We start from the raw sequence: 72,089 nt of genomic DNA, 5'->3' as shown, positions 1-72,089 counted from the left end.
GGATTAGTACAAACTAAGTCTCCTTTGCTTGACTTATCTATATCTATAGCTATATTGATATATCAATCTCTGATCATCCCCGTTAGCTTTCAGAAACCAAAGGATCACCTCAAATATTGTCTTCCATCAGTTTCAAGTGTATATCAGACTCTTGATGTGAAGGTGTGAAAGCAGAGGAAAAATTTACTGGTTTAAAACAGTGGAGCAGTTCCTCAGAAGTCATAAACAGATAAGTAATTATTTCCCAATCTTTCTCTCCTTCCCTGTTGTCATCAGCCTCCTCAAGGACCAATGTACAACAGCAGAGATTTCATCCCTTAATTCCACAAGCCCAGTGGGACCACGGACTGATGACTTGACTTTCTGCCTGGTGGTCTTCTGAGTTTTCTTCTCTCCAAAGAAATAAAACAGAAACATAGTATGTAAATAGATTTACAGGATTGAAATGAATACCTTATTGAATTACTACTCTAGAGACTGGAAACATATATATATATATATATATATATATATATATAAAAGGAAAAACTAAAGAGCAGAATTTATCTACGTCCTCAGGACTCAGGATACTGACTAATCTGCTCTACTGGCTAACAGGGAAGAAATGTCTCATACAGCTGCATGGTATAAGTTTATTTCTTTTTTCTTTTGTAATATACAGTGCTGCATGATGATGTTTACAGAACAAAAGATTAAATGGTCAACAGATGCAAGAATTTTATGGTCTGTGTCTTGCTCTTTTTCCCAGTGAGTATTTGGTAGTACATAAACAGTTTCTTTTACTTTCATTAAGACAAGCTTTACTCACCATCTCAGACTCCCCAGTTCCTTCCAGCTGATGGGACATTCCCTGTGCACTGACCAAAACTGTGAAAAAAGACAGTAAATAAGTTAAATATCAAATCTACAATTAATAGGGGTTTCAGAAATAACTAAACATGGAGCAGCAACTCCCTGCCACATGCAGGAATTCCTCTGCACCTCTAGATTGATTTGATTAGTAATCCTTCTCAAATGTGGGAGCAATAATTCAGTACCTGCTGTTTAGGGTTATTTAACTCAGGATGTTTTCCAGGACACTTGTAGAAAAACATCATAATTATTTTTTGACTTGTCATCCAACAGCAGTTCACAGAAATGCAAGTCAGGTCTATTGACTAGGTAAGAAGAAATTTAAAATTAAATTAATATGTACAATTGCATATAAATTTCAAAATTTATAAAAGTTCATAAGCCCCATTAAATAGCAGCCTTTGAAGATCTCATAGATTTTTAAAATGCATGTTAAAACAAGTTTTTGCTTTTACCTGTCTCAGAGCAGTACACATTTATCAATATAAAGTACGTTTATTAACCTTATGTATGTGAGTATTTCCACTTTGTTTTAAAAGTGTTACTTTTAACATAGGTGGGCTCTTGACTAACACTTAATTTGTATATAGAAGATATGTGGCTGGTAAATTTTAGGCACAAAAACAAACAGCCCCTCTCTGTGGCTGAGGATTGGAACTCCGTGAACTTTAAGGTCCCTCCCAATGTGAACCATTCTATGGTTCTGTGATGTGACATTCAAGGGAAAAAGCTTTCTGGGCTCCAAAAGTACAGTTATTCAAAAGGGTCAGTCATAAAATATTTCATGGAACAAATATCACCCTTAAGTACTTGAGACTCAATATGGAAAATACTCCTGCTTCCTAAGGATTGTAATTTGTTCACTCATTGCTTTTCTTTTATCTGAATAATGCCATAAAACAGTGGCTACTTCTTTTAGAAGAATACAACTACATTAAAGCTAATGAACCTTTACAGTCTAGTTAGAAAAAAAAAATCTTTTAATCTTTTGAAACAGTGTTTTGGAACAATAATGACAAAAGATTATTGATATTGTAATACTTAATTTTTGATTAGCTAAAAATTACTTGCTCTTTTTTTTCTTTATAGTGCTCTTCCAAGTATGAAAGTTTGAACAAGGTATTACAGTTTCAATGTGAAGTTTAAGAACTAAAAAATAATTTTCAAAGTGATGCCTGAATTAATAAAACAGAGATGGTCTTATCTGTGTATATATATATATATAAATTCTATGTATATTAATATACAATTATATGCTATAATCTATTATCTTTATATTATGCTACTTGCTTTTCTGACCAGTAGACAGTGGTAATTATCTATGCATAGGTGCATGTATGAGAAAGGGAGAACAGATGTCCATGATTATGTAAGTTATGGTAATTAATAGTACATAAATGAAACAAGTTTGTTTTTGTTGATGTGTCACTTGCACACTGCTCCTCTTGAGCATTGGGTTACATCCTGTACACGATCGCCTTATTGTCTACTGTCATAAAAATTCCAGTTCTGTTTCTGAGCAGTCACAGAATGGGACTTGCCAGCTGTCATGGAAAATGTATTCAGTTTCATTTCCACTTAATTTATCTAATCTTAATTCTATTATTATTTTATTACAATTATTTAAGTGCTTGGGGCAACAATCTAAAGTAAAAACAAATAAACAGTAGGAGTTCCAGATAATTTGTAAGTGATCTGAAAGGTCTAATGGAAACAACATCATTATTGCAGTTTTATTTTTTGAAAGGTTAATATTACAGAAGGTTCATCGTTGCTGCTATAGTTAACAGTCTGTCAACACTGACGTGTTAAATTTCTGCTTCAAAAGATTAAAGGCTAAACTATAAAAACTCACCATGGACAGGGAAAAAAGAAGTTGTGAAATAGTGTTTAGATATTCAAAAACCCTGTAACTACAGGCCTCACATCATCTTCCTTTTCAGCACTGTCTACTTGAAGCCCGTGATTAAGTCCATTTCTCTTCTGCTAAACACTTTCACACAGAGGCACCTGCCAGCTTCAGTGGCTGTAATGAAATCTGAACACACACTCAAAGATCCACATTCCAATGTGTCTTTCACCGTATCGAGGTGAGGTTGTTGTTCACCATCCTGGGCGTAGCCCATCGCCTCCTCTCACCCTCTCCAGCAAAAACAGTGAGCAGCTGATGATGACTGGAATGACATTCCAGTCATCGGTCTGCCAGCCAAAACATGAGTTTGTTGGGTTTGTGCTTAATCATAACCACTGCTTCTGTTTATTTGCTGAGCCCACTCACTGCTGCTCTCACAGAGTCTGTATAAGCAGAGTCCTCACTGCCACTCATTCTGCTTCTCCATCACCTTTCTTGCCTTGCCTAGATCCTCCCCCTCACATGGCTTGTTTAGGGTGCCTTTAAAAATTATTTTCTCTTTTTTTTTTTTTTTTTTTTTTCCTGTCTAATGCAATGAGACATTTATTTATGATGTCCCAATCTCATTTGAATATCTTTTTTTCTCTTTTTCCTTCACTCAGCATTTAGATAGTATGGTACACATCTCACTCTGTCTGAGCAATAAAAGTACATAATAAAAATATATAAAGAAAGTGATAACTCACTAAAAAAAAAAAAAAAAAAAAAAAAGAAATTATTAATAAACAATTTTAACCTTATTCTAGAAATTTCTGTTAAGTATGAAACTAGTAAAGTCAAGTATTCTAGTGGTCCCATCGTGACATGGTGGTTTAATTTAATCCACTGTGTAACAAGACATTTGATTTGACTAAGAAAATGCAGTAAAATATCCTGATCCTGATCTAGCCATCACTGAATATGATGCAAGGTTTTCCAGTGGTAAAATGTAAGGGGAATCACCATGAATGGCTAAATCTGAGGCAACGAGAATTCAAAAGGAAGGTTTTGAATGACATCTCATCTTCTGACTTCTGGGATTTTCAGCAGCATTTAGCATTTCTTTAAAAGAAATTTTGATTTGACTGGAGATAAGCAGCTGCAGATAGCATTACTTATCTAAGATGATTCTTCTCTCCAGCTGAAAGGAGACACAGGAAAGAAAGGCAAAATTCCAGAGTGATGACTCCATAAATGGTTTATTTAGAAACTGAAACTTGACTTTGTTTTCTAGCAGAAACCAAATGTGTTAGTTTGATTTGGATACAGTGTATTGACAAAGGGTGTGTTGTTTCTCTTTCCCGTCTAACCCTGGTTGCAGAGATGGAGAAAAAATAATCTGTCCTGAGAGCAAACAATGATCCAAACTCTTTGTTTGCTTGAAATGGCTGACCTTGCTATGAAGACGTATCTGCACAGCTGATGGTGCCTCCAGAAGGAGTCATGGAATCTTGGCAAGTGGCTTAATGCCTCTGTGAGCCCTGCCAAGGCTCCGTTCAGCTTTGATCCCGAGGATGTGCAGCCCTGGTGTGCCCGGGGAAGTCTGCTCTACACAACCTCCCCACATCTCCTCCTACTGAACTGCTCGTGAGGGGAACTGATAGCCACGCTCCAAAGGGAGCAGGAAAAGGCACGATGAGCCAGTGGGAGTTTGCTGATGGTTGCCCTGCCCGCGGCTCTCGTGTCCGCCCGCTCCTGACCACGGACGCCGCATCTCCTCCTCTGCTCGGCGTACAGAGCTGCGAGGCTGTGACACAGAAATCACCTTCCAGCTTTGCTGTTAAGAAAGTTTAGCAAATTGACTGCTGCTAAAATAAGAGACAGGAAAGTTCCATCTGCAGTTCAGTCACACGGGGCGAAGCTCGCAGGCCTTACGCAGTGGGAACACCCATGGAGCGCGCCCAGCGGGAGCTGACCCGCCGGATAATGGGGATGCGTGCTGAACGGATTGGAAGTATCACCTGGCCTTTGTCTGCAAAATTACCATTTTTTTAGGCCAGCCTTCAAAGCTGAACATTTCTTTAGGACTCTGGAGCCATTGAGGAGGCAGACAAAAGGAAGAGAGTCACGGAGAGACGTGTAAAAGCTGTAGGCCCAGCAGAAAGGGCGAGAGGGTATGTGAGAAGGCTGAGGGAACAGAAGTTAAAACCTCAGCATAAAATTCCAGTTCTTCCCACGTGGATCAGTTTTTCCAAGGGTGAAAGGAAAATGAATTTTCCAATGCATTTAAGTGATTTCATTACACAATTATGTGCTTGCCTAAACTTTAGCCACATACTGTTACCCATCTTTGCAAGTAATCAGTTTTTGGTCAGTGTTTTACAACACGTACTTAGTTTAAACATAAAATACGCTCATGCCTGTGTATACAAAGAGACCTTCACCAAACTCTGAGCCCTGCCTCTCATTACAGAGAGAGTGAATGTATCTTTTCTGGTCAAACATGCATATTATAGAGGAATAATGCTTTACCTTTTGAAACATCCTACATCCATTTACTACATATATTGAGGGAAAATGCCACTCATCTACACTAGCATCCAAGCTTCCAAACAAATGCTCAACTCTCTACATTCTAGTGCAAAAGAAACCATTGCACAACCCAACTGGAGGAATATATGCAGAATATTGCCTAGTTACATTCTCACAGATATCTCACTCTAGTCTGAGACTGATCCAGCATAACATGAGTAGGCTGAAGCTGGTAGAACTACCCAAATGCTTAAAATTTCACACTTTCTCAAATGTTTACTTTTCTGGATCAGACTCTTGTGAATAATTGGGCCTGGAGCTTCTTGAACTATTTTTTGGGGAGGGGCGCGATCAGGTCATAAAAATGAGAAAGCTATCTTTATAGGGACTTAACAGTCACAAACTGCAAGCTGATCATCAGCCTAATTGCATGTCATCCCCCTCTAAATCAGATTAGTCACAAATGCTTATCAACTAAACCCTAAAATCCTGATACAGTTTGAAAACGTATAGTTTTTATGAAGGTTATCTTGGAGACCCAAGGAAAAAAACAAACATGGCAGCTTTGAATATATCTGGTGACAGTGCCGAACAGCCAAGAGGAATCAGGGAGCATAGCTATATAAAGTTACAGTCTTTTCAAAAACAAGCCAGTTAGATGACTTCTAGCTCTGGAATCTGCTGTCATTGCCAGCAGCCACCCTCAGTGTTTTTGCCTTGTTTTGTCTCTGCTAGCTCACAGCTTTGTGACAGCTATTAGTATTTTGAGTAAATTATGCAGCTTTGATTTGCATAGGCAGAGAAAATTCTTTCTCATCTGCTGGTGGTACCAGGTCTGCCCAGCCTGAGCAGTTCTGTGCAGTCTGGTGTGAGCTGCAGAGGTTACATCAGCCTCCAGGTTGGACCATTAGTCTCAGAAAACCTCTACAAGCATTTCATGGATGACAGGACACTAGTGCCCCAGGAGAGCAAGCCTGTGCACAGATATTTACTCAACTCTGTACAATATTCTTTAGTTTGGCGCAAAGCAAGGAGCCAAAGCCATCGGTTTTTAGCATCCCTGTGACATGCTGGGAAATCTGGCAGGTATTTCAGATTTTTCAAGCAATATTGTAATCACATTAGCATGTGTTACACCTTTGTAGGGATACTTCTTGAGAAACAAAGTATATAGTATAGATCTAATGACAAGTTCAGTACAGGTGTACAATACATCTTGGCTGAGCAAAGAATTTCTGGTTTACATTTCTGTTCCTGTGTCTCTTCTACTACCAGGATTGATTTTCCCCCATATTGTCTCTAGGTCCAAAATTAAAGGAGCTGATCTATTTCTTTTCTGAGCACCTGCTTCCTGTTTGGAAATGTAGGGTAAGTGATAGTGTATTTTTTTTTTTTTTTTTTTTTTTTTTTACTTCTTGAGCGCAAATAAGGTTGCTTATATCTGCCTCAAGTGTCAGAATTTGGCATACTTATGCTTTAGTTATCCAGCTGACTTTCTGTGTTTATTAGCTTTTTAGTACAGTACATGGCATTATAATCAATGCACTGTTGACAAAAGCAATTGGATCACACACTATTTATTTAATTTACTCCACCAACTCTTATTTAGTAAATTTAATTCATACATTGTGTTTTTCTGGCACATTCAGATACATTACTCAGAAAGGGCATGTGAATTGTTCAGAAAACCACTCTAAGTTATGCCAGTGGCATTACTTTAGGCTGCTGATCATTAACCTACTCTTTACTGAAAACCTTGTCTCCTACACGTGTTGGGCAGTAACTTGTGAAGTTTGGCCATAGTTCTGCAACATTTTTAATGTCTACTGAAGGAAGTCATAACACAAGAAGCATTTTACTGTAAACTTAAGGCACCATAAATTCTAAATCTCCAACATTTTTAGGACCAATTTTATCAAAGCAATCTGATTGTCACTCTTTTGCACATAGGATTCTCCCATCAGTAGGTAGTCTCATATTACAGGCATAAAACACTGATAAACATTTTAGCTCCATCAGACTAGCTGCAGCTGTGTCACATTTGTGTTTCCTTTCTTTACGTGTGCCAGTTATCTAGATTACAGTTGGAATAGCATAGCACTCCACTAGATGACAGGCTTGGTTTAAAGCCAGGCCACTCAGTGATGTTTATCAAACAATTTTCAGCTACATACAGTAGCACAGTTAAAAAACCTGAGAAGACCTTAAATTATCAGGCATACCATGAGAGGTCATTTCTTTTTCGGATGGTCATTTCTCTTTTGGGACATTTCCCTCACAAATACGTGGAGTCTCACTAGTCAGGAGCATCAGTGAAATAATCTAATTTCATTTTTTCTACCCAGTTTTGAATGAATGTGTGACCCTCATGGTTCTGAACAATCTTACCGAGTCATCTGGAACCAAGGGTTGAAAATGTGTCAAATCAGTGGCCTATAAAATCAGAAAGTCTTGTTTTTAATAGCTTGTTTTTCTGTTCTTTGTTCTTATGCTCATTTAGTCCTTGTTTGCTTGGTTTTGGTTTTCAAGTTATTAATGACCAATTCAACTCCATGGGCTACCCTCAGGCAATGGTGCATTACCTTGCAGTCCTTTAGGTATAAGTTCACCTCAAACTTCCGTTTCATTATGGCAGGACAATCTGTACTTTAGACCATCACAGGAACTTGCAGGGAAGAAAGAATATGACTGCTGATTCTGATATATCCTGAGACAGGATGCCTCCTGAGAGGAGAGAGCAAGTTTTTCCTGGATGCTGATGACTGTTGGGGCTGATCCCGTGACTGGCTTTCTGGGTAGGCTGTGATAGGAAGGAAAACCTGTTTTGACTATCCAACGCTAATGTTATTTGCTCCAAGGATCTCCTTTAAAGCTACACTACTTCTTGCATTAGAAGCCCAATTGAAGTTAATCATGTGGAAGGTAGACTGGAACTATGTTCTGATCTTACAGGTTTGTCTGTTGCTGCTGTGGGAAAAAATTCAAGAACTGTGTGCTGTACAGAGAAAAAAGTCAACAGTCTGACTGCCTCACTGCCACCTCTGTCCCAGCTTGGGATGTCTGGAGAGACCTGAACTGTGCTTACAGGGGATTTTTAGCACATTGAAGAGTGGCAGTGAACTTGTGTTAACTTCAGAGAGAGAAACCAGGCCCATTTCCTGGTCCTTCTGAGGGAGAGAAATGGCTGCTCACTTGCTTTGCTGACATCATGATTAGAACAAGAAAGCTCTGAGTTAGCATCCCCAACACCTCTCCACCACTTTTGACTGAAGAACCTCTTCTATTATACAGTAGTTTATAATAAACAAGCTATAACCAACAACAAAACCAGCTAGCACTTGGTAGAATTCCATAAATTAATGGAGTTAAGAAATTCCAGGTATCTTGAGCATCTGTAGCAATAACTTTACAATAGAACCCTTTCTGTGATAAAAACAAACAAGCAAAATACACCTTGATGCTCAGAAAGGTTAAAGAGCTAATGATATGGTCCTTGCAAATTCTGGTTCATTCATTAGTCTCTTCTCAGTAAGACTTGTCCTTTAGGCTTATGTTGTATGCATTTATATTTTAATATTGAGTAAAAATATCCTGTACACATCCCCTTGGCAATATCTGTCTGTGTTTTAATATTACAGGATCTGATTATTCATATTCTGGAGTCAATGGAAATGATACCAGTGTGAGCAGAATCTGGCTCCTAGTTTTTAGAGGATTAAAGCCAACCTTAGAACAGCATATGCTCCACTCTCTACTTTCTTTGATGACTTCTAACATTCTTTTGATGTGGACTCCAAAATAAACCATTTTCTTCTTTGGATATATGTGCTGAAAAAGATGGAAAACATTGAATAACAGAGTGAAATATTTTGTGTTTCAGGCCACAATCCCCTTTAAACCAGAAGCTGCTAATAGCTGTTAGTTAAAAGAGAAAAAATATAGAAGAATAAAACTCCTGGGCAAATCTCTTCAAACTCATGGAAATGCCATACTGTTTGATGTAGGCACACATGATATTGTACTGACACAGCATAAAAATGTCACTTATGCCCTGGTGTCTGTCTGTGATCAGGAGCTGGATATTCAAGCAAAGGTCTTGTGAGCATCCTGATTCTGCTTCTCTGCATCTGCTGAGAGAGTGGTTAAGCAAAATGGATAGATAGGAGGGTAAATGCCATTTATAAGCACAGAAGCCCAGTGCTCTGACATGCTGATGGTGGAGGGAGGGGTAGAGGCACATCAGGATTAGATTCACTTAGCATTCACTTTCTCAACGTTATGATGAGAATAAACTCTGATGAAGTCTACGTTATAAAATATATCCAGTGGCTCGAGAATTGTGAAAGATGCCTGGCAGTCCTGCATGACACTGAGATGTCACAGCTCTGATTGACTTCATGGAATATAGTTGATGGAACTGATGAAGGAATGCAATCATATTGTTGAGTGTAGTATTCTGGAAAGATGCTTCAATGTTAAAATTATACATTTACATGTAATGTAAAATCTGGGAAAGAATAGAATAGGATATAATTGAGTAGAACAGAGCAAAAGTTCCTTTAAAAGGTTGAGGTTTGACTGCAGCTCTGAAATTAATCAATTTTTTTTTCTTTCTGTTTCTTTCTTAGTGATTAATTACTATCAAATACTCTTTAAGAGCTGTGATATCTGTTAAATGTAATTACTTTCTCTTCCATATGTAAATCAAGGTCTTTCTTAAAAAACAAGAAAGAGACAGTTTATACTTAAATTAAGTACTTTTATCTGCAATTTGCAAGTTAAGGTGTTTGTAAAGCCTGTGGCTATACTAAAGGCTCAGTTGTGCCTCCTAGGCACAGTGTTAATTAAAGGGTGATGTGGATTCATACAACTCTGAGGAGAAGTCTGGAAGGGATTATACCTTGGAGAGGCACAATGCCTCCAGTGCAGCACAGCATGCCAGTAAAATGTACGTGCTGTGCACCACCTGCGTTGATGCTGCTCAGCACCTCTGTGGGCCCATTTCCTTCCCACATCCCCTCATCCACTTTGCTGGGGCTCACATCCAGGAGATACTGGGAAGGGACAGTCCTGGCACCTGTGTACGATTCCTGCGTGCCAAGGGAAAGGTGGCGTTCACATCCTTTATGCTGCTGATAACATTTCAGGTGGTATAAACCTGGCCAAGGATAAACAGAAATTGCCAAGTGTCATTCCCAAGATATAGTTTCTCTTTTTGCTCAGTGTCAGGTCTTTTAAAAGTCTGACAGCATGTATGATGTTTGACAGCTTCTTACATTTTATCTAAGTGCATCCTATAGAGCTAATTTTGGCTAATTCTATATCCATGTCTGATTTTGTTCTCCTTCATATTTTTCATCAGGGATCGTTTTTCCCTGGGGCGGCTCTCTTGACACCAGTGTAGTTTTAGATATGATTTATTCCTATGCAAATAAGATCAGCACCATACCTATAGACCTTTTGTTTAAAATATTGACAGTATCCAAAAGATTTATTCCAATCTCTATGTAAGTAATATCTGTGATCAATTTAATGCACATTTAAAGGTTTTTCAAGGCTGTATTACTCACTAGATTAAATGTACATTTTGGTAATATATTATTGCTATTGTACATCCAATAGATCTAATTCAGCCCAGGGTGATTTTTTTATAACCGAGTAATAGACCACTGAAAATAGGATTTATTATTGAAACGCCAAGACGATCTTATTTATAGTATAATAGTGCAAATTGTCCCTATAATAAATACTCTTCAGTTATCAGATCATCAGTCTTTTATGGTAACATTGACAAATGATCCCATAGGCAGTATGATATTATTAATGTAATGCATTAACTTTCAATTTTAAATTGGTTATTGGATCTGGAAAAACTGTACATTGTATGATGTAGTTTAAGCAGGACTTGTGACCTAAATCTGCATAGCTTTACAGTAAAATGTGACTACACATAGTGCTTTTGACTATCCTCATATGCAACGTGAAAATAGTATCACTCTGAGCCCACAATTCAACACAGATCTGTAGATTGCACCCACTGAGAGGAAACTGTCACCAAAGAATGTCTAAAAGCAGAATTTTTAAATCATGCAGAAAATTTTTGGTAAGTCATTGTCATTATTGGTCCCAAAAGAAAGCAGGTCAATTGTTAAGAGCTGATGAAAATAAAGACTAGAATGAATTTTCTTTAAAACTTAGCTTTTGAGGGTTCTTTTCCTACCAGCAGGTGTTTGTTTCATAAGCTGTTCACTGTTACTACAGAAGAAACATTTAGTTATATATATTTGATCTGGAAAAAGTGCAGAACCGGGGTCCTTTGTAGAGATTTTACATTTGTGTAAAGTAAAACAAAATAAGCAGGCAGGATTAAGAAAATGTTATAAAAGTAAGCTTTGCAAGAATTATTTATTTGAACAATGAGATTGGCAAGTCTTACAATGTAAGAAATATATGCTTAGAAACTTTTCATAGCTTAAATTTGTAGTATTCAGCAGATACATTTTTTATCCTCAGTTCAGTCTCATACTTCTGTACTAGAAATCCAAATAATTTAAATCATTAATAGTCTCAGAATGAGGTACTATTTAATTATATAAATTTTATGCTTCAACATCACCAGTAATTTATTCCGAATTTTAGCTGCTCTTTTAATGCATCAAAGCTTGATTGGAAATAAGTGAAAAATTTCTATTTGTATTCCTGGTCAGCTGGATAATATTTATTTTGCTTAAGAGAAATTAAGCACACTTTTCCCAGCAGCCAGTTAAATGTGGTCATACTTGGTGCCAGTGCCCTATAGAGATTTTAAAGGAAGATAAATAGTTTAGACAATCCATTGGGAAAAAAAAAAAAAAAAAAAAAAAAAAAAAAAAAAAAAAAAAAAAAAAAAGTAGTAGTCAAAATGGGATGTTGGGCAGATTTTTTTTCCTACGTCTTTCTTATGTTATGTATTTTTCTGTAGTGGAGAAAATCTTGGTTTATTGATTTGTTTATTGATTTGCCTTACTCTCATTCCAGTACCCAGCCTCACAAGTCAAGTAGAGCAGATATCTGGCTGATCAAAGTAAGGGCAGCTGGCTATTACCCCTAGACCACTTTATGGCATGGAAAAACTCATCGTGGATCTCAGTCAAAAGTCTCTTGTCTGTCTGTCTGTCTGTCTGTCCTCTTCCAGCCAGTTAACACAGTCTCTCTTTAGAAATTCCTGCAACTGAAGACACAGCTTTATCCCAGGTGGAGATTCTAGTGTTTTTAAACTCTCCACCTGAAAAATATTTACAGATATTTCTGCAGTCCCTTCTATTCATATATGGCCAGCAGAGCACATCTGTAATTTTATTAATTTACAATGACACAACTTTAGATTGTTGATTAAGTACTCATTAATAGACAGTAAAAGTTTGTGTTTGCATCTGTCTGTCTTTATGAGAAGAAAGCATCTCTATATATCCCAGCTACTATGTCATTCATGAATAGTCTTCGGAAGTGCAATATCCTTCACTCATCCTGTAAAAATGTTCTCTCTTCAGCTCATCTAAACAAACTTCGACTACAGAATGCAGCATCTTGAAGTCCAGTTCAGCATCTCTTGTTTTGTTAAAACTTTTGCCCAAATGACATCTGAGGTGGCTCATGGACCAGCTATGAAAATTAAGAATGTGGAATCAGCCAGCGCTCCAAAACAACCCCTAAGTCTTATTTTCTGCTGTCTGCATAACAGAATTCATCACCAAGACTTCATTTTAGGATCAAACTTTTGATCTAGGTTAAAAAGAATTCATCACTGATATACCTGCAGTTGCTTTTGGAGATGCAAGTATACTCACTATGCCAAAGCCAGAGGCCAAGGCAAAACACATTCTAAGAATCAGATGCTAAACTGATGGTGGTGATGTAAAGGCCTCAAACAGCTGCCCATGCTCAGTTCACACTTGATCTTAAGCCCATTGAAGGCACTGTGAATCTTTCCTTTGACGTCAATGGGCTTCAGATCAGCTCCTGAGCAATTTTTTGAAAACCTCAGAGAAATCAAAACCATTTCCTTTGGAATGAGGCTGTTCACACCCCTTGGTGAAGACTATTTCCTTTCCAAACACAGCTTTCGTACCCAAGTCACATCAGCTGAATTTCTATTTTTATCAAAAGTTGCATTTTTTAAAGAAGCAGGAAGTATGTTTTTACTTATATTTCATCTACTAGCATCTAAGCTGTTTTTGTTCAACTTTCAAAAATATCCCCAGCTGGGGAGACCAGACCTACAACCAAAAATGCAAAACATTTTAAAACATTTGGCCATTTAAAACCCGCTTTTTTTAAAATGTCCCTACACACTGCAGCCAGTACACTCCAAAAGATTATTTTGTGTAAAAATGTATGGCACCATGGCAAATGTTATAACCTGTAAAGCAGAACTGATACAGCACTAAGTGTTATGCAGAACATCGTGATAAATACTATATAAATTGATTTATAAATATTTCCAAAATTCAAAATAAATTACAAAGTATAATAGACCAGGGAGAGCAGATTACCTGCCAGGATCCAGTTCTGTCTAACCATTTCGTGAAAGTGATGGGGAGATTCTTGGAAAATTTTGTCCATGAAAAACAGTCCTTGTAATGACCAAAGAAGAGAGAGGTGCTCCGCCTTTTTTGAAGATTGTGAGAGTGGTGAGTGGATGTTCACTGCTTGGATAGAACAAGGGTGCAAAGACATTTTCAGAGACACCCTGTTGATGTGCAGAAAAGGCCAAGCAGAGTACACCAATTTGATTCAATTCCCTTGTGTAAGCAGGTCTCCCATAAAGTTTTGCCTGAGGACATCACTGGCCAGCAGGCTGTGAATATTACCTGGGACAGTTTCTGTCCCCTTTGCTGAATGCCAAAATTTCTATTTTGTTTAATGACCACAAAAACTACCATATTTAACTGTTAAGTTATTTAACTGTTTAACGTGTGCCAGTGTTTAAGTATATCATAATTTCAAAGGACAAGGGTATAAAGGATCTTTGTGCCTTGAACTGAAATAACTGTATATGGTGGTGGAAACACTATCTTAATTAGATTAGCTGAGTTATCATGAGAAAAAAAGATTAGATGAGCTGTGTTTTCTTTTTATGCTTAAGCATAGGCATGACAACCTCACCTCAATGACGGCCATCTCCCATTTAATGTGTGATTGCAACTTTACCCTGGGAAACAGCACTCTCTAGATAAGTTGCTTTCTGAAGAATCTTCTAAGGACACTTCTTGCTAAGTCCACCACTGCATTCCTGTCGTATTGGGCTTCCGTCTCTTGTGAGTACCTCTGTGTAAAACAGAGGGATAAGGTGATCTTCATTTGCAGTTTCCCCCTGTTGTTTTCTGAGTATTCTGAAAAGATGTACCTCTCAGGGGCCCCAGACCTGTGATTTTGATGCAGGAGCAAAAGCATATGTTTTGCAGAAGAAGAATGTAGGTCTTGCAGGATAACTTATGGCGCACAGTAGTCCTGAGTAGAAGCTAAGAGACACAAAACCAGGTAATTCCCTTGGTGAAGAATAATTCAAACTATATGGTAGACAGGAATGAGATGAACCATAAGAGCTCAATACAGAAAAACAGTCTAAGAAACATCTTCCAGACTGAAAACAGCAGCTAAGGCTCCTGAATGAAAAGCATTGTCAACTGCTGCTTCTGAACTGCATCACTTTCTTCTTCCCCTGTGCTAACGAAAGACTTAGTCTAAGCAAAACTTATTGTCCAAAAAGAGCTTGTTCTGGAACCTCAAATGAGGCCAGTAGAAGTGACAGAGATGACTGGTTTGCTATAATATGTCAAATTGCTCCCAAAATATGTACTCTGCCTCAGATCAAAAAACAAGTAGAACAGGAAGTATAAAATAAGCTTTGAAGGCAGTGCAGTGGGTCACAAATGTTTTTTGGTGTGAGGGTCTTAGTGGCCTCAGCTGATGTCAATTTAAAGAGACAAATGATTATACCAGAGGCAGAAAAAATAATGTGGTATTATTCCCTGAGGTATCGATATCTCATCAGACACATTTTTTTGAGTTAAGCAACAAGACAGAAAGGAGTTGGGGGGGGGAGAGAAGCCAAAAAACAACTGAACACCCCCATGCCAAAAACACCACTGCTCCTCTGAGTATGAATTTAACTAACTAGTTACCTGGCTTTATTATGCTTTTTTAATCCCATGAAAAAACCTTGCTTCTCTGGCTAATTGGGTCTCTTCTTGTATCATGACAGTTCAGGAAGCCTAAAGAAAAGGGCTATAAATACATGCGGAAAAAGAAGCAATGAATAGGCAGTCATCCTGTGGGTTTAAGAATTGCCCTAGTAGATACCAGACTCCCAGTTCTAACTCATTTCTTTAACAGCACTGGTGAACATCAAAGAGTACAGCACGGAGCATGCTGAGTCCCAATTACACACCTCAAAAGTAAATGTTACTTCAATGGAAAGTCTTTGGAAATTCAAAATGAAATAAAGGCCAAGATACCCAAATGCTCTCTAAAAAATGTACACCTTTACTGATAACAATTGTTTCTTAAAAATACATAGTTACTAATATACAACACTACATCATTTCGTGAAAAATTGTTTCAGAAATGAGTTAAGAGCACATATGGTATTATATATGCAAGATACCAGGAAAAGGAGTGTGAAATAATTAATTTCGGTGAATTTCAATTGTTTTTTAACAAGCCATTTTTAGACACAGGAAATCTTTTCTGAGCACAGCTCATATTTAAAGGAAAAAATGTTAGTACAAGTAATTGGTGCGTGTTAAACCTGGGCAAGTATGAGCTGTTTTATTTAAAAAAAAAAAAATCTTTAAAAGCTGTGTAAACCCTCTGTGGCTAAATACAAGCTCAAAGAGTTATATCTTTCATATCATTTAGCAAAAAAATCATTGCAACAACCATCTTTGATTGCTGGGTTGTGGGTTTGTTTTTTTTTCTTCCTTCCCACAGTAGCAAATACATTTTCCTCTAACTCCTAATCCTGTGCCAGGAAACAAACCTGGACACGTGGCCATTACATTAATTCAAATAAGCAACGGATAAGGAAACTAATAGATTAAGTGGTCTTTAATTTCAGTTGTGCAACCTGTCTAACCTTCGTGACAGCGCTCACATGCATACTCCTGTAACATACACTTGCCCTCCTGCAAGTATATCTAGTATCCAATGAACTAACAATGGCATGTAATGAAAATACAGAAGTAGCCTCTACGGCCATCAGTACATGCAGTGTTACTTAAATGGAATTATTTTCACAGAAAAATTTGCTATGTTATGCCAATAGACATGCCAATACTATCTTCGGTAGTAGATTATCAACTGTATAAAAAGAGTATATGAGTGCGAGTGCTTTATTAGGCTTCTGCATTAAGCTACCAACAAGAGTTTGTGCCCTTTACTCCATAAGGTGTTGGTGTTTAGTCCATGCTTTACCTGGTCCTGCCTCTAAGATTATGAGTAGTTCTGGTTTTGCTCTCAGAAAAGGACAAGAATAATCTTTTCCTAAATAAATTAACATAAACCAGGATTAAGAAAGAGTGTCAAGCCTCTTCTACTATTATATGGAGTCTAGACCGGATGCACTGCAAATAAGATGTAGAAGACCTGTCAGTACAGAAACGCACGGCAGATAATTCATGCTGAGTATCTTCACTTATAGTCTAATTTTGAAGGACTAAATTGAAAGAAGGCTTCCTTTTGTCATACAGTAAAAATAATCACCATAATTTCATTTCTCCAAATATCTCTAAATTTTGGTTTTTAAAATATGCTCTTCATTGCTCTATAGTTCTCTTCCTTTCACTGTTTTTCTGATATATTTCTCTTGAGTTTGTTTTCCACAGCCTTCCTTAGTTCATTTATCTCTTTCTACCCATGACCATAGTATCTTTTTGTCATTGTTATGGGTTTCTCTAGTTTTTTTCCTTTCTTTTCTTTTTCATTAGGTTAGACAACCCTAATTCTGTAACTTACTTTTTTAAAAGAATGGAAGATTGTGCAAATGAAGGGAGGGAATTTACATTAGATTTCGTATTAAAAACAAGAACTCAGCTTAACTCCAAATGATCTAAAATCCTTCAATCACGCACTCTTTAAGATAAGCACCTATGAGTAATGCCCTATAATGAGGACATCTGTATTATATTAACACTCCTTTGTGTTGTGAAAGATATCAGAAAGTCACCTGGTTTGCCCATGTTGGCAGTCCCCAAGCTGCCAGACCTGAGCCTGGATGCTGATAGAGATTGGAGGGCAAGTGCTCCACAGAACCTGTGAACCCCACTAAAGCAAACATTTACATGTAAAAGAACTATTTGGACGTAAAAATTGTTTGGATACATCAGCTTGGTTAAGCAACCATTACGCCTGCCCAGGTCTCTTATACATCCCAGTCTCAGGTGTGGTTGATCAAATACGGGCAGAAGCAGGTTTGGATACAGGATCAGTCAAACCTATGAACCTCTCCATTAAGACAGATAGCAGCCACAGCAGTACTGAAGCTAAAACAGAGAAATCACACAGCAGGGAAGCAATGCACAGTAAAATGTGAGGAGCTCTGAAGTGTACGTTCTTCTCTTCACCTCCTCTTTTTCTTTTTCTTTTTTTTTTTTCTTTTTTTTTGCATGCTTTTGATCATTTTTAAAATAGTTCAGAACTGCCAGTTAATGCTGAATCTAGATAAATGACAGTAGTTCCTGCATGTCTTAGAACATGTAGGATGATAAGGGTCGCTATAGGTACAGACATTTGTGGGGGTAGTTTTGCTGCCATAAAGGCTAATTTTTTACTTTTTTTCCAGCAAGTCTTGGATTGTGGACCAGTATTCATTAGTCATTCCTTGTGGCTCAATATCACCTTCAGCATGATCCAAACCACAAATGTGAGTCACTAATTATCTATCTTCTGTTTTTTAGAATAATTCCTTTTTTTCTTTTTATTTTTAAATTGTTTTATTACTTATCAAGTGAACAAAAAGCAAAATTTCTTCGTCACTGGTACAAAAATATGTGCACATTTTTATTTTTTGTTGCTTGCTATTTCAGTTTCTCAATAGCTCAGAATTATCTTCTTTGTGAGGTCATAAAGTCTCTTGCTGCTTTACAGTAAATCACCAGTTTCAGAACAGTTAGAATTTCAGGAAAATTTGTTTTCAAAGTTGCTCCAAAAAGAGGATTTTTCAACTCAAACTTAACAGGATAGCTTTGTGCCTAGATGATATGGCCATTTTTTTCTATTAGCAATTATAAGAAATTTTCTCTTAATTCACTAGTACTAAGCTGGTACAGGGTACTTTTAGATTTCAGGTTACTTGGTTCAAACTGCAGTATGTGGAACTTTTCCCAAACTACAGTGCACTCAGCCTGTAAAAACACTGATTTAATCCAGCTTTATGGATCGCTGCTGTTAAAAACAATGATTTTCAAAGTATGCCTTTAAAGCGCTCTTATTCCGTAAACCTGTTTTACCTTTCCTTGCACTAAGAATGCCAAGTCAAACTGATATTTTCCCCTGTAGTTAGAATTGATTCAGGGAATATTCACGATATCCCTGCATTTCAACCCTGCAACAATTCCCCCAAATTATGTGCATTCATGGAGAGCCCTATTTCAATTCCTGTCAGCCTAAACAAAGAATCCAGATCAGTACTTCCATATTTCTGCCCAGGATTTCCCAGACAAAAAAATGCATTCACATACCCTTAAAATATTTGAGGCATGCACAGTAAATCCGTTACTTTCAAAACACATCAGATGTACTTGAGAGCATGCAGAAGAACTGGACACCACATGGTAAGTTGCTGTTATGCCTCCTGGAAAATAGAGATACACTGTGAGTGTCAGAACCTCCTGGCAGCACAATCCAGCACTTTCTGGAGTCATCAGACTTGAGAGAGCAGCACTGTGGCAGGGCTCAGTGAACCTGCTCTCCCCAGCAGGAGGAGAGCACTGCCACATGCTTAGGAAAGAGAACATCTTCCTTCTCCGCCACCCTGCACTGCACTGCAGGGCTGAGGAGCATGAAAAACTCTGGGCAGTGGCAGCTCCCCATCAAGGCCAGATCACAAGTGTGCAGCCTTACAGCAATTCCCACAGAAATGATGGAGCTGTGCTGGTCAGGACAAGGTTAGGATGTGACTCTGTCACTTTTTTCTCAAGGGAAGATGTTGGTCTTTGGAATTGTCTATTGCTGTAGATAACAAACAGAATCAATGAAGGGCAAGGGAGTATCAGCATAAGGATAATAATATGTGCATCAAGAAACCCAAGAACAATTTAAGCCAATGGCAACAAGTAAAGCCAAAATATCTACATCTATACACAAGCAGTCTGGTGAAAGATAATATTTACAACAGATGTTCAGTTTCTTGGCCATTTTCTGTAACTCCAAATTTCAGGAGACAAGCTCTGCTTTGGCAATGTTGCCATATATCTAATTCAAGGTATTAACAAAGCAAATATGTCCTTTAAAAGCCTACCTTCATGTTGTGGGGAAAAAATTTAAAAAGAGAAAGAAAAAGAGGAAAGAAAGAGAAAAACATAGGTAAGACGAAGGTGCTAGAATTGACTCTGTTTATTCATTTCTATATGTGGATGTTGCTGTGGTGCACTTCCTCAACCTGAACACACTGACATGTACAGACAATCAGGCACATTGAGCCCAGCAGCAGGGGACAGGGGAAGCAGCTGAGCCAGGGAGGAGACGAATTCAGGGCAGATTTCAGGATGGCAGGGGAGAGTATGTCAGGAATAGTGATTTTACATCCTAGGAAGGATAGCCTGTTCTTTCAGGTGACTTTTATGATGTAGTCCAAAAATGGGATTTTAGGCAGACAAGGTTTAGTTGCTGTATTTCAGCCCTCAAACCCCACCTTCCTACCAAAAAAAAAAACCCCAAAAAACAAACCAAACCCAAACAAACAAACAAAAACAAACACCCAAAAACCAAACCAAACCAAACCAAAAAAACCCAAACCAAACCAAAACAAAAAGCCAAAAGCAAACCAAAACAAAAAACCCACCCCCTCAAAAAAAAAAAAAAAAAAAAAAAAAAACAACCAAAAAACAACAACAAAAGAAAAACCACCAAAAAGAAATGTGCAAAGCAAATTAAAATAAAACAAAACAAAACCAATCCCCTTGGTCGTCTCTGACAGCTACGGTAGAAATGTATGAAGAATATAACATATCTTCCCAGTATTAATATACAGTATAAAGAAATGGGTCTAGAGCTCAGGACACAAATGGAGCTTTAGATTAGCTGTCAACAATGTCATATCCATGTTAATAATGCCCTATTCATGCCTGAGGCTGACAGTCTTTCTTATTTTTATTCACAAATTCCATTTAATAACAGCAATAAGTCACTCTAGACAGTGTATTTCTAAGGGATTTCTGCACTTCTCAGGTGGTTAAAGTCACTTGACCTTCGGCCCCATGCCTTAAAAACTCCCTAAGAGATGTGCTAAATTGCCCAGAAATACATTGCCTGTCATGTCTTGTTGGTTAATTAAGGGCCAACCTAGATGGCCTATAAGGACTGCCCTTAAGTAATTACTAATTGATCTCCTACTCAAGAAAAATGAATAAATTCCTCAGCAGCCGCACTGTCACATGGCATTTACTCAAATTCATATTCCTCCAACAGAGAATGAAAGGCACACAGTACAGGGTGGATTGGGGGAAGAAACACTTTCTGAGCAGCAAAGCCTCAGTCCAAGTTTTACTGGTTGTAGCCACTGCTCTCAGACCTCCACTTGCATTGAGACAAAACACATTGCCTGAAAATCAGTGTTTGTAGAGATTAAGAAATATCTAGTACTTCCCATCTGGATTTAACTACTTTGAATGATATTTAAACTTTGCTACAAATATCCAGCCAAAAAATCTCAGCAAGAGTGCTAAATTTTCACCTGATGAAAGCCTACCAAAACAGCCAAGGAAACACATTCCAAAGGTCTTCTCTGAAGAAATGAGGTGGGATTTAGGTTGGTACAGGAGAGAGTTTGCAGCTTTTTTTAACCTCAATTGTTTATCATTACTTGTGACAGAAATTTCCTGGCATTTTCTGCAAAAGAATCCAAAAACCTCCTGTTATGTTCTGTTTTGATAGGACAATGAGAATGCTTTGAGTTGCATCAGAAATCTGGACAATGTATAGGAAGATATTTTCAGATCTAAGCAACACGAATACAATGCTCTTAAGAAATGTATGCACAACAATATTTATTAGCCTCCTGTTAGCCTCAGTAAAAGTATATTTGTATATTGCCCTATCCGAGAAGTTTTCAGATACTTACTTCTCACACCTATATTAGTGGTTTTCATGTCTCAAAATTACTCAAAGTAAAAGGGACTCACCTCTGAAATTTTTCTCAGACTCACTGAATGAAACGAGGATTCATTGGAGTCAAAGATTCCATTTCTGCTGACTTCAGTATAAGGCCGAGATTTTAGTCTGTAGACATGAAGAGTATAAAACTTTAAAAAATTCAGGATACGTTCCAGCACATGATAACATATGTTACAGGAGGATAAGTCAATTTTTTGAGTGCCTCATATGAAAAGCTGCAGTGGTTCCATGCTTCAGCTGATACAGGACTCTCCCCACTCTCCTAAAACTACATTGGGGGAAGAGTAGCATTTACCCTGATTCCATAGAAATGGGGGATCTGAAACCTGGAAACACATTCTGATCATTGTGTGGGTACAAACACCACTGGCATAATGCTAGGAACCACATTAGGATACCTGTCTCACTCATTAAATGCTTAACTGCTTTATCTTCCACACCTTTTAACCTGTTAAATGTTGTGGAGTCAGCGTATGTATAAGTGTTATGGGTAGCTGAGACAAGTGACATAAATACACCTTACGGCCATTATGATTACATAACTGATTGCTAGGATTTGACTCAGTGTACTGTACTGCTTGTTTTAAGATATCAGGAGATTGATAAATTAAATAAATGCAACAGGCTTTCCTGAAGCTTGTTTGAAGCAAACAGCAAGCTAGGAAGGGCTGCTTCCCACACCTGGATAAAAAAAACCCAAAGGGCTGAAAAGCACAGTGAAATCCAGCAACTGCCCTTTCAATCAGTCCCCTGGTACTCTGTGTAAAAATTACATCCTGACCTATTTCTGCAGTCGATGCAGTTCTGGTATGTTTGATTAAGGTGACTACTGACGAGATGTGTAAACACATGCAATGTAAGCTAATTGTTGTGATATAGCATTTTTACAGTTACTCACAGGCAGCAACAAACTGGCATTCCTAGTGTGGGGGTTTTTCCAGAATCTTGGAGCTAAACTAGATTTTTATGATGCTAAATTCACCCTTAACAAACATCAGTATTTATGCAGCCTCTGGATGTAGCAGTAAAACATATTCCTTTAAAAATAAGGGAATAAAAATAGTGATAATCCTGGTTCCTGGATGTGCCTAGTTTCTTGCAACTGAAAAGGCCTTTGCTGTCATCATATTCTGCAATGATTTCTGTGTTTTTCTATAACATTTTTCTCCCTACACATGTGGATTTTATATCCTCTTCATGTTGGTATAGCGTGAAGTCTTATGTGGAATTTAGAGGATCTGAACTAAATGTAGCTAAAAGGAACTTTTGGATGAACTGCCTGGGATTTGTTCAGATCTGTTAAAGTAATGGGGGAAAGCACAAAAGGATAAAGAAAGAAAGGCCTTAATCTTTGTTCCATGAGTGATAAAGCAGCATCACATGGGTGAAAATTGGCCTGACCTTCACCCACATGATGCTGCTTCTGTCTCAGCCACTCTTTCTTTGCTCTGATTAAGTGAAGATAGCCTCTTTCTCTGCAAGGAAAAGTCAAAGAACAAAAAGGAAAAAAATTCTGTCTTAACTATAAAAGGTTTATTTTTTTAATCACAGTTGGGCTCATACAAGCCAGTTTCTAATCTTATTTTTTTAAGCTAAAAAAGTGCCTTTTTAGAATTTCTATGGCTCGGTTTCTTTAGCCCCCCCTTCAAACCTCAGGGCCTAGATCTTAACTCGCTTCCCTTGGATGTGCTTTGTTGCTCATCTTCACTTTTACATGATAGCTGTTTGACTTAAATGGGTTGTGCGCCAAAGGATTGCCCCTTGGGGAATGGAAAAACTGGAGGGAGGGAGAGGAAAAGCAGTACTCAGCTGGTTTAAATGGCACACACGGTATATCTATTGGCAGGGTATTGCCAATGCTCCAAGGAAACTTTCAGGGCTCAGCTTTTACCACTGACTGCCAGACCCTGAGACATGATTTTATGTATCAGGTTATCCATGTTAGTACAGACTAAAAAATTTATTGCGACACTGTTGTCGAGCAGTTCCTGTGACTAATATTTTTAACAGCAGGATATTTAAAATTTGACAAGGATATAATAATTCATTGTCCAGATAGTCAACATGCTTGGAGAGCTGCTAATGTCTTCAAAGGTTTCAAGAGGGCACACTGAAATTAATCTCTTTTGTAATGCGTGCTACATAAATATTTTTGTTATGCTGTTGCGGTAGGATCAAAATATATTTTTAATTGGATGTTAATCTACTAAACAACACTTCAAGTTGTGATCATGTAGGTGTATGTAAGTGTGGATGTATCTGGCTGAGATCTGGTGAATTATTGGCCAGCTCCCCAGCCTAGCTTCAATTTGCACTGGTCATTTTTCCCCTTGGGAGCAAAGAATATACAATGCTGTGCAACATAATGGAATGTCATTGTAATGTGCAATGTCTGCTATTACATATTTGAGGTAAGGAATGAAGAAAAACCTCCCCAGCTTACCTGCAGCAGGCATCAGACACTGGAAACACTCTGTATATTACTTAGATGTGTTATATTATGCAATAGCAACTTACTCCATCAGTCTAGAGTAGTTTCTAAAATTGAAATCAGACATGCCAATACAAGCATGCTCTGTATAAATCTAATGTGACTACCACTGATTAATTAGTGTTGGAATCAACAAACACCGATTTGCTTCGTTTAGAAATTTTGCAGCAGCTATGATTTATGAGAACGTTCTTAAAATAATACTGATTCTAATTTTGATATGTGAATACACTAACTCTAACAACATCCATTCTTCTTTGGCAGTGGTTTCAGAAGCATCAGCATGAGTCCTTTTCTGGCCTGGGCAGACTCTGTCTAGCTATATGTCTTCACATGCACAGCTGAATCAGTTATTTTTTGGTGATACAACTGAGATTCACAAGACCTAGTTTTTGAGTGTGTTGTAGTACTGGTCACACCATCTACGAATGTTTCCATTTGTTTTCCCAAGTAAATTAGAGCATTGTGCCCGCAGAGTGCCACACAAAATGTTGTGGTTGTAAATATGTTCAGCAACAGTTAGGATTTGGATGCTGATTCAAAGCCCATTGAAGTCAATGAAAAGACTCCTATTGATTTCAGTGTGCTTTGGCTCCATCACTTCATTCTTTGTTTAGAACTTCTAATGATTATTTAGTGGAAGAGGCAATATTGTGAGATTTGGGTTCTGCAGTACTCTTGCTAAAAATAAAATTATAAGGAAAGAACTTTTTAGGGGGGGGGGAATTATAATTTGTATGGCAAATTTAGGTTAGCTATTTAATACATATACATATGCATACACATTCAACACACACACATTTATGAACTTTTATAGGAATTCCTAAATGCTTCCATAGTACATACAAACACAAACACGCACCCCTTCCATATTCATACAAATCATACTAAGAATTCAAGATATAAACGTCTAGGTACTGATACACAGGAGAGTCCCGTGATATCCAGGATATCTGCAACAACCACTGGCAAATGCATCAGAGAGTCTGTAGAGTCCTATTTTTTTCTGAATTGGCACCAGGAGGCTGATGACATCCCCAGGCCTTGCCAGGTGGCTTCAGGGTCCTGGTTTGAGGCAACTGAAGGCAACCCTTAGCCTCAGCAGTTAATTACCAACAACAAGTTATCAAGGTTCCATCTATTTTCTGAATCGTTGTTAAGCTCAGAATTTGACAAACCAGCTGGTTTTAATTTTGTGGCTTGAATCATTATTTCATTAACAAGAGGACAGCATTCATGATGACATATAAAATATTGACGCAATAGGCTAAATTTAAAAAGATGAAACATACTAAAAACCACATTAAAAAAACCAAGAATGTGTTTTTATTTAAACCACTAAAAATACTTTAAAATACATTTTTGGTGGAATTGTCTTGTTCTTTTAGTGTTTCTCAGCGCTAAGAGGCTGCTTTCACACACCCATAAAAGCTCACATTGTGCATATATGGTACCAACCTCATCAGCAAGGAGGCGACGTAATTTGGTAAATTCACCTGCTAGTTAGTAGCTATTGACAGGACTAATCTGAGGCCTTTCTCACCATCAGAAGATAATGAGGTCCAGTACTTTTTTAATTTAAAATAATCTGAGCCAGCCATTGTATTTTACTGAAAATGCACGTTTCTACATATTAAATTGCTCTACATACAGCTTGTTTTGTATGATTTTTCAGTTCATGGCAGCTGCCTTAAACAAGTTTGAAAGGCTCCATTATGGTCTTTTGGGTCAAAAATGGCTTTTTTTTTAAGTGGCAAAGCACTTAGTTACAGTGAATTGGTAACACAATATCCACACCATAATATGCATATTGTGCATGACAAAAGGCGAATAATTTGTAATCCCCATTTGAAATAAAAGCATAAATACCTACTGTATTCAGCAAATCTGAAATATTCTACCAGTACATATTTAAAAGAAACACAATGTGTTAATGTGAAAGACAACAATAGTCTGTACTTTTTTTGTTCGACTTCCTGAAACTTTAGAGTTTTTTTTAAATTTTTTGCTTTTTCCCACTTCATTATTAACATGGTTTCACTATTGAAATGTATTTTAGGAAGTCAACAAATTAAAATCTATGTGCAAACAGCAGCAATGAAGGCAAGAGAATCTATATCAAGTGCAATCTCTCAGTGCAACAGAAATTCAGGTCAGAATGGTGTCTCATCCCCTTTGGAGGGCCCATTTCAGGCTCTCTCACTCACACCAGGGGTGTGCCAGTGACTGCTGTCCCTGTACTGTGTATCCACAGTCCTCTTGTCCTTCATACAGTCCTTACTCGCCACAGATTTACTTACCCTGCCTGGTGTTCCTCGCAGATTTTTATTGATAACATATATAAACACCATCCTTCCTTCTGTTGCATTTGTTTAGTGATCCACATGCAGCATGCATAATACAGGGACCTGCATTCATTTGCAAAGCCTGAAGATATTGTTCATTATGTTTTACGTGCCAGAATAGATAAAAATTATTCCCAGAAGGGTGCATTTTTAAACTGGCAAAGAAAGATGATTGACATCTACCATAAGTACTTTTGTCAAAGCTTTGGCGTGTTATCAGTTTGCGAAGCTATTCTAATGAACAGTGTCCATACTCACCAGATGTGCTATCAAGAATATGCCAGATACTTGCAAAATTCTGCTGCAGCCTTAATGCCAAATGTGTATGACACAAACAAGTCAGGCTACAAGTTCTGCTAGATAAATTTGATTGGATAAAGAGTTGAGCCTCAAGGGTCAAAGAATGTAAATAATTCTAGGCAGGAGCTTACCCTCCTGGCTAATTTCACTAAATGTGGATTATTATCTCTGCGCTCAAACACTAAATTGCCCTGGATAAATTTGCAACTTTAATACTGATGCAGGCAGAAGCAGAAAATGCTTAATTAAAATAAGGCTTTATATCTGTATCTCAGAAATTTAAAAAAACTACATATTTAATATTCCTATTTGTTTATCCTTTTATTCCCAAGTGCCCACTGCTAGCTCACAAACATTATTATTTACATAGGGTACAAGAAAAAGGACTAAAACAAAGTCTGTCACAAACACATGAGGGAGGATTTAATTCTTTCAGGCTTTCAAGGCATCAAGAGCTTGGCAGAGGTTTTCAGCAATGCCTTTTAGTCCCAGTTTTGAAGCAAGGACATACAGAGAGATTCCCAGCACATGGCAGGCCTGTGCTTAGGCTGGGTTCGCATCTGCTCTGACTGTCTCTAGTCTGCACAGCAGTATTGGTGAAAGGGATCTTGATTTCTCCTGTGACCTTTTCAAGTATTCCCTGGCCACTCATCATTCAGATATGTATTTATGAACTTCTAAGGTTCTTAGTATAAAACACCAAACAAATTATTTTAATTAAGTAATTCATATAAAATTCTGTGTTAAAGTTTAATTCTTTGGGGGCTGTTGGGACTGATATATTAGAAACAGAACATCAGATTTTTTTTTGGCTTTGTTCCAGGAAGCAGGTAACACGTTTGTGGATTCAGGTAAGAGCTGTTACACAGTCTGGGGATATTTTTATTTCATTTGCTTCAGAATCTACTGTAAAATTCTGAAAAATTTAACTAGATTATCATTGTTTTCTTATCGACCTACCGCCAATCATCCAAACACAGATTTTATGTAAATGCTTGAACAATCTTGAAAATTGGCCCAAGAAAATATATGTTTATTTAGTGATATTCGTTTGCACTGATTCCTCCACACTGTCCTTGCAAAGTGGAGCTAAAGAAGATCATGGGTTTTGTAATGGAGACTGTACATCTGCCAAAATACTCATTAAAAAGTTTCCTTACTCCTTCTCTGAGCTTAGGAAAATTCCACACTGCCATGGGATATGAACTCCCATGCTGTAGATGTCTAAAAGCACTATTTGTGTTTCTATTAAAATATGCACAGCCAATGATGTCAGGAGTGCCCAGATACTCCCAGTTATATGGAAGAGGTAATATTTGGCCAGTGTCTTCCCACTTGCCCCTGCCGTGAGAGGGAGATCTTCCCTTATGGCCTGGGAGGCTCAGTGACAGCACTTCCACCAGCTTCATGTCTTCCCTCTAGTCCTCCCTCAGAGTTACTGTGCATCCACACAGAATGATATTTTCATAGTTTATGTGAATAAAACACCCCGAGTCTATTAGGATGTGTGTCAAAATTACAAACACAGAGGTTGGTATATATGCATGATAATCATTTCTAGTTATGCATGAAGTTAATTTACAAAAGAAGATTTACATTATTTTAATGGCATTCTCTATAAATAATATTCAATTATTTCAGTTTGGTTTTGATGCCTTTTTATGTTTTGCTTGTTTGGAGATGTGTATTCATTTGCTTTATCAATAATATGAAGAATTAATGGAGCTCTTATTAAGGTTAAAAGCACCTCAGAGAAGTCATCACTTGTCTGCTCTGTTTTATTACTACAATTACAACAAAGTTGGCAGAATAGTTGCTCCCTTTTCCCGGGCAGGTTTCAGGTTGCTTTCCTGCTTTTGCTCCTGGGAAGGAGCATTTGGAGCTGTCCTTTAGAGCTGCATGGATGTACTCGCAAAGCAGCACAGAGGAATGGCATCCATCTGTCCACTGTGCCTGGCACACCTGGGAAATCCCAGCCTCTTCCTCATCCCCTGGGTACACAGACACTCAAACTCTGTCAGCTCCTGCGGCTCTGTTTCCCAAGCAGGACCCTGCTAGGCACCCACCTCCTACATCTCTCCTCCTACGCCACCAGCCCTGGCTGTCCTTGGCCCTCTCTCTTCCTGAGCTCAGCTGGACTCAGTTTGCTGGCCTGAAACAGTGGCATAAATGTCACAATTTTTCCTTTACAAGGTCTAACCCTTCAGATTTCTTGAAGGTGATTTTCCTGTTGATATCTGAAGACGAATGGCAGGATAATACCCATCTGAAATATAAGTGGACAGCAGCATCAGATCAGAAGGATAGTGAGAAGAGAATGAAAGGAAAATGATGACAGGGCACTTTTTGTTAAGTGCTGATCCAGTGAAGAGGGTCTCTCTCTGGTTAATGCAATTTAGTGATAATTCTTTGGAAAGGAGAAAGGACTCTTTCACAGCTGTATCAACAATAGACCTCTCTTAAAAAAAAAAAAAAAAAAAAAAAGAAAAGCAGCAGCTGACTTGACATGTCAAGCATCACATATTTGGCTATGAAAGCAAAGCATAAGCCATGTTGGCCAATAGCACAAACTTGGAAAGATGCCACTGAAAAGCTGGTCTGTAAACTGACGCTACCTTATTTCTTGAATTCGAAGAGGGCTTGCTGAGATTTAACAGCAATGCAAAACTACCACATTCCTCATAGATATTTCTTTTCTTGTTACATGAGATCCATGCATGAAGTGAAAAAGAGCAAATGAACATCAGGTTTACATCACCACTGATATGTGAATGATTGATCACCCATTAAATCACATACAGAGCCAGTAACAGCACACGGGGTAGTGTTAAAGCAAAATGTTTGATATTCTGCATTCTAATTAAACATGGAAATAATATGATGCAGTCTGTATTGTAAATGTTATTGCAGATTATAGACCTAGAGGAGAGGTGTTATGCCACCTTTATAGCCTCCAGTTCCTGGAGACTGTGACTTCGAGCTGCCTCAGGGCTGCCCTAAATTACACCAGTTGGTAATGACTCCCAAAGGGCTGCTATGCATCCAGTGGTTGCTGGAGTGTAAAGTACTTTGGCTATGCCAGCAGCCCATCATTTCACAATGGAGGCTGAGAGCAGCTGGCATAGTGCTTGGAGGAAATCCCCAAGCAGTGGTTTAAGACATTTTTCTAACACTTTTTGTCGTGAGAGCGATATAAAATAAAGGCCAGATTTCACAAACACACACGGGTTTTTTCATTTTTATTTAAGCATCTGTAGTTTTGGTTTGATAAACTTGGAGATGATGGTTTCTACAGGATTTCCGAACAGGTATCAACCAAATATTGCTTCAACTTGGCAGCATTCCAGATCTCTGTTCTGGCCCTGATTCCCTGCCCGTGCAGTGTAGCACCACCGGCTGTCAAAGGCATATTCCTGATTTACATCTGTGTTAGCAAAAGTAGAACTGGAACATGTCCCTTGCACATGCAAGTTTTTCAGTTCGGGTCTATATTGCAGCCTTTGCTGGAACTGCCAAAGACACCAGTTTGCATGTGCAGAAGATCCTTCGAGTATGTATCTCCATAGCTCATTCAAAAGCTGTGCCAATTCAGGCAGAGGAGTGGTGGGTGCAGCTTTTCTGTACAGTGTGTGGGCTGGGCCAACCATTCTTACACAAATATCTCAAAAGGTCAGCTATGAAATTATTACTTAATACTGGCAATTTGAGCATCTGTCTTTAGGATGTTCTTAAGTGATGATCCTGAAGATAATAACTGTCTGCTGGCAGCAAAAACTCATGACTCTCAAACTAAGCTAATGCAATCCAAAACTCAGCTGATGACAGTGTTTTCAAACCTGTGAGGCAAAAAGCCACCACTTATGATCTTACTGTTCTATGAAACACGGGGAAAAATAAAGTCATTTACAGAGCTGTACACAGCACAGAAAAGTAACAACCCTCTGGGAAGCTACCCAGGGAGAGGGAATTACCAGTTCTGTACTAAAGATATCTTTAAAAACAAAGTCCATAAGCCCAAATAACATCAAGGAGGAAAATGATCTTTTGAAATGTCCCTAGATGTGAACTCACAAAGGACTGACTTTCAACTTAAGTGGAGAAAGGTGAGTGTAGGTGAGTGCACATGCAAGGACTGTACTGTAACCTTCCTAAAAGGGACCAAAACATACCATCCCCTTCTCTTCCACCAAGTCTCCCCTAGTGTTGGCCTGCAGGTCTGCACAGGGTGGCAAAAGGTCAAGAGGAGGATGGATGAAAGAAGCTAATACTACATTTTCTCTGTTCTCTCTGTGCAAGGAGGACACAGTCTAAAACATCTATCCTCTTCCTGGAAGGCTCAGAAAGCTGTGAAAAAACTTCTTTAGTGCCCTGTACATATTAGCAGATAGACACATGATTTCCCAAAGAAATTGAGGAAAGTGGATCAGAAATTTATAGAATTAATCATACTATTATGACCAGAAAGGAGGATCATCATTTTGCCTGAAGGCAGGATTGATTTCAGTTAAGTAAATTCTGATAGTCTCCTGTCACTCTGTTTGTTTAATTATTAAATAATTTTTTTAATATTAGTAATACTTGTTACTATCCTCTAAGCAAACCATTCAGTGCTTAGCTACTCTTTCTGTAACCTGAATGATATCATCATATTAGAATTAATGTAGGCTGAATGCTAGGGGTCTGCCACAGTCTTAATATGCTTCATTCTTTCACTAGATCCTTTCTGGAGCTTGGAAAGGAGCTAACTAAGCTTAAATGTACCCTATATATAAAAGGATCCTGGCCTAAATTTCTGTTAACTTTAACAGTATAAACTTGGCATAAACCCTTGGAAGGCCAGTATTTTACTACACGTTTCCAACAAAGCAGGAATATAGTTTTTGGGTTTTTTTCCTGAGGACAGGAAAATCTTTTACTGTGATATAAAACCTACAGATTTTTCCCTCCTGTGTACTTTCAGAATTTGTTCTTCAAGGCAGAAAGGCTGGGATGGACAAATATGTAATTAAGGGGAGCTAAAGCAGGAACAATAACGAACAAATGCCATTATTTTTACCATAGTTCTTGGGGGAAGCTAAGGTAGAGATGTAGAAAGTCAGTTACAGTGATGCACTTCACTTAGCATGGGTTCATGCAGTGCAAAGAGCTTAATGTCTGCAGCTGAGCCAGGCCTAATGGGCAGCAGTTGTTATCTGTGGAAATGGAGTCTGTGAGAGGCAGCCTGGCTACTGTACCTGTCTCTGATGGCTAGTGGGGTTTTCAACATGCTGATGACCTTTTCTTACCTATTTTGCTTAATTTTCACCCAAAAAAAAAGCCATCATCTGGTTATCCAGACCCCAAATTTTCCAGTCTGAGCCCACTGGTGAGGGTTTAGTGAGAAGAAGGAGGGAGAAGAGTGGGAGTCTGCAAAATAAATCTGGGGCTGGGGACAGAGGCAAGCTGCTGCAAGACTTGTGCACTTGACCAGCACCCACATTTTTATAATCTTTTTATATAGCTTTTATACGTCAATGTATGTATATGGACAGGTAATTCTTCCTACACTTATTTCTCTCCCAAATAACCAGAAACTGCTGTAAGTCTTCTAGGAGGCTAGCAGAGACCTTTGCACTCTGCCTTACACCACACAGACTGGAAACCCTTTCCCACTTTACCTGTCTCACTGCAGTTCCACAGGTACTGAAAAGCTCCTGCAGTCAAATCCAAATGAGAATAACCTCAGCAGTGTGACACCAAACACCCTGCCAGGTTTGCAGACTCGTTTATAGTAGTGTATAAACCAGTAACTTCATGGCCCTTTTAGGACACCAAGCATAGGAAAGAAGATCTTGTCCTCAACAGAGTTAAGACTCCCAGGCATCTGTCCTAACTAAAAAGACATTAAAGTAGGAAAGAAGGTTCCCTATATTTTCTTGCCCCATATACAAAGGCAGGAGTATAAACTTACCTCTATGGAGGCAAAGAGTTTTAAGAATTTATCTCTGGAAACAAGCATTCAACTTAGAAAGAAGTACTGTGAAACACATCATATTAATAATCATAAACTTGCACTTTCTTAAGGGAAACACTTATTTACCTGATCTAAATTGATCCAGTTTAATAAAAATCTCATTTATTATTTATATGCCATATAAAGCTCCTAGCACATGAGGAAGCTGTGTAACTAAGTAAGGAAGTTCACACAGCAAAAACTTACTTCTTATTGTTATTCCTTGACTATTTTGATGTTTGCGTGTTGTGTATGTTTGCACAAAAAGTCAGGTTCTCCAACATGATAATGTGAATTTAACAGAAATATTACTGGCTTCATTTTTATTGTAAAGCAAAATACTCCTCTGCAAGGTTTAAGTATGTATACTTGGTAAGGATGAGGTCACAAATACTAATACTCCATGGAGTTGCAACAGAAATACAGTGGCCTGGCAGCTCTGTATTTTGAGATCCTGACAAGGCTCTGATAAGGAGTGAAAAGAAACACAATCTTATTCCAGTCCATGTAGAATCAAGGCATTGTTTACTCCCCCCCCAATTTTTTTTTTTTTTTTTTTTTTTTTTTTTTTTAATGGTGAGCTTCTTATCAAACAAAATCAGCTTCGATCTTAGGTCACCATTTCACATTCCAGTTTCATGGGTGCGTTTGTGTAAACACAGAGAATATTTCAGTGAAGTGAAGCTCTGTTTAACAGATGCAAGTGGATTCAAAAGGTTGAAATTCTACCAACAAAACTCAGAAGAACAGCAATTTAATGATATGGAGCCAAGTGACATACCTTGGCTAAATTCTGGCATAGGTGAGCAGGATGGCAGGAGCAGGATCCAGGAGACAAATGTGGAGTTTTGGGGTTACAGAGACCCTTTGTCAACAGCACAAGCACACAGATTTTAATTATATTGGTTGTTTTCTTGAGAAAGGAAGATGTGTGTTTGAGATTGCTCATTTGGGGCAGGTGAAGGAAAGCAGAGCAGACACGACACAACATTTTGGGGGTTTTGTGGGAAAAAGTGTTTGCCAATCCTAGCAAAGGAAAGATGCTGCTTGTTTTCCTGAGCGTCCTGCAAAAAGGCTACTTGAAAAGTGCAATGATTTTTGACAAATTGTCAAAATCTTGGAGGTGGCTTTGATGCTGTCAGAGCATTTTTCTCTCACCTCACACACAGCTTTTCAACTCCTCCTATTTTAACAATCTTAACAACGAAAAATCATCAGGTATTCTTTTGCTATTTTAAATGGCTATTGTTTCACTGTATTTAATCATTAAGGAACCAGAAGGGACACATTTCACTGAAAAATGTTTGTTTGACCCTTTGTAAACAGCAAGTTGAAGCATTTTAACAGGCTCTTCAAACTGTTTGGGCAGAAATAAAGAAGCATCTGGTTTGAAGCACACTTTCATATTGTATTGTTTATGTTGATGGCTTGAGTTCTTTGGTGTGCATTGTTATTTATGACAATTGAATGTAGAACATTTTTGATTCAACAAAGTGCTTTCGTTCTGCAGCATGGGAATAAGGCAATCAAAGCTGAGGTGACTTGACTGATTTCATTTAGAAGGTGGATTCCAGCAGGCCTATTAGTGCTGGAGAAGGGAGGGGGAAGGAAAGGATGGAGCAGGTAACTAGGGGATACAAATTAAAAAGGGTGAGAAATCTGGGAAAGAATCCTGCTGATGGTATGGACTATATGAGAAATTTCCACAAGTCACTAAAGCCATGGGAAGAAATTGCAAGAATCTGCCCAAACAAAAAGGCAAGAATTCTACATAGATGTTTCTTTTCCTTTTTTTTAACTGGGAAACTTGCAAGAAGACATCAATGCTTCAATCCTCTTGTCCCCTAAGCCAATAAAAACACACAAAAATACATACATTTAAAATATTTTCATTGTGTTTTCTGTATTATTTCAGACTTAGGCAACAAACCAAATGATGCATATTATTAATGTAAAATGAGTCAAATTCCAAAGTAACACTGAAAAAGAAATAACCAAAAATAATATGGAGCTATACCAGCAGTAGCAGAACTGTCTCATGTCAAAGAAAGATCCTAAAAAGGCTTTTCAGGTCAGTTTTCACCAGACATTATAGATATTAAATATAGTTATAGAAATTCAATAATATAGAATTATAAAAAATGCATCAACCTAAGTATTAAATATATAAATAAATTAATTAATCGAACCCTAATGCTGATATTCAGTATTCAGTAACTGTAAAAAATGAAACCATGAACTGCTTAACAACAAAGTTTATGATTATTAAAGACATATTAGAAGCCTCTATTTGCTTAGAAGGCAGCGCAGGAAGAGTACTCAGGCTCTAAGGAAATCTGTTTTCTAAATATTCCAGGGAGGCTTTAAAGGACAGGAAAAGGTTTAAAAACTCTAATAAGCATCACACTTTTCCAAAGCCACCGAGGAAGGCATTTATGATTCCGACTTTTCTGTTTAATTTATTCTGTCCCATGTTTCTATTTACTGCACAAAGTGCTGGTTCTGAAGCCAGAGCAGCTCAGTTAATTTGATTTCAGAGCTATTTCCCATAGATCATCCACTAGGATGGACCTCCTGAAACAGCAAGCAGAAGCCTGACTAGCCCTAGTGCTTCCTCCCAGGCTATGTTATTTTCTTAAAGACTCTTATTAGACTTTCTGTTTTCAGCCATGTTCAGCAATTCAGAAGCAGCAGTACTCCAGTCAAAGGAGTATAATGCAATTAACTGTTTTTTTCCTGTTGTAATGGTAGCATCTTCAGCTTGTGGTTTGACAGAGCTTTTTAGTCAGGGTGAATTAAGCACTGTATGCCTCTTTTGCCTGTTCTCCCCTCAAGACTTTGGCTCTCTGCTATTTAGTTCCTCTCAGGCTGTTTTCCTTTCATTTGCCTTATTAGTAGGTAGGTCAGTAGCTGATGCCACCTACTGTGGGCATCCAAAGGCTTTTCTTTTGTTTCCTTTTTTTTTTTTTTTTTTTTTTTTTTTTCCAAAAAAGCTTGAGAAGTTGCCACTTTCTTTAGTAGTGATTCACAAAAGATATTAAAAAATAATTTAAATCTCTCGCCAGGAAAAAGACACTGCACCTTCCTTTACAGCTATCTATACACCTTTAAACCATGTATAGTCCCAGTGCCTCATCCAAATATCTTAAGTTGGCAAAGGTAAGTAAACAGGTAATGGATATATGACATATTAATTAACATTTTTTCCATTTCCAGGGCTCTTTTCATCTATAGCAGCCTGGTGATTATTTTTTACCTTCCTCTACTCAGAAATCCCTGGAAGCTGGGGAAGGTCAGACCTTGGCTGTGTTGTTAAGGCAGAGGGACAAATTGGCATCCATATATCAGGTCTGCGCTGCCTCCCTTGAGCATTTTTCCAGGAATCTGAACAAATGCAGAAGATAATGTTGTACTCTGGGTCATGCTCAGCTGTAGAGGAGCGTGAGGCAGTGTGTACACATGCATGTGTACATATCTCAGCAGGAACAAATAAACTGTTGTAAGAAAAAGCCATTAGTATAGAGGGAAAAAGAAAAAAAGAAGGTTAGTATGAAACGTGTTCTCAAATGCTGGAATGATCAGACAGGTCTTGCATGTGTCTTTTTACTTTACAGTATAAGGTAACTAAGAATTTTCTGATACTCTACCATTCTTGTCTTTAATGCTCTGCTGTCATTATATCTGCCCCTTTCAGTCAATCATTGGCTTTGAGAGTGGTTCCACTAATGCTCTTTTTCTATATTACACCCTTTTTCCTACTGGCTACTATCTTATAACATACTCTGAGCTCAAATTTGAAGCTCTCTTCCCCTGGCTTTCTTCTACTCATGGGCACACTATGGAGATATTACTCTGTACAGGATCACTCTTATCCTGTTTAACTTCTGATATTGCCCCATATCTATCCCATTGTGTGCAGTATTAAAGAATACTCTTGCAGTATGTCATGCAATACGTTTCTCTGCTTCCATTGCAGCTCTTGTTTTGTCTATTTCTATACCTAGTTTTGCCAGCTGTCATTGCTCCAGTGCAATTGATATAGGCATAGCTACAGAATATAAGGAATAGCCTGTTGCAATTTAAGAGTGTATTTTGGGACAAACCTCACACATTTATATCCTCTTCTAAGAAAAGGTTGCTGACTCCAAAGAGTTAGAAGTACTAAACCTGCACTGATGTACTAATCTCTGAAGTTCATGGACAAGTTTCTGAGCTTAAATCACTGATGTAAAACGTGATGTTGGAGGTCTCCAGATGAAAATTTCAATAAATTTGTTAGTGAAAATAGCTCTATGAGTTGATTTTACCAATACTGGAATGTAGGAGCACCACACCTAATTCATTAGGTAGAATTAGTAGAATGATTGTGGTGATTTCCAGTCTGTACAATCATGTTCCCTCCTTATTCTGCTGGTTTCCTTGCACTTCAAGCCCTGGAAAACAGCTGCACAATTCAGTATACATGCCCAGTGGTGTGTGGCCTCTGGAAGGCTTTCACAGTCGTAACCATCTGCTCTGCATGTCAAACATACCTAGCCAAGCAGATACTCTGCTGCACGACCAAACCACTGTCAGGAATTGTTTATGCAGCAAAACCAGGTCTAAATCATAAAATAATGCTCAGACAAAAGTGAGTATGCATACTCAAAGCTATGTTAGTAGACAGAAACTATGTCATGTGCAGAGAAATTGCAAAGGAGTAATGAATAGTCCTGTAATACAACACAAATCAATTCCTGTAACAGCTTGTTTGCAAAGCTCCGTTCACCCTGCTGCATTCCCTCCTTCCCCTTCCAAACTCAAGCTGAATTCAGAATACCCGTGCAGAAATGACCACAGTTGCTACTACATCAGTGTAAACAAAATTGTCCCAGCCTGTTCACAAATGTGCAAGATGCACTTGGTTATGTGTGTCTGAACACAGGCATATCCATAAGCACATATGCAATCAAATCAGTTGCAACACATTGCAATACACGCCCTGTCCTGACTACATAGATAGATAGATAAATAGATATCTCCCCATTTCGTGCCTCTCATTTTATGCATCTTAAACTTTTTATTCCACTTTATAATCCTGTTTTATAGCATATACAATGTTCTCATTTTTTAATACTTCAGGAGGCTGCTTTTTCTCTAAGCAGTAGCTCGTCTTACAAACATAACAATTCAGATTTCTCTGTTGCTTCCTTAACTTATCACTTTAGCATTTCTGTTTGAATTCAAACCGAGAATAAAAACACTCCAAACAGTGAATTAACTTGGACATGTAGATATTCTCTCATGAAGCTTTCCCTTTGAGAACTGTATTTGCTAAACCTTTTTCCTCTCGCTACATTTCGTACAAATTTTGCCAAATTTTATATTTTCTAAAATTATTACATTTTGTGTACTAAGGAACAGAACAGTCATATTTTCAAAAGCATTTATGCAATAAAATTATGTCTTCAGCTGATTCTGAATTTTCCATGAGGCACTTCTTTCGGGTTTTGGAAATGTTGTACTGTGGCTTCCAGGAAAGATCTTAAGTACCTAAATTGTTGCTGTTAGTTGGAAGAGAGGATCCAAAATTCTCATTTAGAGAGCTTATCTTGCAAATTCTGAGCACCACCAGTCATTTTATCATTTTCATTGTGGTATTAATGTAAGCAAGAGCCCAATGGTGCTTGTCATGAAGATAGAGCTGGGATCAAACTGAAATGCAGAGAATAGAAAAATTATACTTCTGATTCATTGTGAAAAGTTGAGTTACTAAAAAAGCAGTTAGACTGGCAATACACAGTTCTGTTCTGTCTTATTAGCAGAAACACCAAAGGCTACTATCCTGTTTCTACCAGTGCAACAATAATTTGGACAGTAGCGTTCACATATCTTGGGTTTGGAATCTTGACAGCTGCTGTTGCCAGATCCTGCCTTCTTCCATTGCCTTTGATGCTGAGGAAAAATAACAACCACAGCATGTTTAATTTTACTGTCTTATAAGCACAAAAAATCACTTAAAATTACTTTTGGATTTTCATTAATAAGCTCAATAATCTCTTAAGAAGTCTTTGGCAAAGCAACCAATAAGAATGAAGGGATTACGAATGTTAGGTTTTAATGAGAATTGGTTGTTTGTGGTGTTTCTTGTTCTGCCACAATCTATCGTCAGAAGAATTATGTATTAAGATTTCAGTGCCTAGAATCACAAAATCAAAGTATGGTGTTTGCATTACTCATGTAGGCTTTGAATTGGACTAGTCAGATGAATGGTTTTAAATGTTTGATTTTGTTGGCCATTTTTCTCTTTGTTTTTAGGCAGCACAGATTTTGAGGAAGGAATTCAGTAGCCAGCTGCCCAAATTAAAGAAAGAATAGTGAAAAGATCAAAGTAGTGCATATTGCTGCTGTGGTAGTAACTAGCATTCGTGATACCTTATTCTCATGACAGAACAGAAAGTGGCATAACATCAATCTTGTTTTGTTACAAAAAATAATAAAAAGGGGAATTGGTACAAGTACAGCTGTTTTCATTATAATCTCAAGAAAGTAATGTCAGAGTCCTCTTCAGAGGCTGTAATGAAAGGACCTTTGAACAGCTGGGGTATTCTTCTGTTAGTCACAAAGGTACTGTACGCAGTAATTCCTTTTCTTAAGAAATGGCTGTTCCGTTAGACCAACAGGAACTGATCACGAGGGTCCCACTATTGCTGAGATGGGGTCATGTAGAGTGGAAATATGAGCTCTATAACCCTTGACCCCTTTCCCTCTTTATTTCGATTCCTTTAACAATGCATGGTTGGCAGACAAAAACAATGGAAAGTTCCAATCTCTTTTGTTTGGCTTGGGAAAAACTCAAGCCAGCTCAGTTTTGTTTTTACCTAAAAGTATGTCTGGGTTTCAATTAAAAGGAGCTACTTTAAGTTTGCTAGTCTGTGAAACTTTGAAAAAAGCCATTGTTGCCCATCCATGATCTAAGCAACAATGAGATACAGATTCTCACAGTGTGTCACAGTAAAACTACATCTCCATTCTAACTGCAGAGGCTAAGAAAGGATGGGGTGCTAGCAAGCTGCAGTTTTGAACTACACAACCATTTATTTCTGCTTATTAAACCATTACTTTTAAAGCAGGACATAGTATTTTACCAAGTCTATGTCAAGGAAATACTGGCAAAAGGAAGAACCACAAATAGCACAGTTGCAAGAACTGGTACAGCTTGGGAGTTTAGCAGGTGATGATCTCAACCAACTGTCCCTTATAGAAATCTCACAGGTTTTATTGCAAAGGGACTGGGAAGCCAAAAGTAGTTGATTCAGGACTCTTAAAAAACAGGCATTGGGTTTATACTATATAATCTAAGGTTAATAACACCCATTTCTAATCTGCCCAAAGTTTTATGAACAAATACATTCTTTTACAGGTCTAGACTCATGAAGAGGTGACTATTTGACTTTATATTTTCTCTCGTTATTACACAACACATCTGGGTCTCCTTCATTTCATACCTAGGTGCACGAAACCGTGATTTCTTTAATAAACACCTCCTCAGGGTCAGCTGGTAAAGAATTGGTCCATCCTAACTCACTGTTAATGAGCATTTGAAAGAATTTTTCGTGATGAAGCAACATTCAGCTGTAAGAACTTTCCAGTGGAAATTTATAGTAAACACAGATGCATTGCAAATCATCTGCAGAGAACTGTATTAGCTGACGCAAATTTGTCCAGCACTAATTTGTCCAACACAGTGGGTATGATGAAATAAAGGAAGAGCACAAGTGAAATCCTTATCCTTATTAAAACCTCCATAATTTTTATAAAGGCAGCAGTTTATCTGTGCTCCATGTTGGTATTTACACTTTACAGCTATGGGTCAGTCCCCAGCTACATGACCTATGAAGGTAGATCTCTTCCTGTCTCCCTGCCAGTGGAGGCACTGGAAAACCCTCCCTGGAAAAGCATAATGCTGCATTTTCAGATAGAGTGCAAAAAACTAAACTATGAAGCAGCAAAATATATATTGCAGGATATATAATTACAGTTTTTGAAGGACCACAGCCAAATAATTCTGAACAGTTTGTTATTTGTAGTTTTAATTATGCATTTCCAGCAAACATATTTGCAGGCATTCAGCCTTCATTTCCTAAGGAGAGCTCTGTAAAAGCATTACTCTCCAAATTGTAACTAAGTTGTTTGGTTTTTTCTTACAGGAAAGTTTACTTTTGTTTTGTATCCTTCTTCAACCCTAAAATTAAGAATAATTTCTTGATGAACTCGATGAACTTTTGCAGTTCAAAAGCAGTTCTTCAGATTAAGTTTGCAGTATCACACTGTGTCCTCAGTTCCACTGAGAGGAAAGAATTTGTGAGATGCAGCTCTGAGGAAGATGTCACTAAAAAAGGAAGTTTCAGGGTGAATTACTGTACCCACCCTTAGTACGGTTTTGTTACTGGAGTAATAACAATAATTTAATTTAAATCCAATTATAGAGAAATATTTACAATAGGGATTACTAAAGTTAGGATTTCCAGGACTTGTTTCGGTTTCTAGTTCAACCTTGACAAGATAAGAATATTATGGCCAGACGTAATCTAGCTAAATCTAGGTTCCTTCTGAATATGACAACGCATGAAACTTATTGCCAACCAGTTGACCAGCTGGAGGAAAGAAATAAATGTTTTTTTAAAAACAGAACTAAATAAAAGATGAGATGAAGTGGTCCACCTTCTCTGTGGGTGCTGAAAGGAAAACGTTTGTTACCTTACCCACACAAAACTGAAGTGCAGAGGCTAAAGGTACATTAAGTAGGAAATTTCTGCCTAGGAAGTAAATTCCTATATAATATACAATTCTAAATATTATCATATTGTTGACACCTAATAGTTTGGTCAAAGCCCATTGCTATCTTGTTTCTTGAAATTGAAGGGATCTCTTTTTTTCCTTCTGTTTTTTTTTTGTTTGTTTTTTTTTTTTTGGGTTTTTGTTTTTTTTTTTTTTTTTTTTTTTTTTTTTGTTTTTTGTTTTTTTTTTTTTTTTCTATTCAGATTTTAGGGAGGCCATGGGCCAAATTTTGGTCCTAGATGCTTGCATGGCTTCCATTGTCTTTTGTGAAATCTCCGGATAGGCATCTGTAGGCAAAATTTAGCCTGGTGCATGGTGCTGATTCACCCTGTATTCCTCTAATGTTCAAAATCTTAAAGATTATTTGGATATAATACATGAAAGAGAAGACAATATCGGAAAAGGATGGAGAACAATTATTCTCTGTTTCAAGGGTGAATTGCCTTAAGTGAGCAGAAATCAGTCACAGGAGGCTGCTTGCTTCACTTATTTTTGTAACTGCTCTAGGCAAATAAAGATTAAGCCATTCTTTTATCAGGAAAGCCCTCTCCTCAGTATAAAGACATAATCAATCTAAATTGAAGGAGACTAAGAGATGCACAGACGGTTTGTTGGGCAAGTTTAGGCTGTGTAACGACAGAAAGTGTAGGGTTAATTTTGATTTATATTTTATTCCAATACGTTCATCAAATGTATTGGAGGTCAAAGATAAACACCTGAAATATTTTATGATAATTTACCGAGTAGTTGATAAATAAATAGTTTCACGTCATCTGTATAAATTTTCTATAGAGAGTCACTGTTGTGAAACATGGGTAGCTAAAGTACAAGCTCAGCTTAGTCTCCCATGCAAAGCCAAATCAGGATGGATAAAAATAATTTACCCTACATTGAACCACTGCAACCCTTAATCAAATTTAATCCTGTTTCCCTCTTTTGAAAATCTCAACCAAGTTGTGGTTCAGAGAGAAAGCAAACAGTTCCGGTACTCTGGGTTGTCAGGAAAGATTAAAAAGGCTAAATCTTATTTTTATACAAGTCTGTACAAGTTCATGATTTTGATAATGAGAAGCATGCTTTATGCACAACAACATCAGATTTTTTTTTCTGCAAAACCAAAACTTAATTTATAAGCTATTTCCAAGCCCAACTCAAAATCGCATTCATCCCAGTTTTCTCATAATAGAAATGACAAAAATAAAACCTTTTTCTGAACTCAAGAAAATGTGTGATTTTCCTCGACCTCTGGTGATCAGAACAAAAACGAACAAAGACTCAAACTACCCATATTCTGAGTTTTAAAAAATAAAATGTGGCTTTTCTGCACCTCTCCTGATACTTTTCTTGGTTAAGAAAGTTTCGTTGAATCCTAGTTTTGTGTATTTCTGAAACTGGGACATAGAACTAAGAATGCTCCTTGCTGAAAGATTTTATTTACACTTAAAAAGTGTTATTAGTTCTGCCATACCAGTTAATATTTACAGGAAGGAGAGATAGCAACAGGAATGGTGACCAGCACAAAAGCTCCTGCAGCAGATAATTCATCAGTTAAATAGCAGTACATGTAAGTGCCCATGCATTTTACTTTTGTGTAAAATCACACCTTCATTGTGATGTCTCTTGAACGATGTAGCTTTCAGCTTCCCAAAGGAAGCGATAGAGTAGACTTCTTAGCACTGATTATCTTCTGGGGATGAATAGAGATTTTAATAACAGGTGAGTAAAACAGAGGCACCGAAGAATCACCAAGGAGCACTACCCAGTGCAAATTTCTCTGTTCTACTAATAAAAGGACAGCTTCCACCATAGCTTTTCCTTGGAGCCATGAAGAGGTTTTTGGAGCAGCAGTGTGCTTCCAGGAAAAAGACTGATAGGGCTGGGGAGCCTCCATGGATATTTCCCCAAGTACCAAATGCACCTGGGATTTAGAGCCCCTGTTCCTGTCTCACTGCAGAGAAGATGGGGAAGGATTTCAGAAGTTGTGTTGGCTGCAGGAGTTGCACTGGTGGATTTACAGCCCTACCACAGCAGCTGCCTTGTCTGGAAGCGAGACACACACCACAATTCCCCCTGCTATGTCTGGCCTTTGTAGTCCCAGATAAACTTTTATTTTTCTCATGAAAACATGTCATTTTGCAACAGTCATTGAGCTCAATCCAAAATATGCAGTCTTTTAAATAAACCACAGCATCTCAAACACTGACAAATTCACCACGTCACAAATTTTTAATTGGATTATTCCATTTTCTTGACCCAGCTCTGATGCTGAACTAAATTTCCACGTATTATTAAACTTTTCAATACTGAATTGTTCCAGTTGTTGGTATCAGTATTAAAATCATAACTGCATTTCATCCTTCCTGCATGTAGCTTTATTGTGTGCTGTAAGTTTACTTCTAATATCAGTCCAAGATGAAGTCAACTGTTCCTGAATTTTTTGCAGTGATTAGCGATTTTAGTGCAGATTTTCTTTTGTGGAAAGTATTGTGAATTTAAGCACTCTATGTCAAAATGATCAAACAAGAAGAAATCAGTGAAGGGAAACACTGCTAAGGTTAAGATAATGTTTGAAAAAGACTGGCATTCAGCAGCCTATATCTGTTAGCATGCTGGTGTGTTCTGAAATCAGTTATTGCATTTCATTCCCACAGCAGATGAAGATGCTAAATTAGTTCAATTGCAGATGAGAACTCAGGACCCACAGGAAGCTGATTTGTTTGTCAGCATCCAGGAACTTACAGCATGGAGCACATCTCTCACAGACATCTTCTGTCATGGGGAAAGAAATACTGGAATGTGTGTGTCAGTTTGCTAGGCTGAAAAATGCCCTTCACTTCTCAGTGTCTTCCACTTTTCTTGCATCAACTGTCTACAGTTGCTTCAAATTTCAAACATTTAAAGACAAATTGATGATATGCAAAACTGTGACATACCAAAGACAGCTTATTCTTGCTCATTGAAGGCAGGAAATTCACTTCCCTTGGGTTTCAAAACTTGGGGAGAAAAGCAGCTAGAAGAAGAGGCTGCCACCCAAGGATGGAGGCATATGGCATGTTTATTTTTTTACCTAATTTTCCACCATATTGTCCCGTAACTGTGGAGGAAAAGGAACCCCTTTTCAAATTATGCTCTTAAGCCTGAAGTAAGCTCCCTCAGCACTGTACAAGGGGTGCAGGAATGTGTTACTTACACTGACTATCTTGGTTGACTTCAGGAAAAGATCTTTTGGGGGGAAATGAAAAGATAAGAGGGCGTTTGGAAATGAGGGCACTTACACCTTAGCTCCAATTTTAAGGAATGGAAAGGTAATGGAAGAAACACCAAGTGCATCTTTGACACCCTCATTATTAAGAGGTTTTTAAATTTTATTCTTGTGGCTCATATTCAACCTGACAAGTCATGTAGCGATTAAAAATTGGAATGCTGCAACAACAGTGTTAGAATTAGGATCAGTGACTGGTTTAACTCTCCCTGACAAGGAAAGCCTGGCAAATGACTCGGTTCCAGCCAGTAGGGAATCTTCAGCCTCACTGCGCACTACCAATGCATCCTGACATGTCTTGCCAAGACAGCCAACGTGGGCCGAGCAGATGCCCTCGGAAAGTTTTCCCTTCTTGCCTTTCTTGCTCCTGTGCTGTGCACCGTTGGGCTCTGAACTAAATGTTAGGATGTGCTTAATGGGGGCTAGGTGCATTTTCTAGAACTTGGGAAAAGCCCAGAGGTAAGGAACTGAGCTTATGGAAGAGCCTTTTCCTCCTCAACCTTCTGGAAAAACAGAACTTTTGCAGTGACCCAACCACTGAGAAACTCTCCACAAGGGTGGAGGGTTCAGAGCCCAGATTCAGAGATGTAGAAGTTTCTAGAAGGAATTACTGTGGAGTAATGACATGATCACAGAGGACTGAAATTTCTTTTACAATGTGTGGGCTCTGCTGTGGGTCCTACAGCATTCAGTCAGCCTCAATGATATATTCAGATAATGATTTTGGCTCCCTTGGGATTTTGGCTCCCCCTCTCTCTTTCTCTCTAATAACATGCTGCCCTTTCTGCTGTATAGTTGCAGGACAGACGTCTTTGACTGATGTGTTTAGGACATGGGTGGCTTAATAGCTGAGTTGTAATAATGACTGATTTTTGGTGTCCTGGGAGAACATCCCTCTTGGCCCTTCAGATATAAAAAACAAGTGACATTTTGAAATAAACAAGGTCTACAGGTGGTGGAATTAGCACTCGATCTGTCATCTTGCATGCAAGGCGGAGGCACAGCCACTAGAGGATACCAAGCAGAAAGTATTTTGAGGTAAGCTGACTAAAATCTGGAGTTTATTATGAGGGAACTAAACCTAAAAGCTTACTCTCCCTTTCTTCAAAGTTGTCACAGTAACAGTGCATGTGCAGAAAATGGCATTTCCTGGGCAGAAGGGGAAGTTTGAAGAGCCACAGTGGAGGTCTTGCATTCCCCAGGCAATATGAGGCTGGATTCCTTGGCAGGTCTCCTGGGGGCAGTTTGCAGGATCAATTTAATCAGGTGGGCAGTTCATTCACTTCCTTCATTTTCTTCGCCTCACGCAGAGGCTGCAAGAGTTGGGTCCTGCATTTGGGTTTGTAGCTCTGTATTCTTTCTGTGCCCTTTGGGAAAGGATTTCTCTCCTTCCATGCCAGAAGCTGAAATTGGTGGTGAGATTTTAGCCAAATATAACATCAGCAATACCCATGGCTCTGCTGGCTAGAATATCTGAAAGTAAGTAAACAACAGTTTTACTGAGGAAAAATACGTGAGTGTTTTGAGGATTTTTTTATTCCATCTTCCTGGTTCGCAAAATTTATTTATAGATGAGAAAATCCAAAATTTTAGTGAAGGACTTCAGCCCATACTCAGTCAAACTCATGAACCGTTCCAGGGTAGACTTTAAATATGCAATTGCAGATACAATCTGTCTCTGATAAAATATTTTTGTGTGATGGCAGAAGAGATACTAATCAGCTCTTGATTAATATTCATTGTATACATATAGGTATTCAGGAAATTAAAAGGCATTTTCAGACAATAAGAGAGCATACAGCACAAAGGACATTCCCAGATAAATTGAAGCAAGCAATGGTCAAGGAAATCTCTTAAATTCAGAGTTAGCAAAAGGCCAGGTACTTCATTTTTTCATTCACACAAGAAGATTAAGAAAAACTGAGCTGATAGAACCTTGTGATCCTGCTCACTTTGGGTGCATGTTTTCTAATTAACATGGAAATTTGACCAATTATCAAAATGCACTGGCTGATAGAGATGTGCCCTTCATCTTCTGTTCAATCTGACATGTGCCTTGGAAACAAGAGCTGTGTTTTCAGATTCTGCACTGATTTAGACATTAAAAATGTTATTAGTATTTTTTTTTAATTTCCACATTTAAGGCTATCATTATTAGTATTTTAAATTAGTCAAACCAAGCTACTGTCCTGTCCTCCACCAAAATCATGCGAAAATAGCCCACACATAAACATATGCAGAGAATTACATATGGGGAGACAGAGATATATGACATCAACATTTAAGTATCCTGGCATTTGCAAAGGGTAATCATTTCATAGAACTATTTGCAGAATCAGCTCCTTCTCTGTGAAGTCGCAATAATCATTAAAGTAAATGAAGAATTTTCCACAGCTCTTTCATCAGGGAACGGAAATCCAGTACCGAACACCAGCTCCCATTGGAGCCAGTGGGACCCTCAGGGAGAACTGCCCACCATCAGGAGGGTGCTGGGGACACCTTGTCCTGCTCCTGCTGCACTTCCCACACATCACAGGCCCCCATTGTGAGCAGAACAGAAATTGGATTGCTGAGTAAGCAGCACAGGGCAAAGAAAACATTTTCACCTTTCATGTGTTTGTGGTAGTCTACTTGATCAAGGGCCGTCTGTTGATGTGTATGCTTTTCTAATCCTTTTTTTCAAAGACCTTAAGAATAGGAAAGGGGTGGACACAGGGGAGCACTGCACAGATAACTGTTAGAGACAGAAACAAATTAGTGAGCCAAAGTCTAGAAAATGGGTGCTGCTGAGGCAAATCAGGAGGAAAAATATCAAACCATAAAGATGTAAATGAATGCTGAATGTTTATAGAGACACTTTTGGCCAAAATTTTAAAGAATAACTGAGGAGGCCATAACACCTGCTGTTACACTAACATGAGAGAACAAGAGCACGTGAGATGGCTGGTTAGGGTGTTGTGTTGTCCTAATCCCTCTCAGACTGGTTACAGACCCAGTTAAGAAAGTCTGAGCTCATACACATCAACAGCTCAGATGGCAAAGGCCAGCCTTAATGCAGTAGGAAAGCAGACTGGGAAAAGCCACTGTTAATTTGCTGCCTTCAGTGACAGGAATCTGCTGGTTCCCACCAGCCAGGCCCCAGCAGCTCAGCCTACTGAAAAAGTGGGTGAGCAAAACAACCATCACATTGAAAACTGAGGAGAGACACAGCCTGAAATGAAGCAGATGGATGCTCAGAGAGCTCCACACATTCTGAATTCAAAATACAACAGCTATCTTCTTCCTGTCATGTCATGTATTGCCTGGGAATGCCCTTCAAGTGAAAATTTGATGAAAGAGAGAAACAAGAGAAGGCTTAAGTGAAAGTTTCATCTCTTTTTGTTTACTTACATATACTTAGTTAAAGACTGTAGACAAAAGTGCTGTTTCAAGAGAAAAGTATGTGCAAAACCCAAGGCAAGACCATACCTTAGTAGACAAATGGATCTGACAAAGGCAGCAAGATTCAGAACAAATTGTTCCAGGCTCAGAACAACACAGAGGGATCTGCCTTGCTGGTTTGCAGTAAGAAGGCTTCAGTAAATGACATTTTTCCGTGTTTAGCCAGAAACCCACTCACTTTTGCTTTTATATTCAAGTTCCACTTAAATAACTCTCTAAAAAACTTAAAAGCCTAGACCTGTGTGAAGATCTCAAGACTACTAAAAGTGATTGTCTGCACAGGCAGATTGCTAGGGCATTTTTCTACTGCTGTAACTCAAATTATCCATAAGATTAATAAAGATCCTGTAAATGCATGTTCACAGCCATACTGTTAATGCTAACAAAGCATTTGCTCCCCAGGCAGGGTGTAGCTGTTCAGCATTGGGACAATATGTCACAATACAGGTCTCTGCCGAGGATGTCCCTGCTGCAGAGGCTCTTTCACAATCTAAGGTGAAGAGCAGATTTATTTTCTTTTTTTTTTCTTTTTTTTTTTTCTTTTTTTTTTTTTCTTTTTTTTTTTTTTTCTTTTTTTTTTTTACCAAAGGCCATGCTGGGATCATGGCGACGCTGGTTTCCATGGTCAGTGTACAGTTATTTTGGATTGTTTCTAGTGTTTCTAGTGTTTGTCCCATCTCCATGGGTGAGAAACAGAAAGCATAATCATGTTTGTTTGCAAAGTACAGTGAGTTTATACACAGCTGTTTTCCAGAGTTTAACTTATTCTGAGTGGATGGAATAGGAATGAGAGGAACAGGATCCATCTCTTTCTGTCTTTTTTATTCAACTTCTTTTGTTAAAAGTATACTTTTGTCATCAATGAATTTCAGTGGGGATTTGCCACCAAGCTCGGTAGTTGAATTGTGGGGGGTGAAATTCTGACTGTCTCAATATCAAACTAGAATTACAAATAGCATGTTAGATAGTTTTATCTAAATTGGAAGAAAGGATTATAAAATTCCTTAGCAATAACTTGGGGCTTATGCTTTTTAAATTTCAAATATCAGTTTGAATCTCCAGAATTAATGGGAGCATGTTGGAAAGAAACCTTAAATTAGATTACATTGTTTATTTTTGGATAACTCAAAGATTATTTTTCTATCTTAAATTCACCAATAAAGAAAGAGTTAAATATAACTTTGGAAGGTATTTTAGTCATAACAGTAATCTCTTTATATATCAGTGGGTCAATAGTTCAGTAAAAGAAGGAACTATAACTTGAATAGACACTAATTAAAAGAATCAATTCTTATCCTACTACATATGTCCAGTCATATTAACACATTTCTAGATTTCTTACTCAGTGGACTAGTCAAGATTAAAGGATTTGCTAATATGGATGAACTGAGTATGCTTCCAAACTGACTGAGCAGATTTGTGAACAAATTAGTTCATTTAAAATTGACAGTGAAAGATTGATTTTGCACAGAATGAGTTACCTAAGGTATTCATCATTTCCTCTACTTCCCTGCACAAGACAGAGATCTGCTTCTTTTTCTTTCTGATTGTAATAGGAGTGCTTACTGAGCACCTTTATTTTACAGCCATGATTGCAGCCTGTCATTCTTTTAATTTAGACATATTTTAGCCTCCACAGACCTTCAGAAATAACTTCCTTAAAAGCCTCAGTCTAATGACTCATTACATGAGTTGCTCAATTCAACCACAGTACTTTAAATTATAATGCAAGGGGAAAAATTGCTAATTACACAGAAAAAGATCCAATTACTCCTGAGACCATTTGATTCATTATTCAGATTGTTTTGGGGGTGGGGGCGGGAGGAAGAGTGTCTCTAAACATGGGGTTATGTATCAATGTATAGTGAATGGCTCTTAGATGTCAGATTTGCCATCAGTTACCATCATTCAGAGGTATCCAACATCTCTGTATTTTCCCCTACCAATCAAAATAGAGTTTCTAGACTGTGATTCATCCATATGCACCAGTACACAGTTCTTCATCTTTAGCCATTAAATGACGTTAGAAGAAAGATATAACCAATCCTTTTCTTAATACTGCTACATGCTATGTCATTCACTGAGCTGCCAAGGGGACATATGTGACCACAAATTCAAAGGGATGTGACCCACAAGTCACGAATCCCTGGAGCGAAGAGTTCCTCCACTGATGAAACATGTGTGGTGCTTGATTTTCTGCCAGTCCAGACAGTTTGTTTGTGATTTGCTCATGACCAGGTTCCTCCCATGGTTCAGTGTGATGTTTATTGTTGTATAGGAGTTGAAATCAAAGGGAATGACAAACTTATCAATGTAATCCTCTTCAGAGCCAAAATTACTGAGACTTAACTTGTTTCAGCTACCACCACAAACTCCTTTGGACTCTACAGAGTTAGATCACATCCAGTCTAAACTTGTGTTTTGCCTATGGGACATTCAGGACTCCCTTATCAGGACTGCAATCCACTTAAACCTGGCTCACGTTTAAAGCAGAAGGGAATTGAAATCAGCTAACTACATTCTGTTCCCTGTCTAATAGTTCTAGTTACTAGATAATAAAAGATTTTATATGTATGTGTGCTTTTAGTTTAGTTTGCCCAGATGTGAAATGAAATCAAATTTTGATCCAAAGAAGAACATTTAAATGTCATTGTCTGAGTGTTTTCATGCCAAAATTAACAATACAAATGGAGGTGATTGTAATGTAGAAAATTTGATTAAATCCTACCCTTTTATCTTACTGTGGACTATTGTTTGCAGCTATAATAATGTGAGATGGAACAATTTTAGAGCTCTCAAAAATTACAGTTCTTTCAAAAACTTACAATCTGCTCAGTCATAGCTCCAGTTTTATACAGACTTTACTAACTGATTCAGCTTTGCTATTGTTCCCTGAAACACGTGTTTTTCCATAACAATTACTCTTTTGCAGTATATCCATTTTAGTCAGCATTAAACCCAGCTTGCCTATGATGTGTGAGCCAAGCATTCCCCTTTTTTTGCAGGATGTCACTTTCTAGTCCACACTTTCATTTTGTGCCTAACTGTAATCAGCTAATTTTTTTCTCTTCCATTCATGCTTCTTACTTCTTACTTAATTTCCTTTTATTTTACCTAAACACTTCAATACTAATTGCTACTTCTGATTGCAATACAGCTCTCCTTCCATTTTCTTAGATTTTGCAGAACTTCTCCTGACAAGAATGTTATGTTACTTATGATGAATTATGCAAGAGCAATAAAATGCAAAATATGTAAATGGCACGATTGTTATCTCGCTATTAAAGCGAGACAGTAACAGAATTTGAAATGTATATTAACAGGTTGTTCACATTTTTAATGTAGGAGAGGATAAGAGAAAAAAAAATCTCTGGACTTGGTTCTGCAGTTGCAGGTGAGAGCAAGACATAATGAAGACACTCTCTCCACCTTCAGTGATTTGTCTTTCACAGTTCAATTCTGCCATTTCACAAGCTTGCTGGCTCTAGGGTTATGTGTCCTGGAAAATTGTTGTCTGTCACCTGTTAATGTATTTCCTCACTTACCTGATTGACAAATTCCCTGCCTTGGCCATTGATTTGTGTGGATACACATGAATGTCTGATGAATTCAATCAAAGAGCTCAACACTTTTGGGTAGTTTATCCTGTAGAGGTTTATCTTTAGTGCATTTTGAGAAGTAATCCATAGCTGTTGCCAAATATTTGTATGTGCCAGGGTCAGCAGTGAGAAAACAACTATCACCCTTAATTGGTGCTATCTGTACAGTTCCTATTCTGATGACCCTGCCACGGTGCTCCACTGGATCACATTGTCTACCTCCAGCCAAATCTGACAGCTAACAGGCAAGTTTTGCAGGAGGGTCTCCCATTGACTGGATTTGGCAGTACCAGTGACAGTCTCCCCAGGCTACACAGTAGTCCGTAGTCAAAACAATTTAAGCAGATGCTGAGCAGAGGGAGCCCATCCTCGTGTCCATCCCAGCAAGGAAAAGCTATGGGTTTTGACCAGCCCAGGGCTTTGTAGCTGCACCTGAGTGGAGAGTAGCAATGGTGATGAGCACAAGTACTTCTCTGCCAGTCTGATAAGGAGGCAGTTCCCCCTCATCTTGCCTGACAGACAGTTCAGGCAGACTGAGTAGAGCTTAGCTTAGGTTTCAGCTCTAAGATGAAAGTCAGGGCTCAAGAACTGAGTCCCAGAATGGGAGAGGATGGGAGAAACAGGAGAATAACTCAGCAATCCCGAGTCTCTCATGTGCTATGTTTGTTCTCAAAGTGCATCCAGTTTCTTTGTTAAGAAGGGGATCTCAGTTTAAAAGCCAAATATTTCTGCATCTGCATGAAACTGAATTTTTATATCATCTTTCACTCAGATCATGGTGAACATCAGTATGAGGATGGCAATCTGTGGGACTAGCAACAGTTCAAACCAATTTAAATACTAGTCAATGCCACTCCTGAACTACCAAATATTAATAAGTATAAATAAACCCTTCTAGCTCATTTCGTTGCTTGGAAAGCCTCACTTCACACACAGCAATATAAGCACCTGGTGATTCCTGCTAAAAAATCCTTTTGGTACGCCATTTACTTTGAATTATTCTGCCTAGGATTTTGGATTCCTGGATTCCTTTGGGACCCTCAAAGTCATCACATTTTTGGGTGAGCTCAGTCTAACATTGTTGTAGCCTGGGTCAGCTCTGCCTCTGCACTGAAACAGCAGCTTTAGCAGGCCCTGAGTTCAAAACTGGGCAGATTTCATCCAGTCATAGCACAGTCATATGGTGACAAGCTTGTGTAATAAAGTTATCCCAGAAACACAGCACTGGCATTAGCCAGGATTTGCCGTTCTGTAACTATATCAAGTTCAAAATGAAAAACAATGTCACTTCAAAAGAGTCACCATTTTCCTCTTCTCCAGCCTGAATCCTTTCCTTTTACTTTTTTCCTGCTCAGCATCATGAAGAATTTCTACTCTCTTCAGGAGCAGGCCCTGCAGCTTTCACATTTAAAAAGCTTCTCACTTCCATCAAAGAGATGGAGCAGGTTCTTACCTAAGCCTACTGATGACAGATTTACTAGGACTGAGAGAGTGCAGAACAGGCTGTTAGAACAAAAAAATCAAGCCAGATTTCCTGATCTCATCAGACAGGAGGAAGAAACCCAGGAACCCTAGCTTATTTGTTTGTTTTCTATTTAGAGTGTTATTTATTTTTTATTCTTATGAAGCTAAAGGATTAATAGTGGGAATACTAACTGAAGCCAAGCATAGTGTGAGAGCAGATGCTTTGCAAGCCTCTCCATGCAGCCTTGCCAATCCTTCACAGAGCATCTCTGGGTTACCACACTTTTCTCCATTTCTGTGCCTCTTTTCAGCAGCCAGTGCTAGCCAGAAGGAATTGAATGATGGCTTTGTGATTTAAAGCCGTAATCAGAAATACTAAAACAAAGATTATTTGGCATAATTTTTTTTCATCAACAGAGGCGAGAATAAAGATTGTTTATTATGTGTTTGTGACTAGGGTATAAAATGCACACAGTAAGAATATGAATAAGGATAATTTCAAGTTTTCATGATTTTTCAGAACTTCAGAATTCTCTTAGGCCTACAGTGAGAGAGATTTTAAGGAGGAGGGATTTCAAAAGAGTTTATAAGCTGAAGTCTATGTTTTGAGTTACACTTGAAGCAAACTGCTAGTCAGTGTGTTTTAAGGCCATGTTTTCCTCTTTGCAAAGGGTCCCCCAAGACTAATGCACGCTGATTAGCACACCCTGAAATAATATGCTGCAGCTGTACTAATTGCTACTAATTCCTGTACTGGAAGGGGACAGAGTACAGGAATGCAATCCTGTAAATTGGGCCCCACAATTTCCAAAGGATATCAAGGCCCAGAAAAAGGCACCAAACCGGTGAAGAGGCTTGAAGGCAGGTCCTATAGGGAGCAGCTGAGGCCACTGGGCTGGTCTAGTTTGGGGGAGGCTGAGAGGTGACCTCATTGCTCTCTGCACGTTCCTGAGCAAAGGAAGTCAAGAGGGAGGATCTTCCTGTGCCTGACAGGACAGGAGCGGGTGTTCCAAAGCACTGGAACCCCTGGCAACATCTGTGTGTCCTGTTTCTTATGGCTGATGCTCCTGACTCCACGTGGTAGGAGCAGGACATGCTCTGCAGTGATCCTCACATTCCCTTGGTCTTGCCACTACCACCCAGGTGAAAATGCCTCAGGTACCTCCTGGTGTTGGTGGCTCTTCTCATTTCCAAGAGCCTCCTGCAGCCTCCAGCCTTGGCCCTTGGTGGCTGGGCAGTGGCACAGATGCTGAGCATCCCTGTAAAGCCAAGGCCATATAAGGTCATTTATACTCCAGATATTCATTAGGTTGTGGGGATGCCAAAGATGCAAGAAAGGGTTTGCTTCCCTCCATGTGAACCTTGCAGAGATGTGGAGAGCAGGCAAGATCTCCTCGCCATTTCTTACAGTCACAAGCAGAAGGTCCAGCCCTTAAATCTTGTGGAGTCCCACGGATTTCATGTTCATCATGGAAGGGTGAGGTGTTAGAGGTAGGATCTCGGGGGTGCCAGCAGGGAGAAGTGGCTATTCAGATATTTCTGCAGACAATTTTTGTATAGTCTCCTTTTGTGCTACCCAGAAATTATTAGTCAGTTGATCCTTTTCATTTAATTTTAAGAAAAGCATTGTCGTTTATTTTTTAAAAAAATTAGAGTATTATTTTCTTCATATTTTGCATTCGACTGAAAAAGAGCAAGTTGTTCCAGCTGAAATTTCTGCTTTCATTTTTATATTTAAGTTACATTAATGTTTAAAAAAAACCCTGCAAAATATAAATCTGTTAGATATTGTTGCTCATAAGTTCCAAATGATGCCAAGCCCATGTAAGCTGTACAACAGGAATAAAACCTCTGAAATGGATTTTCGTAAATCTCAGAGTCAAATTATTGAGCTATAAATATGCAATACACATTTTATTGTGTTCATTTTTTTCTTCAGTGAGGTTTTTCCATGTCAAGAAATCTCATCTGAAAATTTGGCTCAGTCCTGATCCTTTAAATTCCACGAGCTCTTATACATTAGCATTTTCATACTTCCTATTTATCACTATGCTCAGAATTGTTGCAGTGTGATAGAAAGAATTATTTTTGAAGACATAAGTAAGCCTGTTATCCACATGAATAAGGAAGATAATACAGTGAATCTCTCTGAAATGCACAGCCTTAGTGAACAATCAGTGTATTTCTTTCATGTTTATTCCTTTGTCACATATTCGTTTGTGAGGGTTCCACAACATGTTCAGTACATGTCATGAATTGGTTTACCACAAGTTTATCCTTTCAGTGCATTTTATTTCACTGGTAAGGCAATCACTGCACATTGGCAGATTTTTATGCGTCTAATCACTTCATTCTCTTATCAAAAATTCATTTAATTGGATTTCAAACTGGTTTCACATAGGATTTGGATAAATGGACGCATAGGTTGCAACCTATGTGTCCCTTAGCAGAAATTAATGTAAGTTACTTCAATTGACATTTAATACACAATTACTGCTGTGCAATTTATCTGGTTGAGTGTTGCTTTTGACAACAGGACCTGTTTAGAGTGTTAGTGCCCCTGTTATAGGAGTATGCAGCAGTAGGCTATAAAGGCACTGGACTACCATCCTCAGCAAAGCCAAGCAAAACAGGCTAACTGAACCTTAATAATTAATCATCTGGTGATCCTGGAATCTTCTAAGTCAAAGGTGTTTAGCTCTTGGAGTTATAGATTGACTCTCTTCTCAAGATCAGTTTAACTCCTGTTTTACCAGAAAATAAAAACACTAGAAGCCACCTTCTCTACCATCTCCTGTTAGTACTTGGGGTGCAGAGTGGCCTTTTTCTGCTTTTCCTTTGCATGTCCCTCCCTCTGCAGCATATCTGGGCAGGGAATTTTAAAACTGCATCTATTTCATTTGGGTTATTTGCTGCTGCTTTTTATTTATTTTTTAATGAAGCTTTTATGAAATTCCATATTGTACATTTTTCTGCCTATTGCAATTCCAAGTGCATTTATTATTAAAGTTGAATAACTTACTAATGAAAAAAGACAAGAATTCAGCTGCAGGGTACTTTGTGTTTGGGATATTCAACTTGCATGGTTATCCTTAGATTTAACAACACATGTTCACATCCACGTGCACACTTACAGACACAATACCCACTGGACTATACCAGAACATAATTTTTAAATTTGCCATTTTAGCAATAAATTTCTAAATTGCTTTTAATATATCTCTCAGCTTCCCCTGGATACTTTATAAGTCAAGATTTATCCATAAAGGTGATTTGCCAACATTAAAATCCTGTGAAAATGGAGAGCTTTTTTCCGCTCTGATATGCACAAAAGTAACTAAGGACAGAATTTAGCCTCATGTGTCAAAGAAGGATTAGGCCTTCCGTGGTTTTGGTTTTGATTAAAATCATCATTGTTTAGCTGTACAATATATTTATGAAGAAAAAACATGAAAGAAAAGAATATATTTTGAACATTAGGAAATTGAGGCAAATAAAAAGGTTAAAGAAAACTATTTCATAAAATGGCATGTAAACATGTGGAATACGTTACCAAAGACAAGAGAGGTAACTTAGAACATATGTTTATGAATCAGTATGTTCAAAAGAGAACAAGATGAGTTTCTACACAAAGAGAGAACAGAGTGTGAGGAATGCAGGAAATTAGAGATGGGGGGTGGGAGAGAGGAAAACAGAAAGGTTGGTTTTATGAGGATTAGTAGCTTTTAACAGAGCAAGGCCATGAGCAGGTGGAGTTCCCACCCTGGTCTGAATGGCAAATGCACAGCTTACACTTCAAACTCATATCCTTTTTCAAAGGAATGGGGAGGAGAGTCTTCAGCAGCAGTTGAAAACCAGCAGCTAAATATAATGTTAAAATCTAAATATAAACTCCAGGTTGAGATCTTTGATGGTCCTAAAGATTTGCTGTCAGCATTGCTATCCCAGAACACTATCTTCTTCTTTTGAATGGGGTGCTCCTGCCCTTACTGTTTGATAAAATTAAGTCACAATCGAAAAGCAGAACTGACTCAATGGCTTCACAGACAATAAACACCTGGTAATTGAAGACCTTAACTTCCTACTATGCCCTTTCTGCAGGAAAGCCAAGAGTAAGCCAGTCACTTTGAGTGTCCTCTTTTCTGCACAATTCTTTCAGATCCCTGTCCATAAGAGCTCTTCTATACACCAAATGGAACACCTACATTTGGGGTCACATCATACCTTGGGGTCATCTTAGTGGTCAGACATAATATTATGTCAGAAGAAAGTCATAAATCCAAAGCTGACCTAAATACAGTCCAGAACACATAAAAGATGCTTCTGAAAAGCCTCTCCTTGCCCTGATCATCTGGTTAAGTTTTGCCTCATAGAACTCATTTCTAGAAAGGCCTACACAAGGACTCTGGCAGGCCAGTCTGCTTCCCAGAAGGTTCAGGTTCTATGAGAAAGATCTGTTTTTCTTGATGAACATACATTTGCAATCACTATAGGTAGGAAGAGCGACTGAGTGTTCCTCTGCATTCAGGATGTGCATCTGCATCTTTTTACCCTCTTCTTTAGAAGTTCTATATGCTTTAATATTTTTCCATAATAAAGCCATTGTTGTTCTCTCTGATTGATTGTCTAGTCAAAATGCAATAAATGAGTATGTTTGTATTGCTGCAACCTCATCTCTATGTATTTCTTTGCTGGCATACATCCTAGATCAGTTTTGACCTGATCAAAACTTTTACCATATCCTTTAAAAAGAAAACTCGTGTTAAAGTGGGGAGGTTTTAATAAAACAATGTCAGACCTTTTTATTGACTTCCAATCTTTCCCATGGCATTGATGCAAAATAAAGATTTTAAATTTCCTTGTGGGAAAAATAAAAAGACAAGAAAATCTGCAGAAAGCAAATTCATGGAGGGTAGGTATATAATCAGGCAAATCTCAGAGTGAGTGACATTCACAGTATGTGTTCGCTATCCCCTATTCAGGCAGCAGCACAATATGGCATATGAACATGTACATGGGCTGACAGAAACACCAAAATACCATGCCGAGGATCACCAGGAAATTCTGCACTGTTGAGGAGTGATGCTGTCGAAAGGCATCGTCCTGTCGGCTCCTACACCAGGCTTAGCCTCTCTCAACATCAAACCTAATCATAGCAGAGGGGTTTCTCTGCAGATGGGGGAGGCCACACTCCTTCCCTCCGTCCTTCCACCACTGTGGTTGTTGTTTGCTCCCCTTCATCTGCCTGGGCTGTATCAAGCTTCATAAAAATGTCCTTGTACCTGTTAGTGACATCTAGGGGAAAAGCTCCCAGATAGGCTTACTTACAATGTTTGCTGTCCTCTCTTCACCATAAATTGAATGTGATAAAGTAGCTTTGCCTTTATGCTTCCATTTTGTTGCAGGAGGTGGGATGCTCTACGAGTGGATGCTTTTGTTCAGTGGTGGTTTCCTGTGCTGTTAAGTGGCAGCAGATGGTCGTCCCGCAGTGAGATGAGCCCTGGCCATGGTCCTACTGGCAGGGGCAAGAGCACTCAGCTGTCCCTTGCATCCGAACTGGTTTTATCAGGAAAAGCTGGAGAACAAGATAAAGAATCAGATTTCACTAAAGCTCTCCCCCATCCCCCCGCAGCATCTGTCAGGGCCTGCTGGCTAAAGCTCCACCACCCTGGGCGGCTTCAGACACCGAGGGAGAGGGTGTGCTGGGCTGTGCCTGCTCACTCCTGCTCCCAACAATATGGTTCTTGCCTTATGTTGCATTACTATGGATGCACAGTTTCCATGAAAGGGTTTTATTTTTTTCATGGCCACCTGTCCTTGCAGGTCTCCCTTTGCTTTCCCTGAAGTGATATTTCAGAGCTGTCTCTTATAATTTCATTTCTGACTTTCTGCAATTCACACTTTTCTTTCTCTGACTCTCACGTCAGATTTTTTTCTATATCAAAGATTCTCTTACATTTTAACTATGGTTGAGTTGAAGTTTGCGCTACGCTGCTCTTCTGAGTACATACTTTTATTCCCTGGCTCATGTCCATTCTTTTATAGAATTCGGTGTTAAAAGTTTTCTTATCCTTGCTCCACATTTGGTTTCTGACAGCCTTATTCTGGGCACTGTGTTGACACAACAAATTCTTTCCTGCGGCAGTCAAATTCCTGATAACATTAGATCTAGAGCTTGCCATCTGACTCTGTGAGCTCAGCTCTTCCTGATACACAGTGCACTCCAGCAGGACATTGTGCAACACAAAACATAATTTCCATGGCATTCTCCCAAGGTGTGCTGCTGGTTTTCTCTTTGGCTTATACTGTGAAGCCCAAGCAAGTTCTCCTACTAGAAATATCACTAGATTGATCATTTCTCTATCATTATTGCAAAGTAATCAGTCAGAGTGACAGATGGCTAATTGGTAAGTACAAGTCATGTCCCCAGAAGAGTCTTGTTAGTAACCTCCTCCAACACCAAGAAAGATTGGATAACTGAGGCAGGAGTGAGTGCAACTTTAGAGGGGGCACACAAGGTGTTAAATCACAGCATTTCGTGGTTTTCTTTGCTGTGTCACCAATGCTACAGGCAAAGCACCATTCAGAGCTGAGTGGTCACTGAAGCTGCCTGGCATTGTCCCCTCCTTGTGCCAGGTAAACCCTTGTACCACCCATGTGTGCACAAACCACTTCCCCCAGCTCCAGCATGTGCACTGCAAACACAGGCAAGTAAATACACCCCTGTTGCAAACTGAGACCTGACATTTTTGATGACAGCTTTTAACACAGATCTTTGAAATTCATTTCCTGAGAAGGTTTCGGCCAGTGAAGCTGAGCTATTCATGCAAAACATATGCAAAAATGAGGCAAGCCCAGCAGATGAAATAATTTCTCAGGACATGAACAAACTTTGGTGGAAAATGTTTGCTATTTTTCCCATGATAATTGAGAATTTGTGCCTGAGAAACCAGTACCTGCTTCTGAGCATGGACAGCCAAAGTTCAGGTCCAAATAATGACGGGAAGAGGTTTTGCCCATCTCTCAAATAGAACTTTATTTTTGCATGTTAAAAAAAAGCAAGGCAGAGCTGTTATGGTTGTTTATCTGGATGATATATTCATTTTATTGGGAAATTATTTGCACACCACTGTTTTCTGCAGCAGAAATAGTGAGCTAAACTGCCCCCCTCCAAAAAAAAAAAAAAAAAAAAGAAAAAAAAAGTTAAGTTGGTTTCAATATTTCTGTCCAAGTTCAATCCATTAAACTTGAAAGTAAGAGCATGTTCCTATGATAGTTCAAGCATCATTTTTACTTGATCATATTATTCAGCTTTTCTTTGTTGGAAGGAATGTCTGGTACTGGGCTGTTATAAGTTTTCTCACTGTTGTGTATTCAATCATTAATTTGTACAGTCTAAAGAAGGATACATTGCTTTAATAGTTAGGGGAGGGGGGTACAGCAAGGTTTTTGTTGTTCAAAATATTCGTTCCTGGGCAAATGTTGTCCTAGAACTATTGCACCCTCCCCAAAAGTAGTTCTGATTTAAAGAGGAAAGAGTGGCATAAATCTAGAGGAACTTCTTGGTCTGCACTGCAGTTACAATTGCATAAGGTTACTGACAGCAAAAGTTGGCCCGTTCTCTTCACACACACCTTCTATCCTGTCACTTCAGTGGTGTCATTTTATTGGTTTCTAAATATGTATAGAAAACAGCTAAAATTTTCCAGTAAAGTTTCAGCTTTGCAAACACATCATTCATCACCTGGCTGAGAGTGTTTCTCTAATCACAGTGATCAACATCTGCTGCCTTTGCACTGCAGATACTTCCATTTCACAATAAAAATAACTTTCATTTATAGAGAGTAAATTAAATATATATAACAATAAATATAAATAATAATGCATCTATACAGGTGGTCTTGAAGATAGAGAAAGTTTACATTCCTTTAGTTTTAGAAACAAACCCAAAGAACAAGGAGTCATGTAGGAGCTGGTTGAGATCAAGGCTGTGTAGTTCTAATTCCATTTTTAGTTAATCATCAGCCTCTGACTCGCTGGTCAACCACTGTCTCTTTTTTTGGTTTTTTTTTTTTAATTTGGGGAAAAAAAATCACTTTCAATTTATTTCCTTTTTAACTCAGCAGAAACTGTTTTGAAGGCCAGTCTTCTGCATCACAGAGAGACAAAGGCAGTGGTAGGATCTCATCCTCATATAAAGTTCTTATTGAAAGACCATTTCAAGGGTCACTGAGAGGGAGAGAAACATGAGTTGTTATGATCAAGTAACAGTCAAAACTCCGTGAACATAAAACCAATCCTCTTCCGATTCTTCTCTTTCACCTGCTTTTTCAGTTTCCAGTCAATTCTGTTTTAATTTTTTTCTACAAAAATTATTTGACTGAGTCACATCATTTTGATATAAGCCTACATTTTAGATGAATCCATCAACTGTGGTATCAACAACCCGGAAATGTCAGCTCCAAACACCAGAGTCAAGGTGACACCAACCGCAGTGACTAAGGTGCCTTGAATCCAGCAGAACTCAAGAACAATCTGACTTTTAATTTAAGCTCGGGATCACCATATTAGACACCCATCACCAGCTCTGAAGATTAGATATGTAGATTCAAAATGTTTAAGGCTGGATAGGGGCAGAAGAATGTGAGTCTTGGAATCAGAAAGATGAAAACAACATGCAAATATTTTTAGGCATCAAATTTTAGCAGTTCACAGCATTTTCTCTAAGAAAATTTTCTTGAGGACGAAGTAAAGGAAGAGAGAACTTTTTTTTCACTCCAAGCCTAAATTACTTGTAGAGAGTATGATTCAAAGGAGAACTCAGTAAAACTTGTCTTATCCTGCACCCCTAAGAAAGAGAAAAGCAAAGTAGGAAAACAGGAAAATAACTGTCAGATATTCTCTCAAAAGGCCTTATAGACAGATGGATGAATAGACTTCTCTCTAGCCATATTCAGATCAGTGCTTGTGGCAGTATGTAGATGCTCCTTCAGAAGAACTGTTTCAGGTTACTATTTACTTTGAACCGAAAAACCTACCAGTGAACCCTAGACAGAAAATTAGTCATTTCAGCTGTATTTACTGGTTCGTTGGCAGTGTACAAACCATAAAATGTGACTTGGGAAAACTAATACTTCTTCACCCCAAGGTAGATACACTGTGGTAATTACAGCTCCAGTTTTCCACCAGCCATAAGCTTTTTTAGATTAATTATTTCAGGGCAGTAAACATTGCTGACTGTGGCCTTTAACAAGGATGTGGGGACACTCGAATGCCTTGAGCACTATGCAACTTTCTCATCACTCAGATGCTCCTGCAATAGAAGAAATCTTCCTTCTGCCACTCTTTGCAGACAGTTCTTCCGCATCCATGTGGGAGAACGTTCTTGTCAGTAAAGGAGAAATCCATCTTTCTCATTTGTTTATGTCAGTGAGTGGATCAGCAGTAACTCGTCTCCCCAGCACACGCATCTGGGAGGGTTGTCCCACGCCGTGACATGAAGGAGGCTGTGAATAATGCTAACATTCAACAAGACTGTGGCTTACATGACTGTGGTCTAGATGAGGTTCTGATAAACTCTCGATGAAATGCCGTGCTGTAGTGTCAAATTGTTGTGGTGTGTCCACAGTATTTCTGTTCTAGGACATCTGTATTAAAACCTGCAGTGAGTGCCTGACAGTCTTCAGTCTTGCCTTCAGAGTGCTGCTGAATTAATTTCAAGTACAGTGATTGTTGTATGGTAGGAAAGCACATCTCTTTAATCAATATAAAGATTGAACTGTTTTACTCAGCAGTCTGTCTTCTGCATTTGGGCAGAAAAATGTGGACATGCTCCTCCTAAACAATACCTACGCATGCCATGCTGGGGTGCTGACAGATGGACATTCTGTATTTACCAACTCCCCCCTGTGGTTTCTTTGCTGTTGGATGTGACATTCTTCAGATGTCTGTTTTATGAATGTCAAAGACCACATGGCTATTTTGCAAAGAGTGGAATTGTTTAAGCAAAAACTTGGCCTGGGTCCCTATTTTAGTTTTTATTTCCTAAGTTCTGCTACTGAGACCAGAGCAGGTCTTTCTAAAAATGAACATTCCCCATCAGTGTGACACCTTTTAATTCCAATAATGAATAAACCTGGTCATTTGCTCTGTTCCATACTTAATGTTTTCACCTGATCTAGTTTCTTAGCAGCACTGCCACAACAGGAGCAGTATAGGATCTTACTTGATTTATCAAACTAATGAGTTAGTTTTATTGTAAGTGATTAAATGTGTTTTACTTTTTAAAGCACAGGAACTGAAAAGAAATGCATTGTTACAATCTGAAAATAACTAGAAAGATAAGTTCATTAACTTGCCTACACTTGTGCATCATAAAAACCTTGTTAAAAATTACTCCCTAGCCTGCTGTATTAGCTTCTTTATGAGGTAATTTCTCCATACAGTAATAAGATTTTTCTTTTACTCTCCAGTGCATATTAAACCCACTAATCTTCTTTTATAAACTATAGTTTCAGCCACTTTCTCAATTTACTCACTTTAAAGATATTCTCCTATTAATATTAAAGGTAGCAAGCACAGATACGAACTTTGCAAAACAGTCTTTCAGATTTATGGCACAATCATACCACTGCATTGCAATGGCACAAAAGGGACAAAGCAGTAACTGTCAAGCATGTCTCATGACAAACCAAACAATGTTTGTCCCCACAGAATTATTTTCCCATCACATTTATTATGCGAATGAACTATGGGCATGTTTTCCCCTCTCTGAGCATAAATACAAAGTCTGAATATTCTGTTCTCTGAGGTCTGCACAATTTGCATGGATGTGGCAGATTAAAGACCTGCTCCACCAGGGTGCTGCTGCAGTTTTACACCAGTATCCACACCTCTGATTTAGAAGGATGCAGTCAGAGTCTTGCCAGAGAGGAACTGGTTCTAGGTCACCAATTCTGTTTCCAATAAAGTAGCGGCCAAACTTCACTTGAGCCACAGTGAAGTTGTTCAATTGGTTGGGCATGGTCTTGAAAAGGAAAAATACAAATGGGCTATAAATTAACCTTTGCTTTTTCTCAGCTATAAAATAAAAGAAGCCTTAAAATTCCAATAAATAATCTCTGTGCTGAGTACCAGTAATTTATTATTGTCCTGATGATTAGCATTTTTATTATCATTTGAAGTGTGGCCATCTCTTGTTATGGAAGCCCTGGGGTCAGAAGCTGTGCAATTGTTGAGCAACCAATCAATCCATACAGTACTTAAGAATCATATTAAATCCAATACTATGTCCTACAAAGTGTAAGAGTCGGTTTATCCATACTTTTTCTTATTTTTAACATAATCCCATCTATTTTGGTGTTCTAACAGAGGCTCCTGAGACACCGGTGTAATTTCAATTATCCTCTCAAATATCATCAGAATTATCTCACAATAGAGGGTTAGGCAGAGTATGGGCTGTGCTGCACATCTGACACTGCAGGGTAACCTGCAAGAGCAGGTTGTTAATACTGGCACAATTCCAGTCATTAAGAGACACCTAACAATTAAACAGTATGCAGTTATACTTAGAAAAAGATATGATGAAGGCGACGCTCTCTCAGACAAGACCCGGAAACATTTCCTTCATCACCACTCACAAAGCTTCTCAGCACCAGGAAACTCCAGCAAGGAGGAATCCTATTAATTGTAGGGCATATCCATCACTGAATGAGTCAGTGTAAGGGATAACAAAGTGGCATGGAAATCTGTAACCACGTCTTTTTCTAAGCAGATTGGTGCTGTAGCAGTGCAGGCATTTATAGATATGGAAAATAGGTATGAAGGCTCTTGCTGAGTTCTGTGGAGAAGCTGGTGGAAAACCAAGGGATATGCAGGAGTTTTGTTGGAAGAAGACACAGGTATTGTTGGTCTTGCACAAATATGCAAATTTTGATTGCTGTAATTTCTGAGGTTAGAAAATTACATTTGGCTCACCAGATTTATATTTCTTCGTATTTTCATGCTGTTCCTTCAAATCTGAAGGTATCACAGAAATGCAGAAGCCTAATATGCACCAAATATGCTTTTAATTCATTAACATCTACATCCCACCAAGTTCAGTGTAACCACTGCTTTGAGTCAGAGCTGACTGAAGAGTTACGGTATAACAGGACAAGAGAAAGAATAAAGCCTCTTGTCAGTGTAATGTTTATATAACATCTCTAGTATTTTGGAAGGGAAGAATGTCTCTGTGAAGTCCTGCCCTTTCCCAGAAAAAATTCCATGGATAATCTTACACATTGAAAAAGTCGCTGGACTAATCCACAACATATTTGTTCAAAGTTCTCCTCTGGCAATATTCACATGAATTACATCATCATAACAGAGCTGCTCTCTCTGAAAACAGAAGTGCATTTACGATTTTAGAGGACAATAAGTCTACTGAACACGACTGGAGAATTTTTTAGTGCAAAGTTTTATTTTTGTTCTTTAGATTTTAAAATGCACCCTAGTAATTTGTTCATGCATTCAGTGTTGACTTGTTAAAGAAAAACACTCATGCAATCAAACTGGTGCAATTTGATACCTTAGAGCCAAAAAACTGAAAAAAGTGACTTGTTGAAAACCATTGTTTAAAGATGTTCCCATGACAGGAGGGCAGGGAGAGAATGAACACAAGCTTATGAAATGAATATTGAAAAGTGTTTGTAAGAAAGCAGAATACATTATTTGATATTTTCTGGAAAAATATTGCCTACATTTAATTTCCAGTAATGTGTCATTTTTGGTTACACACAACCAGATATGGACACATTCCTTGTTTCCATGGATTAGTCTTTAAGGAAGGGATGTAAGTTTGAAAAAACTTACAAAGATTTTTCACAACACTTGTTATGTCAGACTTCAGTAAAAATTTACAAACTCAAATGCGTATTTAGTTCCAGAAGTTATTTGATTTTTTATTGTTCATAAATTTGTGTATGAATAAAACTATATCATTTGTCTAGACCTGAGAAATGCTTCATTTGATTTTTTTAAATCACTTCTCAGAATATCATTTTGCAATATTTCTTGAGTGACAAAAGAAGTATTATACCTTATCAATGGCTGTACCACCTTACAAATTCCTAGGAGAGAAAAACAGTCACAATTAAAATTTTATTTTTCAGAAGACTAAATAGATCTATTTTTTTTAAATCTGTGAAGACACAGTAGAAAGCAAGTTGCTGAAACTGAGTCTCCAAAGATAAAGATAACTGCAAAGAGCTCTCTTAACTAATCTGTCTTTTAGTCATGAAAGAAGCTATTTTGTGGTAGTGGCAGGGAGAGAAGCCCACAGTGATATGAACAAAAAACAAGTTATTTCCACATGTGTACAGTGAAGACTGGCAATAATATTCCTTAAGGAAAATTTTGCCTAAGTACCAATTTTGCAGTGTTTAGGTGAATTATGAACCTTAGTTCTTTCTTATTTGGGGGAAAAATAGCCTTGAATTATCACCAAATCTAAAACTTGGTGCAGTTTTCACAGAAGCACTATTAAAAACAGGAAAAGTCTCATGCTGCTTCAGAGAGCTTTCACTTGCACCTTTTCCATTCCACACAAAGAGCTGGAGCAGTTTCTGATGTAAGTAACATAAGGCTAATTTGCTGTATTTATGTCACATTGATATGATACTGACACGATTCACACAATGGAGCCATTATCTGTTAAGACATATGTCTTCCTGGTGTCTGGGTATGTGCAAGGGTCAGAGGAGAACCTGGGTTTTTACAGACAGTTTGAGAAATCCAGGATCATAGGAGAGTGGAGAGATATAATAGGCAGAATTATCTCTGCCCACTCAGAGGTCATGAGCATGATTTTCAGACATTTAGTCTCATTTAGACACAAAGATAATGTAAGGTGCAAGCTCTCAGTTTTATTTCCATGTGTGGGTGAATCTTTGGTGTTTGCTGATGTAAGCAAGATTGAAGGAGCTTTGATTTGGCCTCTTCCACTGAAAAGAGTATAAATCATGGTTAAATCTGTACTCCTACCAGTGAAATTGAATACAAAACCACAGTCAAGTACAAGACAAAGACCTGGAGTTTAGGCACAGGGATGCATAAACGACATAGGGGTCAGCCAAACAGCACACCTGAATGGAACCCTTGTCAAGAAGAGATATATTGTATAACAGAGTTTAAATTATGTCCTTACCTCCTTCATTTCCATATTCAAAGCTGTTGCTCTTCTCAGCTCAGACACAGCACAATCACGAAATAACCCACCAGACTAACACTGTGTCTAAGTGACTTGTAAGAAGTTAGCTGAGTTACATTAATGGGTGATAAGCCTTCCTGACCTAAAACACAGATGTTACTCTCTTTCATACATTTTATATCCTATGTGGACATCTTTTTAAAGGACCAAACAGTTCCCAACAGAATATTTGTACCAAACCTTTTAAGGTTCATTCACATTTATTTTCTTTTATATTTTTTCACCCTTAAAGGTCATTTCACAAAAGAGATCAAAAGGAACCTTTTCCATTCCTACTCTGCAGGTGGCCAGCAGCAGATTAACTACTAACAGAGACTTCAATATATAAATCTGAATGACTTGTTTCACACAGCAATGCAATGCTACTGTCATATGTTGTGTTTGCATACATTAAAGTGTCTCCCCTAATTTCCTTCTCAAAATGATCCCTCACTATTCTTTCCCCAGAATAATTGCTGACAAGCAATCATCTATTTTGATATTTATAAAAAAGTACCTTGAAGCTGAATAAGTAACTTATTTTACCAAAGAAACAGAATGCCTGCTAATAAGGTCCTGTAAGAACAAAATGTGCACCTAAAGTCAGCTGCCTTTGTCCCAGACAGGAGTTAGTCCCTGTAATCTTGTTTCTCCAGAACCCTTACCAAGCCAAAACCGAGCCTGAAACTGTAAGACAGTAAGTAAGACAGATTCAAATGTGCTTTCCATGAGTTCTTGAAGCAGAAGTGCTCAAAACAAAACCTTATTCATCTGGCAAACAAAAATGTGGCTTTCAAATGAAAAGTTCTGCATTCAGTTAATGGAAAATTCAGAACATTTCTTTAAAATATCTTTTTATTCTGTCATCTGCTATTCAAAAAAAAAAATTAAAGAACCTTTTTTTTCTAATTGGGCCACAGTTTAAATAACATTAGCAGGTCCTTGGTCTTTGCAGGGCTGAATACCATTGACTATTGTGCCCTTCAGCAGGTAAAATTGTGAATCTCCTTTAGTTGTGTTGCCCTATTTTTTTTAAGATAAAGACTGGTGATATAGTGAGGACTCCTCTTGTAAAAAAAAAAAAAATAAAAGAATGTCTGAGAAGGATTCTGTGAGGAAATCAGCTGCTTATATATCCATTTTGCTTCAAAGCTATAAAAATAGGATGTTCACTTCCTGACCTAAGTATGTAGGGCAGAGAATAGAAATGGGAGACTTTTTCACACTAAAAAGAAGTTAAGAAACAGATTGGCAGTCTCAGAAGGCAAAGTGATTATCAAAACTTAGAGATAACTTTCCAAGTTATTATACACCTAAAGAGGGTCTATCAAACAATCTGCTCCTGCCCTAGACATCTGAAACTGAACTTTCCCATTGCACTACCCTGGTACTGTGAGTGTGCCTTCGCTCACAATACATCAATCAGAGCACATAATATCTCCAGACTTCTGAGTATTTAGGTAGTCTGCATTGAAGACCATTTTTCACTTCCCAGCACTGATATTTCAATTAATAGTGCATCCCCCCACAGCAGGATCTACCACTGAGCCCCTGACTTATTGTGCAGATTTGATGCCATCTTTTAATTTTTAAAAAAAAAAAAAAAAATCTTTTTTCTATTATATAGTAAATGTTTCCTGGTAATGTAAACCATGCAAAACACTTGTAGAGCCAGCATGTAGCACCCCAATTTGGGCCAGGGACACAATCACTTCTATTCATCCAGGATGGGCCTCAGTGTCACAGTGTGGCCAAGCATGACTTCAGTTCACACAAAAGAAAAAGAAAAGGTTCTCTGAAAAACTGTTGTATGAAATGTGACTTTTAGTGAACTATTCCAGGCCAGATTCACTTTTAAGGGAAGGGCAAGAAAAGGTGAAGAATAATTGGCTGCTCCTTCTCTTCTTACCACAAAACAGTATTTTTGTAAGATCCGTGTGCCAGGGCTCAGGAGAAAGCAGTCTCCACCGTCCCTCCTGGGAAGAGAAAGGTTGTGTTATGGTTTCACCAAGGCCAGGTACAGGTGGTGCAGTCACTACAGGAGGGTCAAGTTCTTGGGCTGCAAAGAAGGAGCTGGGAAGCCCAGGACTGGCAGTCAAGAAAAGTTCCCAGTTGTTCTTACCACCACAGTCCAAACCAGGTAATGTCTCCTGGAGTTAGGAAACATTAGGTGTTGTTTTGTAGCTGGGCAGGAAAGTCCAACTTCTCCCTGGGCCCTAGAGACAGTTTGGGAAAACAGTGTAATGAATAAGGAACACTCAGCTGGAGAAAAATGGAAGACCTGGTTTTCCTTATAAGTGGTATTTTGGCTTTGCCACTGTGTGAGTGATGTTCCAAACCCAGCTCTGCGTGACACGAGGGTAAACTGTAACATGCATTTATGGGCTGGAGTTTCTCAACATGTTGACTCCCACCTGAAGCACCCTTTACTCACCACCAAGGTGACACAGAGCCCATTGTCTTCTGTTGCTTGTTGAATCTGTCTCACATCTCTTGTAGTGCAGTTGAGCTTGACCTCTTGAAATCAACTGGAATAACTCCACTCTGTGATATTTTCTCAGGCATTCTTTCTCAGGCATTCTCAAAGCATGATCCCCTAGCACAATTACAGGTGTATGTCTAAACCACTGTGATGTAACAGTCTGAGAAAATGTTTGACTGGTTTTGACCTTCAGTGAAAGTAGGTCACTAGGAAACCTGGCAACATTTGCCATAACACACAGAGTGTATTATTTGTGTTTTAAGGTGCTTAGGCAAATTCAGAAGTTAGTGGCAAACTGATACTTGGTGATGATATAACATAGCTTAGGGCAATCTATAAAGTCCATCAAGACAAGACTTTCAGTAGCACGAAAGCTTCCTCATGGGAATATTGCACTCAGGCAGCAGTGCCCAGAGAAACACCAAGTGTTGGCTATGATGGACAAAGATCATGGTCAAACCAGGTCCTAAAGCAATCTGTGTCAGCGGAGGTGCTGAGAAGCCTTTACTGTGTGTTAATATTTTTCTTATTTTTGTCACACATAATTTGTGAAGGATCACACCAATTAAATACCTGCGCTGCACCTGAGGCACTCATCACCTGATTCCAGAGCCACAGAATTTTGATAGAAAATACTTGACCTTATCAAAGTGTCAATAGGACTGAATTTTCAGCATTTTCTAGACTTATATGTATTAAATGACATTACTAAAATATCTGGTGCTTCTACTGTAAATAATATTTGGATTAAGCTAACATTAATAGCTGCTAAAAATACCTCACTAAGGCAGTGGGAAAGTGAGACAAATCCCTCTATTGCAGAATGGACAATATTCTTATCCAATTCAGCAGGAGAGGAAGAGATACTCTCTCATAGTGGAAAGGAACTATTTTTAGGAACCATAGGGCCGCTTGCGAAGAGATAAAACACAGGTATAAGTGTAAGAGGTTTAAGCTTATTAAGAGAGTGCATTTAAGATGACAAACATGAAATTAATGCTTTTTTATTTCATTACTTGAAGACTAATGCAAATACATGGAATATCATATGTAAGTTAGATGTGCTCCTGCAAAAATGCACACACGCATTCTTGTAAACCTGCCCGTGTTAGCACAAACAGAAGATTGTTTTAGCAGAAATGGTACAGCCTTATCTGGAAGTAGCGTGGGATAAAATTCTATTGCAGCCATACGTCTCCCAGATAAGACCCTGAGATGTGGTCCTCCAGCAGCCAGCTACCAGCCTTCCTTTCAGAGAGAGAAGAGGTATTCAGACAATAACTAAATAATATCAATGTCTACCCAATGACACATCTCCCTATTTAAAAATCAATATAGGAAAACATTGATTGTTTCTGACATGGTACCATAAAGACATGTCCTGCAAAACTGATTTCTACATGCTTTAAATGTTTGTCTCAGCAAAGATCTGAATCAATCTTCAGGGAACATATCTCAACTAAAAATTGCAGTAGAGGTAGATATAGGAACTGGATCTTATAAACTTTGCATTTAGTCACACTAAAAAGAAACCTAATCTATTAAGCTATTATTAATCTAGCAGGTATTAATCTGTGCTAACTTTGGAAAGTCAAAAATTGATGTCATTTCCAATAGACATTGAGATTTTTTATAAAGATGATTTTTAAATTTAAATTTTAAAAAAATCTTCTTTTTTTTATTTACCTTTGCAAGTTGGGTCTTTGGGATACATACATTCAAAATTTCTCCTCAAACAAGAAGCACTGAAATTTAATTTTTAGTTTTCTTAATGGAAACTAAGACTCTGAAACAATCACATAGCTTCAGCAGTTGGGGCTTTAAGGAAAATACCAAGTAGTTTAAGATGTGCAATATTATCAACATGCATAATGATTCTCAAAGTCTGTCTCCTGTCCAGAAGATCTAATGATAAATTTGCTCAAGACAGAAGTCACTGTATGAAGGGTATTCCATACAGAAGAAAACCCCATACTTGTCAATTGTTATTTGTTCCATAGCCTTTTCTAATTAGTAGAGTTCCTTCAATTAGTACCTGGAACTGGTTTGCATACATCCTCCAAATTGCTGTAATCAAGCC

Source organism: Sylvia atricapilla, chromosome 10, assembly GCF_009819655.1.
Source record: "Sylvia atricapilla isolate bSylAtr1 chromosome 10, bSylAtr1.pri, whole genome shotgun sequence".
Taxonomy (NCBI): domain Eukaryota; kingdom Metazoa; phylum Chordata; class Aves; order Passeriformes; family Sylviidae; genus Sylvia; species Sylvia atricapilla.
The sequence above is the reverse complement of the archived record's forward strand: the minus strand, read 5'-3'. Positions refer to the sequence as shown.